The 72089-nt window shown below is 35.7% G+C and overlaps 5 protein-coding genes across 7 annotated transcripts; 1 reads left to right on the forward strand and 4 right to left on the reverse strand.

Moving 5' to 3' along the window:
• Window positions 1–5640: 5640 nt before the first annotated feature.
• Window positions 5641–17364, reverse strand: LOC103965739 (AP-2 complex subunit mu). Of its 2 annotated transcripts, XM_048591575.1 has the most exons (14): window positions 17010–17364; window positions 15708–15885; window positions 14628–14718; window positions 13658–13752; window positions 13366–13455; window positions 13240–13288; window positions 13024–13162; window positions 12039–12155; window positions 11339–11429; window positions 11113–11255; window positions 10692–10806; window positions 10205–10249; window positions 10013–10130; window positions 5641–5959 (listed from the first exon to the last, which is right to left on the reverse strand). In XM_048591575.1, the coding sequence occupies exons 1-13, from the start codon at window positions 17090–17092 to the stop codon at window positions 10050–10052; spliced, it is 1317 nt and encodes a 438-aa protein (XP_048447532.1). In that variant the 5' UTR covers window positions 17093–17364; the 3' UTR covers window positions 5641–5959; window positions 10013–10049. The 2 variants fall into 2 exon arrangements, with proteins under 2 accessions (XP_048447532.1, XP_048447531.1); XM_048591574.1 differs by lacking the exon at window positions 5641–5959 and having other exon boundaries at window positions 9692–10130; window positions 17010–17363.
• A 7929-nt stretch (window positions 17365–25293) lies between these two features.
• Window positions 25294–28922, forward strand: LOC125480580. The gene is made up of 9 exons (XM_048591544.1): window positions 25294–25738; window positions 26014–26165; window positions 27005–27100; window positions 27198–27260; window positions 27444–27512; window positions 27598–27700; window positions 27789–27860; window positions 28423–28511; window positions 28629–28922. Exons 1-9 carry the CDS (start codon window positions 25303–25305, stop codon window positions 28767–28769), a joined length of 1221 nt encoding a protein of 406 aa, XP_048447501.1. The 5' UTR covers window positions 25294–25302; the 3' UTR covers window positions 28770–28922.
• An 889-nt stretch (window positions 28923–29811) lies between these two features.
• Window positions 29812–33516, reverse strand: LOC125480578 (acetylornithine deacetylase-like). 2 transcript variants are annotated; one of them, XM_048591541.1, is made up of 10 exons: window positions 32778–33516; window positions 31858–32102; window positions 31664–31772; window positions 31421–31559; window positions 31286–31343; window positions 31130–31147; window positions 30894–31016; window positions 30498–30651; window positions 30381–30414; window positions 29812–30293 (listed from the first exon to the last, which is right to left on the reverse strand). In XM_048591541.1, exons 1-10 carry the CDS (start codon window positions 33111–33113, stop codon window positions 30190–30192), a joined length of 1320 nt encoding a protein of 439 aa, XP_048447498.1. In that variant the 5' UTR covers window positions 33114–33516; the 3' UTR covers window positions 29812–30189. The 2 variants fall into 2 exon arrangements, with proteins under 2 accessions (XP_048447498.1, XP_048447499.1); XM_048591542.1 differs by lacking the exon at window positions 31130–31147.
• A 137-nt stretch (window positions 33517–33653) lies between these two features.
• On the reverse strand, window positions 33654–38635 carry LOC103965729 (acetylornithine deacetylase-like). The gene is made up of 10 exons (XM_048591543.1): window positions 38251–38635; window positions 36367–36611; window positions 36173–36281; window positions 35930–36068; window positions 35797–35854; window positions 35617–35634; window positions 35381–35503; window positions 34345–34498; window positions 34196–34229; window positions 33654–34103 (listed from the first exon to the last, which is right to left on the reverse strand). Exons 1-10 carry the CDS (start codon window positions 38584–38586, stop codon window positions 34000–34002), a joined length of 1320 nt encoding a protein of 439 aa, XP_048447500.1. The 5' UTR covers window positions 38587–38635; the 3' UTR covers window positions 33654–33999.
• An 11812-nt stretch (window positions 38636–50447) lies between these two features.
• Window positions 50448–51620, reverse strand: LOC103965740 (transcriptional regulator SUPERMAN-like). The gene has a single exon (XM_048591462.1). It carries the CDS (start codon window positions 51463–51465, stop codon window positions 50713–50715), a length of 753 nt encoding a protein of 250 aa, XP_048447419.1. The 5' UTR covers window positions 51466–51620; the 3' UTR covers window positions 50448–50712.
• Window positions 51621–72089: the final 20469 nt, after the last annotated feature.

Raw genomic sequence — 72089 nt, forward strand, 5'->3', positions numbered from 1 at the left:
GAATATTTAAGCCGAAATCTAAGAAAACAAGTGAAAATATAGTAGTGAGCCTCAAAACATTGTCAAATAGGGTTATACCCTCAAGAATCTCAACATAAAGTTTTACTTTAATTTTCAAAACTTCACAGTGAGGCGAAGGTGAAAATAAATCGTGAGATCCAACATTTTTTGTCAAAAATGCAAATTTTTATTTTTACGAAATATTTTCCGTGAGCATTGAGGAAAACTTTATAAGGCATTTGGAAGTGGTTTTACGGTTTATTGAGCACTAAATGTACATTTAGTATAATATTTAAGCCGAAAACTAGGAAAATAAGTGAAAAATATAATAGTGAGCGTCAAAACATTTTTAAAATGGGGTTCCATACTCAAGAATATCTACGGAAAGTCCTTCTTTAATTTCAAAAATACATGGTGAGGCGAAGGTGAAAATAAGTAGGTTGAACGATGATATATGTACTGTGACAGCCCGTCCCAGATTTTTCGTACTGTAGGGGTGAAATGACGGTTTTGCCCCTAGTATGGTTGTTTCGTTGTGTGGTTGTTTTTGGATGTTGCTTGGCTGATTTTGGACCACACACACACCCCCACACTCCCTCATCCCTTCCCTATCCCATATAACTGTCCTTTTCCCTCTCTCTCTCCCTTTCCTATCTCCATATGTACGGACAACACCAAAACAAGTCGAAATCGTGGTAGATCGAGGAAACAAATTACATATTTGTGCTCGTGAGGTCCTTAGGAGTTCAACCATACCCATTTCAGGTAAGGATACCTTCGTTTTCACGTCGAACTCGGGATCCCTCGATTTGGTCATTGTTCATGCACACATTAATTCTTGTGTTTTTGGGAATTTCAAGCTTGTAGGAAGCTTGGTGAGGTCCTTAGGAGGCTCGGGGTGGTTCGTTTGAAGGTTTTGGACGTCGGGATCGTGAGTTACAAGTTTGGCCGGAGTTGGTAGTGTTTTCCCGGCGAGATTCTGTGGGTTTTAGTGCTTCAAAGTGGTATGGATTTGTTCCTCTTGTTGTAAGCTTCATTTTGGTACCAATTTTGTGAAATTTGGTTGAAAAACGAAGAAGATATAAAGTTTTGAAAATTTCCCGGTTTTCCGGCGCCGACGACGGCGCCGGAGTTTGGCCGGAAAAGATGACGAAATATTCCGTCAGTTTGGACTAAATATTCCTAACGACGTTAACGACATCAGTTAGATTTAACGGAATATTCCTGACGGCGTTAACTGACGCCATCAGTGTGCCAAGCACGTGCCTGCGTGTGGCGGCGAGTGCGGCCGTGCCTTGGTCGGCGCGTGGGGGTGCGTACGGCGTCGAAAAATTATTTTAAAATATGGGGATGTTCCTGAGGTTGAGTAGATTACGTTGGTGTATTCATACACCCCATTTGAGCATTGTATGAGAAGTTATTTCGTATGGTTGGTTATGTGCTTTAAAATTAACGTTTTTATAGTTGTTTCGCATATAGGTGACACCTATCCCGAGGACGAGCGTGGTCACTCGAGGCAAGGGGGTTACGACCCTTCTACATACCAGTGAGTGGGCTTTTGGTTTTCCGTATATACCTATATACTTATGTTTTTCCCAGAAAGTGAATTGAAACGTTTATACGTTTATATGCCATGCATTATGTTTGCCGTTTGTTTATGCATTATTAGTTGCATATATATATATAGCCTTGGTCGGCGCGTGGGGGTGCGTACGGCGTCGAAAAATTATTTTAAAATATGGGGATGTTCCTGAGGTTGAGTAGATCACGTTGGTGTATTCATACACCCTATTTGAGCATTGTATGAGAAGTTATTTCGTATGGTTGGTTATGTGCTTTAAAATTAACGTTTTTATAGTTGTTTCGCATATAGGTGACACCTATCCCGAGGACGAGCGCGGTCACTCGAGGCAAGGGGGTTACAACCCTTCTACATACCAGTGAGTGGGCTTTTGGTTTTCCGTATATACCTATATACTTATGTTTTTCCCAAAAAGTGAATTGAAACGTTTATACGTTTATATGCCATGCATTATGTTTGCCGTTTGTTTATGCATTATTAGTTGCATATATATATATGTGTGTGTGTGTGTGTGTGTGTGTGTGTTGGTGCTGTGGACGCACATGTAAGTGCCAGGTAAGTTATGGTTTATGTTTATGTTCAATAGTGATTTTAGACGCATAGAGAGCTCATAACCTGCACCCCCGGTGTTAGCGCTCCCGCCCAGAGTTGGGCTCAGTCCTTCACGTGATGTTCACCTCCCGCACCACACGCTCATCTTGGATCCAAATTAGGTGCACAGTCCTGTCGTACAGACCACTTTAGGTGGTTCTGACTCTTAGGTGACCCGCGATTATTCGCTCAGTCTTCACGTGATCGTAGCACTTAAGCGTACTTAGTATACACCCAGTCCTGTCGTACAGACCACTTTAGGTGGTTCCGACTCGTGTGCAGGTATAGTTAGTGAGTTGGAGATTTGAGCTCTAGATTCAGCCCTACAGGTCACATTAGGTGACTCCGGCTGACAGATGACATGGCATTGTTTGGCATTACCTGAGTACTTGCATTTTATATCAAGGCATTTGGCATGGCATATTTCCGAGCATGATTTATATATATGTATATATTCTATTTTTCTGGGAAGTATACAGGTTTTACGGCGAGGGGTTAGAACTTGTTTTTGAAATGGTTTTTGAAAAGCTTTGTTTTTGCCCACTCACGCTTTCTGTTTTGCGTCCCTCCATGTTCTAGTTTGGCTAGCGCTTTTGGTGACTCCCCAGAGGATTTTCCCGGCTTATCTGACAGATTATCACCAGTGTAGGACCACCTTTGGGTGTGTTTATTTAGTATTGTTTCTCCCGGACTGCACTAGGTTTTCCGTGCTCTGAACTTTGTTTCTCACACTTACGCTTGCACATGTATGTTATTACTTTGTGTATAGCTGGTTTTTATTTATTCGTACTTTTATTTTTATTTATTAGCTTCCGCACTGTGCACATGGTTACGTCACTTCCACGTGACGGCCAGCATGCCCTGATCTCGGTCGGGGTGTGTCATGTACGAACTTGCAAAACCGACTAAAAATGGTAAGTGTTAACCCACGTTTTTTTGTCAAAAAAAAAAAGCAAATTTTTTATTTTCGGGGAATGTTTTTCTTGAGCATTGAGGACAACTTTATAAGGCATTTGGAAGCGGATTTACGATTTATTGAGCAAAAAATGTAAATTTAGTGAATATTTAAGCTAAAAACTAAAAAAATTAATTGAAAAGTATAGTAGTAAGGCCCAAAACATTGTCAAATGGAGTTCTACCTTAAGAATCTCAATGAAAAGTTTTACTTAATTTTCAAAACTGCACGATGAGGCGAATATGAAAATAAATAAATTGAACGATAATTTAATTAAGTACCACTGAGTGAGGATTGGTAGCGTGGTACCGATCTTTCCCTATTCCAATTTATTTATTTATTCTACTTTCTTATTTTTTCCCTTGAATTTTTTCTTCATACTTTACCTTATTTGAGTAACCACTATTAAATTAAATATCTTAAAATTTAGGTTTTAAATTGATGATTACAAGTACTTAAATATGAACTATAATAGATTTTGCATGGAAAAATATATTTAGAAGAACATGAATATTATAGTTTCTTATTATGGTGAGAGAAATAAAAGAAAAATTAGCACCAAAACAAAACTATAAAAAAAATAAAATAAAATAAAAAATTGAAAAGGAATGATCGGGATGAAGCTAGCGATTTTTAACCAAAACGTTGCTGCCTTAATAGCAACCATTCAAGCATTAAGTCGGTAGAAACCACCGATCGTATCATTTTCTGTTTTATTTATTTATTTTCTGCTTTTTTCCTTTTCTCTGAATTTTTTCTCCTACATTACTTTTTTTAGATTCAAGATTATATCCTCGTTTTCCATGTGTGACCTCATTTTGTGTACCTTGTTTTTCACACGCCGGCTACCTTCGTTTTGCATGCCGCATTTTCCATTCGCTAAGGTTATCTCCAACCGAGGGCTGGCCAGATAGCTCGTTTTAGCCCTCTGGCCCTCCAAGAGATTAATATTTTAATGAACAATATAGGGCCATATTTGCCTCTGTCTCCAACCGAGGGCCAAAGGGCTTGTTTTAGCCCTATCACAAAAAACCGTCTCCAACCTAGGGCCATAGGGTCAAACATAATTTATTATTTAAATTTAAAAACTACAACAACTTAAATTTAAAAACTACAACTTATATTTAAAAACTACAACTAAAATTTAAAAACAACAAATTAAATTTGAAAACTACAAATTAAATTCGAAAACAACATTAACTTAAATTTCAAAACTACAACAACTTAAATTTAATATCCATAATCAACATCACCTTCATCATCTGCCATTGTAGGAGTATAAAAAATATGAAGTTATAGGAAAAAATGGAATTTAAAAAAAATATATGAAACAAATTTTGTAAAATAAAAGTTATAGGAAAAAAATGGAATTTAAAAAAAATATGAAAAATAGAAGTTATAGGAAAAATTTTGTAAATAAAAAATAATAATAAAACTGTAAAAAAAAAAAAATTTCAAATGCAACGGCTAGCGGACGTTAGCTAGCTGTTGCATTTGAATTTTTTTCTTAAGCATTCATGTCGGTTATAACCGACAGGAAAGATGATTTTTCTAGCCAGCCCTCCAGCCCTCTCATATTCCGTGGGGCCCTCTCAAATTCCACAACCCTATGGTCTAGCCCTCGGTTGGAGACGGTTTTCGGGTTATTTTCGGCCCTCTTTTCCTCTGGACCCTTCAGTTGGAGATGGCCTAAGCCAACCTCAATTTGCCTGACAGAACCCACCTCGTTTTGCATGCTAGAACCATGATGCCTTTTCTGTGAGCGGCGCCCTCCTCACTTTCCGTGCCTATGTTGGCCTCGTTTTGCATGTGCGGAGTATGCCTCGTTATGTTGGCATGGAATACGCCTCGTTTTGTGTTGAGATTCTGCTGATAAGGGAATTCAACATGCATATTTAATATGTAATTTCTCCCTCCAAAATATTGAGAAATCCATTCAAGGGTTGGAACATTCTCATGCTGGAATGGGGAATGTGGGAAAGCTGAAGGATCCATTGGTTAAGATCTGGCTCGGATGCTACTAGTAGCTAAGCATTCTAGTATTTTTCTCTCAAAAAACAAAAACGGAAACAAGAAAGTTCATGGCCGTTGTCCGAGCACTGTCCAGTTCCAACCTGAGAGTCATCTACGTCTACTTGTCCAAGAGTACTGAGTCGAGAAAGGGCTTGAACTGGTAGCTTTTCTTCAACGGTGATAAGCATTGTTAAAGGCTCATGTGCTGAAGGATTTATAAAAGTACATTTGTTCACAAGACAATATTCTAAATTGCTGAACTACTACAAGTGAAATTGAGTTATGGATTGCTCTGATCGTTGGGGTCTTCCTCATTACGTCATGAGTTCAAAAACTCTTCTGTCCAGAGTGTAAATTAGTATAGAATAACACTTATACTCAAGAACTGCGAGTGGATTTGAACTTGAGCACAACAGGGCAGATACGCTTCCTAGCCAATTAGCTAACCACATCAAGGAATTACAATGAAAACAGCATTCCAAAGTACAGCAAGCACAAATTACGGAATGTGATACCGAATTTACTAATCCATCTAAGCCATCACAAATTCACTTACAATCTCATTATTTCAACAAATGAAAGTGTGCCGAACCGCATTAAACGTTTTCTCAATAGAAACAGAGAACAAATTTAAAGGCTCAAAACCAGTCCTAGAGTAAGCTAGCATTTACAACAGGATACAAGACATTCATGGCAAACAAGCATATCGACATGAAAACACAAGCAATAGAAATCCCTATAATTTATCCTCGTCAATATAAACTCCTGAATAATTTCTTCCCACTCAACTCAATCGTATAAAATATTCCAGCATCCACCTGAAATTCCAAAGAAAACAAATCATTTTGCATCGTGCATGTGCATCAATGTCAAAAAAATAAAAAATTAGAAATGCCTGAAACAATGAGAAAATCTGACCAAAAAAAAAAATAATGAGATTTTATTTTAACAAACATTATTTATGTTAAAAATAATGAGCTAGCAATAATGTGGTTTAAATTCATTTTTTACGAGAATCGAACTTAACTCTCACTTAACTGAACACTTATTGTCAATTAAAACGTATAAAATTATTATTTTAACTATCTAATCAAAACTAAACACAGATAAAAAATATGGTCGGTACTTTAATCAAAAGAAATGATAACTGTAACTACCTGATTGGCTCAAGTCTCCTCCTCAGATGTTGATTGATATTTTCCCCAATGAAGTATGCAAACCCAAATAAAGCGATAATGGCCATTGTAGTCACCCAATTTTTGAAAATTTAACAATGCACTTACTATTTTTTTTATTTTTTTTAACAAGCGATATTATTTATACTAAAGGAAGAGTGTTGGGTTTAATCTCACAATAAGCTAGCAATAATGTGGTTCAAATTCGCTTTTAGCGAGAATCAAACTTAAGACATCTCACTTACAAGTAGAGAGAAATATCACTAACCGTAATACTAAGTGACCATTTAACAATGCACTTTGTTATCAATTAATTTTAAAAAAAAAAAAGTTATCAATAAATTACCTAAATGAATTAAGTTTTCATATTTTACCTTTCCAACGATGTCATCATGAATGATAAATTGAATGAAACCTTTTAAATTTGGCCCAAGCATGGCACAACACGAAATTCGTAGAGCTCATCATAAACGGATTGGGTCAGCCTGACTCGTTGTACACTTTTAAGAGTAACCTATTTATACTAGAGTACAGTAAGCCTAGAAACCCTTAATGGTCACTATTCTCAAATAAAGTGTATAAAGCTGAACTGTTTTTATTCATTGAGGTGGATGAGAGCACATATTTTGTAAACTAAGTGAAGGAGAGAAATGAGATTCTGCTGATTTTTGTTCATACATAATGCTTCTCCTGTACATACATATTTAGTATGTAATTTCAACCACAAATGTTTTTGTAAGCTGAATGTATATTTAGTAGAATATTTAAACCGAAATCTAAGAAAACAAGTGAAAATATAGTAGTGACCTCAGAACATTGTCAAATGGGGTTATACCCTCAAGAATCTCAACATAAAGTTTTACTTTAATTTTCAAAACTTCATAGTGAGGCGAAGGTGAAAATAAATAGTGAGATCCAACATTTTTTGGCAAAAATGCAAATTTTTATTTTTACGAAATATTTTCTGTGAGCATTGAGGAAAACTTTATAAGGCATTTGGAAGTGGTTTTACGGTTTATTGCACAATAAATGTACATTTAGTATAATATTTAAGCCGAAAACTAGGAAAATAAGTGAAAAATATAATAGTGAGCGTCAAAACATTTTTAAAATGGGGTTCCATACTCAAGAATATCTACGGAAAGTCCTTCTTTAATTTCAAAACTTCATGGTGAGGCGAAGGTGAAAATAAGTATGTTAAACGATGATATATGTACGAGCTTGCAAAACCGACTAAAAATTGTGAGTTAACACCCACGTTTTTTTGTCAAAAAAAAAAGCAAATTTTTTATTTTCGGGGAATATTTTTCTTGAGCATTGAGGACAACTTTATAAGACATTTGGAAGCGGATTTACGATTTATTGAGCAAAAAATGTAAATTTAGTGAATATTTAAGCTAAAAACTAAAAAAATTAATTGAAAAGTATAGTAGTAAGGCCCAAAACATTGTCAAATGGAGTTCTACCCTCAAGAATCTCAATAGAAAGTTTTACTTAATTTTCAAAACTGCACGATAAGGCGAATATGAAAATAAATAAATTGAACGATAATTTAATTAAGTACCACTGAGTGAGGATTGGTAGCGTGGTACCGATCTTTCCCTATTCCATTTTATTTATTTATTCTTCTTTCTTGTTTTTTCCCTTGAGTTTTTTCTTCATACTTTACCTTATTTGAGTAACCACTATTAAATTAAAATATCTTATAATTTAGGTTTTAAATTGATGATTACAAGTCTTTAAATATGAACTATAATAGATTTTGCATGGAAAAATATATATAGAAGAACATGAATATTATATTTTCTTATTATGGTAAGAGAAATAAAAGAAAAATTAGCAACAAAACAAAACTATAAAAAAAATAAAAAATTGAAAAGAAATGATCGGGACAAAGATAGCGATTTATGGCCTATTACGTCGCTACCTTAATAGCAACATTTTACCTTTAAGTCGGTACAAAACCACCGATCGTATCATTTTCTGTTTTATTTATTTATTTTCTGCTTTTTGCCTTTTCTCTGAATTTTTTCTCCTACATTACTTCTTTTAGATTCAAGATTATATCCTCATTTTCCATGTGTTGGCCCGCCTCATTTTGTGTACCTTGTTTTTCACACGTCGGCTACCTTCGTTTTGCATGCCGTATTTTCCATTCGCCAAGGCCATCTCTGACCGAGGGCTGGCCAGAAGGCTCGTTTTAGCCCTCTGGCCCTCCAAGATATTAATATTTTAATGAACAGTACATGCCCATATTTGCCTCTGTCTCCAACTCAAATGTAACGGCTAACTAACATCAGCTAGCCGTTGCATTTGAATTTTTTTCTTAAGCATTATAATCGGCAGAGAATACATTTAAATTAAATAATATAAACGTATTCATGTCGGTTATAACCAACAGGAAAGATGATTTTTCTAGCCAACCCTCCAACCCTCTCTGATTTCGTGGGGCCCTCTCAGATTCCACAGCCCTATGGCCTAGCCCTCAGTTGGAGACGGTTTTCGGGATATTTCGGCCCTCTGGCGCTCTGGACCCTTCGGTTGGAGATGGCCTAAGCCAACCTCAATTTGCATGATCGAACCCACCTCGTTTTGCATGCTAGAACCATGACGCCTTTTCTGTGAGTGGCGCCCTCCTCACTTTCCGTGCCTATGTTGGCCTCGTTCTGCATGCGCGGAGTATGCCTCGTTATGCGGGCATGGAATACGCCTTGTTTTGTGTTGAGATTCTGCTAATAAGGGAATTCAACATGCATATTTTATATGTAATTTCTCCCTCCAAAATATTGAGAAATCCATTCAAGGGTTGGGACATTCTAATGCTGGAATAGGGAATACGGGAAAGCTGAAGGATCCATTGGTTAAGATCTGGCTCGGATGCTACTAGTGGCTAAGCATTCTTGTAATTTTCTCTCAAAAAACAAAAACGGAAACAAGAAAGTTCATGGCCGTTGTCCAAGCACTATCCAGTTCCAACCTGAGAGTCATCTACGTCTACTTGTCCAAGAGTACTGAGTCGAGAAAGGGCTTGAACTGGTTGCTTCTCTTCGATGGAGATAAGCATTGTTAAAGGCTCGTGTGCTGAGGGATTTATAAAAGTACATTTGTTCACAAGACAATATTCTAAATTGCTGAACTACTACAAGTGAATTTGAGTTATGGATTGCTCTGATCGTTGGGGTCTTCCTCATTACGTCATGAGTTCAAAAACTCTCCTGTCCAGAGTGTAAATTAGTATAGAATAACGCTTATACTCAAGGACTGCGAGTGGATTTGAACTCGAGCGCAACAGGGCAGATACGCTTCCTAGCCAATTAGCTAACCACATCGAGGAATTACAATGAAAACAGCATTCCAAAGTACAGCAAGCACAAATTACGGAATGTGATGCCGAATTCACTAATCCATCTAAGCCATCACAAATTCACTTACAATCTCATTATTTCAACAAATGAAAGTGTGCCGAACCGCAGTAAACGTTTTCTCAATAGAAACAGAAAGAACAAATTTAAAGGCTCAAAACCAGTTCTAGAGTAACCTAGCATTTACAACAGGATACAAGACATTCATGGCAAACAAGCATATCGACATGAAAACACAAGCAATAGAAATCCCTATAATTTATCCGCGTCAATATAAACTCCTGAATAATTTCTTCCCACTCAACTCAATCGTATAAAATATTCCAGCATCCACCTGAAATTCCTCTCCTCACAGCAGCAATCCCGTGTTTCTAGCACCTAATCTCGTATGAACCAGCTTTCGTGATATAGCGAACCCACTCAACAGTGTTGTATCCACTCTTTTCCCATACCTGCAGAAAATCAATGAATAAACTATACATTTTCTAGCTAAGGCATACCAGTGTTGGCGGGGCAAAGACATTACCTTGAGAAAACGCACACGTAAACCAGACGCTGTAAACATTGGAACCTGTATATGTAATAACCCAAATGAGTCGCCTCTAAGTAGGTGGACGAAAAATCATATTGAATGCGATAAAACCTAAACATACAGGAAACGGACATTTTAAACTATAAGCCAGGAAATAGCTCGCTATTCTATCTGTAACCACCTACTGAGGTGCTTAATAATTGATTAAAATAACTTCAAAAGTAATTTATGATTAATCATTTGATATGTGCTTCAGATGGACATAGACGTGGAACAGAACTTCAAAGTTACATGAAAGGTATTAGTTCGGTAACACATCAACCTATTTAGGGCTTGGCAACATTTAATTCGTTTTTTTATTCTTCTATAATAAAGCACCGCCTACGGAGGTGGAGATGAGCTCCTGGGATTAAAAACAAATGAAATGTGTGCCCAATTGTCACAATACTCCTGGAATTAGTAATGACGATTAGTTACGCACCTGGAACTCCATCTGAATTGGTGGTCTTGTCCAAGATTTCTTTTCTGTCATCGTGGAAATCAGCTCAACTTCTGCACTCAAAGTTGGCTCTGTTTGTCCTGGAAATTTCCTTATCCTACAAAGTGCAAGAAAGTTAATACAATATAGTGGAAGAAAGAACAATAATGTGCAACACGCAGAGACACATTTCAGTTAGCCTCCTATAGGCTATAAGCTCCATATATGCCCGACAAAATTTGAACACTTTGAACCTAAAAAGGTAGAATCTTTCCCAACTCCAAATCTAACTCATCTTTTTACCACCTACGACCATGTCCAAGGGCTACTACATTGAATCATATTGCAGAATTATTTTTAATGAAAAATTTAATTCAAATCTTAAAGGATTATAATTCAACAAATAAACATATAAAGAACTCACTTCCAGACCAAGCAATCAATAGCAGCATTATATTTTGCTCGACCAGATGTCACTTGAAAACTTGTCTTTGCTGTTTGTTTTGGCACAGGAATTTTGATGACAACCCCAAGAGCAAACATTTTTGCACCAAAAACGCTCTTGACCTGCAAAGCAAGCACGTACATAAGCTATCTTCCCAGCAAAGAACTTCTAAATGATAGCAGTTTTAAAATGCAAAGTGGCAAACCTTAACATTTACTTCAATGCGAGTTCTGCCGAGTTCTTTAATTGTAGGCAATACTCGGAATGGAAGATTCACACCCTCAGTAATACGATACCTAAGGCACATAAAATCCAACCACACAAGAAGGCCTCATAATACAATGAAATTTGTAGAACACTGATAAGTAACTATGACAATTTAACTGTATCAAAGGAAATTCAACCTATGAAAAATAATTGTAAGAGTAATATTTGGATGTCGTAGTTTAATACTAGCAAATTTGCATGCATTACGCATGTTACTGCAGAAAAGGTAGTGGTAAAGAGTTCAAAAGGTTTAAGTAAAACAATATAACAGCTATTGAGGACTTATTGTTGCTTGATAACTTCATCAACCAACAAAGCTCGTGTCAAAAAAGAAAAAATTAATGAGTGGAGTTATGAGTCGTAAAACCAACTGGGCCATCAAAAACATAGAAGATATAATCAGAACATCAAATGATATGAGAATTGCATAATTGAAACTCTTCGAAATCACAGACAAGGTTAAATAGCAAGCCTCATTATAAAAACAGGTTTTACCATGTTGCGGCATCCTAATAAATCCTAATGAAACACAATGAGCAATGACAAAACACTACCATGAAGTGAGCAGAACTGAGATTAAGAAAAGCTAAATTAAATTCAAAGCATAAAGTAGGACATTAAAGGAAGTATGAGCTTACTTCATCAATTCAAATTCACCATCAGGAGGCACAAAACTAACTGTCTTCTCTGAGTTAAATCTCGTCAAGTTTACACATTGATGGAAAGTAACATCATCAAGCTCGATAGTTTTCCCACTGCAAAAATACTCGAGTCAAAATAGAAACTAAAACGGGATTACATTTTTGTGCGGTCAGAAACCATAACCATCTCAATAAAGGCCAACAAGCAAGGTCTTAAATACAGATATCAACTTTTCTGCATCCAACTATAAAGGCAAATAAAATGACCAAGAAAAGATAAATTCAAAGTTTACGAAACGCTGGAATAAAAATATAAAAATGATTGGTCAAATAAACATAAGAGTTGTAAATCTCAATCTACTAAAGATTTGACAGTAACAAGGCAAGAAGAAACTAAGGAAAGAAAAAGAAAAATGTATTACATCTTAACCACAGTGCACATGCACATTGCAGAAAACTCATTCCATATCAGTCAGAAAGAAAGAAACAAATATGTCTTCAATACCACTAAATGTCTGCTGCAGCTCAATTAAGGTAAGCAATTTGCTTGGAGAGAAATTCCTTAGTAAGGCCCTAAATTCTCTCTTGCAAATAGAAAAGTTTATTTAATCTTTGTAGGCTGGCCACAATTTAGAGAAGAGAGCATGCAAGCTTCACTGTATTGAGGGTTCTCTACTGAAAACTGAGGTGCGCTTTACTTTGTTCTCTTCTATTTATATACTTAATATTTTGTTTTCCAATGATAGGCTAGGGAGTTGAGTTAAGAAATTTCCCATCAGCAAAAGCATGTAACAACATTATTCCATGTGGAAATCTAATAAACTAGTTATATTTGTCTTCAAAAGGAAGAGTAACTACTTAAAAAGTTCACCCGTATCTAAGGAAACAGAAATTTGAAAACAAATATTACGCTAAGAAGTTGGTGGTTGAAGTTGAATACAATCTAAGTACCAGAACAGCATAGTGAGCCACTAAAACATACCTTTTGGTGGGACGGGATTTAAGTTGCGACTCTTTCTCAAGGCCAATTTTATCATTCAAGCCCAACTTCAAATCGGGCATTCCAGAGAGAAAGCACTTCATTAGAACCTTCCCGGTTACATCACAGCGCAGAACACTACCTATAGCCTCCAAAATCAGTTATAAGTGACAAAACAGACTTTCTTTGTGTCAAACACATTCAAAAACACCTGCCTACCTTTGGAAGACATAAGAAGATTTACACTTTCCACAATATCCAAGAAGACCTGCACGAATGAAATATTTGTAATCTAGTAGACTGTTTAATAAAGATGTAAAAGAAAAGTAAGAAAATTCTAAATACCTCATTCTTTTTATAAACAAGGCCCTCTCTACGCCAACCAACAGCACCTGTAACTTGTAGTGTTGCATTAGGGACAGGTTTATCTGTAGGCTGTTGTTTTAGGCACACAATTGAAAAGAAAAATCATCAGAAACTAATATCATGATGTCCACAATTTTTTTTTTTTTTTTTTTTTTTTTTTTGAGAAAGATCATGATACAGATACACACATGAAGAACTAAAAGGTTCCGTATATTATTATTGAGAAAAAGTCACCAAATTCATCACACGTAATAGCCCTACCATATCTTACCTTAGAAGAGAATGGAGAGCGCACTCCTTCCTGAGTGATGTAAAGCTTCAAAATTTCTGGAGAAAGATTCTGTGGGTAACCAAAATCCATAATTTCTGCAATTGAAAAGTGGATATTGACTATTCAGACATGATGAATTCTAAAGATACATACAATTACAAGCAAACACTTAGATAAAAGCTTAAATCATATAAACAACTGGCATAATGAAAACATGCAAGCATTTGAACATCATAATCAACAAGTAATGTGATGAATGCATGTATGGATTCTGACATGGTCAATGAAATTGGTACCAGATCACAATCACAAAAAAACTCAATGTTACTTAGTGCAACTTATTTCAACATCATCATATTCCTTAAAGATGAATTCAATAATCAAGATCACAAATAACTAAAGAGTGCTTTTATCAAGTGGTAGGAGAACAGTTACAAAGAACCACGCTAATCATTAAGGTCGAGAATTTCCCTTCACATTCTTAAGTGTGAAATTCATGATATTCTCCGATAACGATGCCAAGCCCAGAATTGATGGCGTCAAATGAAATAGACATCATCTAATAAAAACAATCCTTTGACAATGCCTTGTATGCACATGCACAGCAATGGTTATGACATGCCATATTAGAAAGTCCCACACATGGTCTTGTGCCCAACAATACTACAACTAACAAACCTAGTCATGTTATAAGAGGATGGTGTGTATAGTTGAATTGTTTTGTATTTACAAAATAGACTTCTAGAATATGCATCTTCGGCGACTAAAGTTCATCTATCAACATAAAAATCCTTCCTTATTTGAAAATTTGTGGCATTCCCCCAATATCTTCTGCTTTTAAACTCTTTGCCATATTTTATGAGGTGAATTCTAAAGAGTGAAACATGTGCAGGATAATGGTTTTTGTATACTATACAATAGCTTCTGTAAATGCATGCAAACAGTTGAGGTGAATTGTTCAATTACATACCATCCAATAGCTCATAAATCAGAACAAAATTATTACGAATTGCATCTTCGTCAAAAGCCCCACCAAAATAAGATTTGAACAGTGCAACAGCCTGCAAGCAGAATAGACCAGAATCATTCACCAAAATCTAAGACTATTATTTGCCGGTTCATATCCCAGAGGGTCAAAAACACATTACACAACCATGTTCCCCAACCTCAGCTCAAAAGACAGGTATTACTTTAAACCTGTCTATGGTGAGTTAAAAAAACTTTATGGGGAGATTATCACATTCCTTGCAAGACCTGTATACTTACCAGTTACAACTTACCACATTAATGAAATATTTTTAGCATAAAAAGAAATTAATAAAAAGGAGACCATTGACATAAGAGAACTCCGTGCCAATTATTAATAGTTCTCCCGAGAATGCACTATCCCACATCTAAAGTCATGTAGCTAACTACAGCACTAATCCAGCCGCCATAAAGAAGGAAAAAACAAAACAGTTGATTCATCCTTTTTCAAGAAACTTTTTTATCAAAGTAATTCCAAATTCAACCAAAAACCAATCAGTACTTTCACACGATTAGATTGAATATATGTTGTGAGGCACGTAGATTTTCTCATTCCCCCATAAGAGAGAAATGAGTTACCATTCTTTGTCATAAAAGAAAGTCTACTCATCTATATAATAAGTCATTGGAATTCTTAGCGTTTTGCAACAGTGTCTTGGTAAGAGTAAAGATTCCTTCAATAAAAAAAACCCTTGAATTACCTATGATGCAAAGAATGGTAAACTACAATACAGAAGAAGCATGAATGAGAGAAAAGGCAAGACTACATATATGCACTCCAGATAAACATCGGAAAAAATAAAAACTTAAGGAAAAAAAATTCCCTTTTAATTGCTTTTGTCCTGTCAAATTTTTTGGGAGTAAAACTTAGAAGTCAAGATATGATGCAAGCTCCTTCAACTTTTTTAGAGAACAGATCAACAAGGGCAAATAAGATCCTTACATCAGAGCATTATATATAAAAGTCTTGAATTCTAAAGGAAAATGAAATCTACATAGACTTTAGATGATAAGATCTCATTACCTCAACAACAAACTTGAATGCACAGGCTACATTGGCATTGCTGCTGACTACAATCACAATGTAAACGTTGCTGATTCTCATGTAAAAGAAAGAGCATCCACCAATCTGCCGCACAGGACATGTTCCGAGTTCTTTTGTTTGCATAATATGTGTGCGGAAAGCATCCACCATATTTCCACTGAAAAAAATGATTAGAGTATTTAGACAACCCCACAAGGTTGATTCTTTAATGAAATTTTACTCAAATAGAGCACCAGCATAGATGCTCCAAACACAAGCAAAGAACTGACAAAGAAAATTTTCCACTCATGACGAGAAGGCCTAACAAGGTAGCATTCCCAGACTAACAATATATTCTAGCACCACCCTATAGAACTTTTTAAGTGAGCTTGGAACCTAGCCCGAACCCTCTCTTTTGCCTTCTCAAAGGCGAATAATTTCAAAATAATACCTTTCTGCATACATAGCCCAGAAGAATACATATACAAGGAAAAACTAAGGAGCCTGCCTGTCTATAACTTAGTACAGGACGTAATGAGTGTATTATGGTATAAAGGAGGTATTAGGTTCATTTTGTAAGACCAAAAAAAAAAAGAAAAGATCTTAAATCCACTGTAGACGTTGACTAATAAGCCCTCACTTCTATCCAGCAGACTATTACATATACATGAAGAACTAGATAATTAAAATGTTAACTAAGCCCTGAGAAAAGGTAACATTATGTCTTTGGCCATTGTTGATGGCTTAATTTCATTGTAACAAATTTACCTAAAGCCATAACACCATCAATCTTCATGAGTTTCTATCAAGCCACACGGTTAACGACTGATGAGGGAATCACATCTGATTAGCTAGTTGGTTAGACAATAGCTTAACAAGACAACGATCAGTGAACTGAGATACAGGCAGCAGCGGGGAATTTTCAGCTAGTTTCATCTAAATCCTACGCTACTTAAACCGAGCAAAACCCACAGCCTATCAATTAACTGGACAGCAATTGTATGATGAATAACAAAACAGAACTATGTATCAATTACCACCTTTGATCTACATTTCAACTCGGTACACTCTCATGAATCACAAAAGTACCATGTCCCATTTAAATTTCAAAACTTTGACCAAAACCCAGAAATCATAAATCACAATACAGAAAACCCATTGACCAAAAACCTTTGTAGATACATAAAAGTAAATTTCAGGCCAAACCCATAACAAAAAATTAAACATACAACCTAAATCTCAACAATTTCACCATCAAATTAACAGTTCCTAAAAGCACAGAGAGAGAGAGAGAAAGATTACCCAACATCGTCACGATAGAGACGGTTGATGAGAACATCACCGCGGAGGTTCAAGAAGTAGATGGCGGAAGCAGCCACCGGCATCTCTGATCCAGTGAATCAAGAACAAATCAGCTGATGGGATTGGGTCCAGCTATCAGATCTGCGAGATTTGGAAATGAACGGCTGAGATTGCCAGACTAGAGCATCTGCAATGGTCTGCTGGTGGGTGGTAACTGTTATCTCACGAGACTGAGTCTCTCGTCGGCAGGCAATGCAAAAGATCAGACTGAAAACAAAGAGAGAGAAGTTGGTCTTTCTTTCCCTTTCTAGTTCTGCAAGGGAAATTTGGAAAAATAGCTTTTCCTGATAAATGAAAATTAGTTCTTATAGAAGCCTTAAGTAACCCACCAATACGTATGTTTATTTTATTGGCTAACCACATATTATTACTGTTAGGATTCTAACAGGATTACTAGTAAATAAGATGCTTATGATTGTGCCAGATGGCATCATCTGAGCGATTGAGCTTATAATACTTGTAATAAGGTTGTTAGTATAGATGTAATACGATAAAAGTAGTTGGGAAAAGTTGTTATATGGTTGGTTTTGTAAGTAATGGAAGGGAGTTATGAAATAGTATTAGAATTCCTTTTGTCATTCTTTCTCTTCGAGTTCTCTCATGGCGTCTCTAAGTTAAGGTTGATCGAGGATCTATCATTGGTATCAAGCCAATCTTGACTCCTCCATCCGTTCTCTGTTGTCGTATGACTCATACATCGACAAAGAAAGCTATGGAATCGCAAAATCAACTTGCTACGATCAACATCACTCTCACCACTCTACTCCAAAGGTTCGATGCCATGGAAGAGCATCAAGGTTCATCAGATGCTCGAATCGAAAAGCTTCATCGTGATTTTCTGGAAAAGGGTGCAATGGGTTGTCCGGGAGATTCATAGGAGGCAACTCAATTTGATCCCAATTTGCGTGATGATTCAAGAACCTAGCATATCAACCGCCATGAATTTGGGTTTCAACCAAGACCCCTTCTGGTTAAACTTAATTTTCCTTGCTTCCAGGAAGGGGATGATCCTTTGGGTGGATTTATAAGGCGGAGCATTATTTCGATTACTTTGATATTCTGGCCGACAAAAAAGTTTGTATGGCTTCCTTTCATATGGAGGGTGAAGCGCTTCAATGGTTTCAGTGGATTAATTACATTAGGAAATATCCTAAATGGGAAGATTTTACAAAGATTTTCTACAGGGAATTTGGTTCATCTGACCTTATGGATTGCACTGAAAATTTGGTGAAACTTCAACAATCTGGGTTGCTAAGGGATTACATTATGGAATTCCAGCGTTTAGCAAATCGAACCGTCAAAATGACCCTCGGCCTTTTGAAAAGTTGTTTTATTGGTGGATTGAAACCAGAAATTCACCATGATGTCAAGATTCTGAAAACATTCGATGTTCATGAAACCATTGCATATTCTCAACAGGTTGATGCCAAATTGGCAGAATTAAAGGTCTGATCTTTTCCAAGAAACTCTTCATCTGCATCCCAGTTGTCGTTATCTGATATCACAACAAGCCAAAGATTGAGCCTCCTTCAAGAAATGAATGTTTTAGGCACTTAACAGCAGCTGAAATTGAATTTCGAAGGAAGAACAGGTTGTGTTCTAACTGTGATGAAATTTTTTCCAAAGAGCATGTGTGTGCAGGTCCAAAACGTCAAGTACTGCTCATGGATGTGTACGAAAATGGAGACCTTATTGAGCATCATTCTGATGATAATAAAGAGCCTGAGGTAACTGCTTGTGCAATTTATGGAATGCCTACTCCAAAATCCATCAAAACAATGAAAGTCAGTGGGTTAGTACTTAATTGTCTTGCTATTTTTTTGATAGATTCAGGGAGCTCACATTATTTCATCGATATCTCACTGATCAAACAACTAAAAGGTCATTTAGATACCACACACCCATTCACTGTGAAGATTGCAAATGGGGGATCCCTCACTAGTCCTGGATATTTAGCTCAGGTTTTTATTCGCCTACAGAATTATGCAATTGTGCTTGATTTCTATACTCTTCCTTTGGGTGGTTGTGATATTGTTTTGGGCATACAATGGTTAAGAACATTGAGACCAGTATTATGGGACTTTGACAAGATGATTATGCAGTTTGTAGTTGGCAACACCACTTTTTCCATATCAAGTCCTCAATCCCACGAACCTCAATCCATTTCTTCCTTACAAATGGATAGGTTGCTCAACTATGAACATTGCTTATGGGCTGCTTTATTTGTTTTGCAAGTTAGTGCAGACAGCATAACCCCACCTGCTCATTCTCAGTTGGATTCTTCCCAAGATAATGATTTGCAAGTTCTGTTAGCAAAGTATCAACCTATTTTCCAAAGCCCATATGGATTACCTTCATCTAGGTCCCATGATCACAGAATACCATTGTTAGAAGGTTGCAAACCGCCTAGTGCTCGCCCTTATATATATGGTCCCCTTCAAAAAACAGAAATTGAGAAATATGTCAATGAGCTACTGGAATCAAGTTTCATCAGGCCAAGCCATAGTCATTTCTCCTTTCCAGTAAGATTAGTGAAGAAAAAGGAAGGTACTTGGAGGATGTGCATGGACTATAAGGCACTTAATCTCCTCACAATCAAAGATAAGCACCCTATCCCATTGATTGATGAATTGTTAGATGACCTTTTTGGTGCAAAATATTTCTCAAAATTGGATCTCAAGTCCAGGTATCATCAAATTCGGATGCACCCCAATGACATTGCAAAAACTGCCTTTAGAACTCATGAGGGACATTATGAGTTCCTAGTTATGACGTCTGGCTTAACAAATGCCCCTGCATCTTTCCAAAGCCTTATGAATGAGATATTTAGGCCTTATTTGAGGAAATTCATCTTAGTTTTCTTTGATGATATTTTGACATATAGTGCTTCCTGGGAGTTGCATCTGCAACATTTAAACATTGCTCTCAGTTTACTCCAAAGTCATCACTTGTTTGTGAAATTATCTAAGTGTGCTTTTGGCAAACAACAGATCGAATACTTAGGCCATATTGTTTCTCATACTGGAGTAGCTGCTGATCCTTCCAAACTGAAAGCCATTACAGATTGGCCTTTTCCTACTTCTGTGAAAGCTTTAAGAGGTTTTTTAGGCTTAACTGGTTATTATAGGAAGTTCATTCCTCAATTTGGAAGAATTAGTGAACCTTTGACTCAACTCACTAAGAAGTATGGGTTTAAATGGAGTTCTGCAGCCACTGATGCATTTCAGGAACTAAAAAATGCAATGTTGTCTCCTCAAATTTTGGCATTACCAGATTTTTCAAAACCATTTGTTATTGAAATTGATGCTTCTGGCACTAGGATAAGGCCGTTTTGCAACAAGAAGGTCGACCTATTGCCTTTACCAGTCAAGCTCTAAGACCAAAGAATTAAGCACTATCTGCATATGAAGGGGAAATGTTAGCTGTGATTCATGCAGTTAAAAAGTGGCAGTCCTGTTTACTAAGAAACCACTTCATTATAAAGACAGATCATCATAGCCTCAAATATTTTATCCAAAATCGAGCTAATTCTCATTTCCAGCAAAAAGGGATTTCCAAGTTACTTGGATTTGACTATGAAATCCAGTATAGAAAAGGCAGTGACAATAATGCAACTGATGCATTATATAGAGTGTTCAATTCTCAGGTTAATTCAGCTATTGGTCCCAATACTAAACTTGTCATGGCTTCAAGCATGGTTGTGGATCCGGATCACAGTAATAATTCTCCAATTACATTGGCATGCACAGACTTTGACAGTGAATTATTTGCCTTATCTTACCCTTATATGTCCTGGCTCGATGATCTGCGACGACATGTCGAAAAAGATGATTGGATTTTGAAGAAGTCTCAAGCAGTTTTACACACAACCTTAGATTCAATTCCATTAAATTTGCTCAAATATCAGTTTGATAATGGATTTTTGAAGTATAAAAATAGGATTGTTATTAGTCCTACAAGTCCGTGGAGAACAAAGGTATTTGAAGAACACCATTGTACACCATCAGTAGGCCATGAAGGTTTTCTCAAGACCTATAAAAGGATATCTAGATCTTTTTATTGGGAGGTTATGAAGAACAATATCAAAGAGATGATTGTTGGATGTGATATTTGCCAAAAGAATTAAGTATGTGACACTTGCACCTGCTAGACTTATTAATCCATTACTAATCCTTCAAAGAATTTGGTCTGATATAGCTATGGATTTTATCACTGGACTTCATCCATGCAAGGGTAAATCAGTTATATTTGTCGTTGTTGACAGATTCTCAAAAGCTGCACATTTTTTACCCTTGTCTCATCCATATACAGCACATTTAGTGCCCCAAGTCTTTATTGATCAGGTGTTTAAATTACATGGAATGCCTACTTCCAATGTATTTGATAGGGACCCAATCTTCATCAGCTCATTTTGAGAGGAGTTTTTTAAACTTCAAGGGTCCAAGCTCTGTCTCAACTCAGGATTCCATCCTCAAATTGATGGACAAATTGAAGTTCTAAATAGATGTCTGGAAACATATTTGAGGTGTTTTTGTAGCTTGCAACCTAAGCAATGGTTGACATGGCTTCCTTGAGCAGAATGGAGCTACAACACCTCTTATCAATCTGCAAACAAAATGACACCTTATGAAATGGTGTATGGACAATCTCCACCACAGGTTCCACTTTATGAACTTGGTACAAAAAAAATTGATATGGTGGATCAGTGTTTGAAGGACATGACTAGAATTTTATCATTGTTAAAGACCAACTTAGCAGCTGCTGTAGGAAAGGATGACAACTTAAGCAAACAAACATAGAATTGAGAGATCATTTGAAATTGGTGATTTTGCTTACCTCAGGTTAGTTCCTTATCAGCAAAAGTCGCTAGCTTTGCACCCTTTCCATAAACTTCATCCTCGATTCTATGGTCCTTTTGAGGTTATTACTCGAGTTGGGCATGTGGTGTATAAATTGAAGCTACCAAGTCATTCCAAGGTCCATCCAATTGTTCATGTTTCATGTCTCAAAAAGAAATTGGGAAATGTAGTCACTACTACTATTCCATTACCATCAGTTCAAGACGTTGGCTTAATGCAAGATGAGCCAGAACCCGAAGCTATTTTGGACCGCAGTGTGATTACAACATGAGTGACTTTAATCACAGAAGTGTTGGTGCATTGGAAAAATCAACATGTTGCAGATGCATCTTGGGAAAACTTTGGATATTCTTCAGTCGAAGATTCATGACTTTCAGCCTTGATGACAAGGCTAATTTCAAAGGGGATAGTAATGTCAGGATTCTAATGGGATTACTAGTAAATAAGATGATTGTGATTGTGCCAGATGGCACCTTTTGAGCGATTGAGCTGTAATACTTGTAATAAGGTTGTTAGTATAGATGTAATAGGATAAAAGTAGTTGGGAAAAGTTGCTATATAGTTGGTTTTGTAAGTAACAGAAAGGCACTTATAAAATAGTATCGGAATTCCTTTTGTCATTCTCTCTCTTCGAGTTCTCTCATGGCTTCTCTGAGTTAAGGTCGATCGAGGATCTATCAATTACCCAGTAATTTTCAAATGGGTCATAATATTTTAATTTTTTCACATTATGTCATAAGTGCATTTGGGGGGGCTAGTCTCTTTGGACGTCTAATCATCCATTTAATTGATCAGTTTTTGTCAATATCGTGGAAATGTGACTTCTTAACCCATATAAACCATCTCCAATGTTATAGTGTCAAATGATAAACTTTAGCACATTACAAGCTTAATTTTAGCAATGGGCTCATGGAACTAAGTTTGTCTTAGCCTCGTGAAGCATCTTGAAAAGCTTCTCATATTGCTCTTAGAGGATCTCATTCCTGATCATTATTTTATTGTTATGAGCTTCCAGCTCTTCAACTTTAGCTTGAAGATCAACTTTCTTTATTTCCCTTCTTCATTGCCTCACGTTAGGCATGAGGGTAGTGTCGTTCTATGTGTTGTGGCTTCATTCGCTCCCCATGTTGAAGAGGGATACCTTATCGAATAACTATACAAAATTTGGAAATCAGCTTGACGAAGCTAGTAAAAGTAGGAAAAAATGCCGCTCCCACAAACGGCTTCAAATGTTGATGTGACTTTAGAACAACGTAAGTGTCAAGGTATGATCTTCGTAAGGTTGCTTCGGTCACCAAGTGTAGGTAATATGTAAAAAGATAGAGATAGGAAAACAAATACAAGATAAACGTGGTTCACCCTAAGTTGAGTTACGTCCAAGAGGGTATAAGAGTTCTCATTAATAATGTAAAGTTTACATGACACAAAATTTTAAGCATAATCATCATTAGTGAGTTCTAATAATGAGTTAAGTAGAATAATAGTATTAGGGACTAATTGTAGGAGAATGGTCTCCTTTTATAGTTAAGGAAAATCGCTCACTTCGTATGCAATCGATGTTAGACTTTAAGAGCTTTATCCTGATATTGACACGTGTTACATTGTAATTGGCCTTTTAATTGAAGAGAAATTCTTGTGCTTTAGCAGGGATACCTCATCACGAATCCTTAAATGAATCTTTGAAGGTATAAAGTTGCCCGCTGTTTGGTAATTTCTGAATCGGTGAAATATAGTGCAAACATGCGCAATTAGATATCAATTGTTTGATGTGATAAATTTTCTTGATGTTTGGGGACGGTTAATACAGATATATGACAGGACTAATCACTACAATGACTTCCAACAGCTTCAGGTGTTTAGATGTTGGTGGCTGTGGAAGTGTCGACATGACGCAGTTATCAATAACAACCTAATTCCCCCAGCTAGGGCAATCATATTGATGCAGAGGCAATGTGTAGCAATGGGAGTGTGCATTGAGAATTTTTTTGACATTGATTTTGGAATCGTACTGGCTCTATCTTGTGGGGATGTTATGTGGAAAACTGGAGTTGGATGCAACAGTCGAAGATATCATATTTTGATGTACTACACCTAGCAAAACAGTTGCTACTTGTCAAGTTTACTTATACTCTTTGCAGATAAAAGGGAGCGACTCACTTGATAGCTTCTTTTGTAATAAGAAACAGAGAAACCCATAGGGGTCATATTTTCCCAAATTGCTAGGGGTGTATTGAATTGAGAATTTGAGAGACTTTAATGAATTTATAAATCCATGGATTTTTATAGAGTTTAATTGAATTGTAGAAATTTCATATAAAATTTTAATTCAATTCCCTCGAAATCTCATTAGGAGAGGTGAGATTTGTGGATGCTTAAAATACACTACAAAATCTCTCCAATTCCCTCTAATTCTTAACTTTCTCAAATTCTTTAAAATCAATTTCTAATTGAATACACCTGGAATGTTATAAACTTCTTTAAAATCCTAATTGAATACATCCGGATTTCTAAGGATTTTAATAAATTATCTTAAAATTCTAATTGACTACACCTTGAATTTCAGAGAATTATTTAAAATCCTGATTGAATACCCCTAGATTCATTCAAAGAATTAAAATCCCTCAAAATCCCACATTGTTGAATCCCCCTAGATTCACTCTAGATGCAAACACTTCCTTTCGAATCACTACTTAATATTACGCTCTATTGTATTTCTCTTTACTTGTAAGTGAAAGGTCTTAGGTTCGATTCTTGCCAAAAACGAATTTAAACCACATTATTGGTAACCTATTTTGAAACTAAGCTCATTCCCTTCCACTTAATGTAGATAATATTGCTTCGACACATTTCCTTTCGAATCAAACAAAACTATGGTTTGACCCAAAAAAGAAGGAATTTTATAGGGAGTTTTGATGAAAAGCCTGCGGTACTGTTTATTTTAACGAAAAACCACATTTTTACACTAAAAAGTCAAATTTTGTACTATTCACTTTACCATTTATTTTGTCCTTATCATTAAAACTCAAAGTTTTCAAGTCTTTTTCATTAATTTTCCTAATTTTATAGTTGGCGTAAAACGAAGATTTTCTTTCATGGTTTTGTCGGAAAAAAGCTTGGGCCAGCAGCCGGCCCGTTTAGCATGATGTCCACAACTTACCCGTTCTGACGTGTAGCCAGTGTTATCTCCACGCGTCAAATGCTGATAGACAGGTGGGATATCCCCGCATCCACTGCATCCTGATATTAACAAAATCAACAGTGGGCCCAACCTTCTCTCTGTTTTCACCGTCAGATGTCTGAGACTAGAATCCAACGGTCGAAATCCCTTCAGACAATTACCAACAGCTATATAGAGCTAGCTGAAACGAAAGCAAATGCTGAAGCTGAAGGAATGCTCAACCAAGACGACGAAGACTCGTTTCAGCCCAATATCTCGGTCCGAACGGCGTCGTTTTTGGCATTTCATTACTAGCTTACATACCATGGAGCTTCCGTGCATATCGTTCACCGTTCCTAATCCTCCGACGGTGCTGTTTTGCGGCAAACTCGGCCTCTGTTATTTCCCGGTGGCGAGAAAGCGGCGGACGGCTTTGTTGGACGGAGCTTCTAGGGTTTCGGTTCGGGCGGTGAGGGGGTCGACGGAGCAACGAGGCAGTGAAAGCATTGACGGCAGAGATGGAGAGAGCCGTGGGGGAGGCGGGTTCACGAGCCCTGCCATGGAGGTCAGCACGTTCAATTCGAGCTTCGGCGAAGCTGAGTTTCCCGTTTGGGAAAAGATTGGGGCTGTTGTTAGACTTAGCTATGGAATAGGTGAGTAAGCTGTGCTATAATTGGCATAATTAACCACTAATTACCGTTGACTTGAGGCTTGATAACCGTTTCGTTTTCGGTTTCTAGTTTTTCAGAACGAATTGATTATCAAACGACCCCTTTCGTAGTTAGCGTTAATACTACGAATCCTTAACTTGTCAATTAACACTTGAAAGATTTATTTTTTTTACTCTGTTTTGGGGTACTATGGTATGATTAATAGAGAAAATAGACTAGTTATATGTAGTTTTTTGTGATGATTGTTTTGTGATTAGGTATATATGGAGCAATGGCTGTATTAGGAAGATTTATATGTTCCGTGACGGGGATCGATAGCATGGGAGGTTTCCAAGTATCTTTAGATGCAATTGTACAAGGGCTTGGATATGCAGCTCCACCAATTATGGCCCTTCTTTTCATACTAGATGTAAGTTGTTTTTCCATTTATTTGTTTTGAAATTTTGAGCAATTCTATGACTAGAAGTTTTTGTTATTAATATTTTGATTTGAACAACATGGTAATGGGGTGTAGTGTAAGGAGATTTGACTGTGTGTATTATTCGCCTCATTATGAGATAAGTTGGGTATATGGAGTTTAAGTTACGGTGAAAGGAGGACCGGAAAAAGAAGGGGATCATAGATTACGTTGTGGGTAGTTCATAAGGTCTGCGACTAAGTTGCTACTAAGTGCAATCTAAATTAGTTTGCTAGTCTAGATATTGGGTGCACCATTAGAACTAGAGCTGGAAAATGCATGTCTGGATGTAAGAAGAGTGTGTATGGGTTGTGAAGTACCATCTGCAACTGAATGTACATAGGTAGACTAGTGATGATTCACCCAGGAGAAGGGTTTGACCACTAAAATGATCACACTTTCTATCAACACTGGGACGAGTAAGTAAGATTAGCACTGTGCCCACCAAACATATCATGCTGGCTTTGGCATCACAAGCACCACCATGAGCACCACTGTGACCCCTGCAACTAGAGATCAAGGGGGCACGACTCTGGGAGTGACAAAAGGACCTTGTCCCATGCATCATGTTGATGAGTTAACAGGAGGTAGAAAGTCCAAGAATTTGATTTAAATCCCCAAATATAGAGTTGTTAAAGAGAAAGCTCAGACGGATAGGAAAAGGATATGAGGAACAGTATTTTTCATTGACAACCGAGTGTAGTGCATGAATTTAGTAATTCACTTGAGCTCCATTTTGGTCTGCCTTCTTCTAACTTAATTGTGACTAACCTATGTGAAAATGGTTATAGGATGAAGTTGTGAAGGTATCTCCTCATGCTCGTGCTATTCGAGATGTAGAGGATGAAGAGCTTCGAAGCTTCTTTTACGGAATGTCACCTTTGCAGGTATAACATCGTAATTGATATTATTGTAAAGCACTTTATGGTTTCCAGCTTGGACAAAGCAATAAACAAGTTCTCTGTTTGTTATTTCAATGCACAGTTTATACTAATTGTTGCTGCAAGCTCTGTGGGTGAGGAGCTTTTCTACAGGGCTGCTGTTCAGGTGTGCTATTATGAATAATTTAGCCTTTAATGTATGCTAAAAGATATAAATCAATTTGTTTAATGTTTATTGTTGTTGCACAAATTGTAAGCTTCACGATTTGTCAACATTAGCTGAAGAATTGATGTTCTGTAGGAGCAATAAATCATTATGATATTTTCCCTTATCATTTGTGACTTTTAGGGATCATTGGCCGATATATTTCTAAGGGGCACAGATCTGTTGACAGATGCTCGAGGAATGGCGTCTCTGGTATTGCAGTTTTTTCTGACATTTCTTTCCTGTTACCAGTATAGAAAAGAACTTGTTCTGATGACTGTATTCGCTTTATATGTAGACTGGTGTTCTGCCCCCATTTGTCCCCTTTGCTCAGGCATTTGCAGCGGTGATTACAGCTGCGCTCACAGGTTCTCTGTACTATGTGGCAGCTTCTCCAAAAGGTTGATTCTCTCAAAGACCAGTTTATGTAACTCATGTGAATTTTGACTTGGTGCAAATTTAATGATCAGTTGTTAATCGTTCTTGCAGATCCTGCTTATGTAGTTGCACCAGTTTTACAATCTCGCTCTGGTCGTGAAGACATGAAAAAGCTTTTTGCAGGTTTGACCTCTAACCTCAGCATGGGTTTTTCAGTGCATCCGTGCTGTAGTTATAAGTATGGGCTAAACAAATGGTAACCGGTCATTACTTTTAGGCGACAAGGGTTAAGACTTGAGAGCTTCCAGTATTTTGCTAGGCTTGGTAAATTATTCGGTTTTGTCATGATAAGTATAACATCCTAGCAACCTAGTATTTGTTTCCACTGACGGGTTGTAAGTTATCATAGTCGTTAACCTTAGTCCAAGTCCTCTGATGGTCAAGTTTCACACGATAAGCTAGTTTATGTTTGTAGTACCAAATTAGATGGCTAGCACTTTCAATGGATGACTAGTAGTTGCAACTAACCATGAAATTTTATACAGCAAATTCATGCTTGAATTTCAACGTAATATACATCGAAATGGCTACAATTTCTTGAAAACCAAAGCCCCTAGAAAACTCTCTTTCAAGATGGTTATATTTGTTTTGGTTGCCAAGAAGAAAACAAAATGATACATTTCTAAATCTTGGAACAATATATGAACATCTGAATCACCGTTTGTTTCTGGTGAACGTTCTGCAGCTTGGTATCAGAGGAGACAAATGAAGAAGATTTACTCTCCCCTGCTTGAAGGACTTCTTGCCCTATATCTTGGTTTTGAGTGGATCCAGGTAATTGGGTTTCTTGGTTACGAATTTGTTGTTCACCATCTACCTACTAATACCATACACTCAAGTGGATAAAACTCAATAATCAAATTTCTTTACGTTTTTGTGAAAATTTGGCAGACGAACAATATGCTTACGCCTATGATCACGCACGGCATATACTCCGCTGTGATATTGGGTCATGGCCTTTGGAAGATACACGATCATCGGAAAAGACTACGCCAGAGGATCCAGCAGCTTAAAGTAGAAGGAAAGAAGTAGAAAAGTTGTGGAGCTTTACTAGTCTGGGGATAAAATTTGTAAATTACAGAGCAGATTCTTTGCAGATATTCCCAAATAATGTATACGTATATAAAGTCGAAAACGGAACTATGTACATATTGTTTCCGTGCAATTTTAGTTTCTTGAAGGCCATGTTTCACTGTTGAAGGTCTTGGCTTTAAACTTCTGGTGGACGGATTGATTCTAATCAATTAAGACGTGAACATAGGACCCCTGGAGAAGAAATATGTAGGAAGTGCTAACACGAAAACTAACTGTTATGTTAACGGGTTAACCGTGTCACCCGTTAACATAACATTATTTTTAATTGTTTTCAAACTCTTTTAGAGGGATTAGATTAACTCGTTTCAGCCATTATGTCCACTTCAGCTCCAACTGTTAGAGCGTGATCGACGGAGATGATGAAAGGGGTGAAATGATTAGAAGAGTAATAATCACTACGAATTTATAACAATAAAATTATTCCGATACAAAAATTCTTCACGCTTGTAAAGGTGTTTGCATTTATCTAATCCTGTAGTTGATTAATTTACAGCTTAATAGATTCATGATTAATATTGTTTCATGAAGATATCGGCACTTCAAAATAGTCAATCTGCACTCCACCCTTGAAGAAATCTAGGAGTGAAGAGGAGCGAAGAATGACATTTTAGGAGTGACAAGAACAACTCCCATATTCTATTATTGAACCACCAGACCCAAGGAGATTCACACTCGTACGATGGGTGCCCTACTACGAAGTCACTAGTTTTCTCTTCATTCATTTCCTTTCAACTACCTATGGTGTGCGAACCTTAAGTTGTGGTGCTGCTGGCAATCTCTAGGGTTTGGCCCGAAGGCTCTTCTAGATCTGATGATGATACATTTTAAGGTGTACACCTTCCGATGATGACCCAACTCTTACCCTTAGCTACTAAGAAAGAACCGAATGTTGAAGACAGAAGATGGATTAGTCGGAAAGAAAACTTATCCCTTCTAAATCTACGTAATCATACGCGTGAAAGATTGTTTTACGCAGTAATGAGAACCAAAGTGTATAGCGGTATTCTATTCTCCAATCTCCAATCCTCGTGCAGGAAAGAAAAAAAACGTCATCACATAGCACAGTAGCGCACAAATTAGCATCGACAAATGGTAACGAAATGCACTCAACTCAGTGCAGAACATATGCCCTTACCAGAAGCAAAGATTATACCAACACCTTGCCTTCTTTATTGGAATATATACTTGTCTCCATGATTAGCTAGGTACCATTTGCAACTTCTCATTATTTATCAACTTTCTACGTTTCTTTCTTACCCACTTTTGCTCCCGATTCTCTCGTCTAGTTGAGACACCAGAGATTGCAACTTCTTCTTGTTCTTATTCTTCAAATTTGCTTTTGTTTCTTCGCAGATTGTCAGTCTTCTAGTTGAGCGATCACGCTGATAAACACCTGGTAGCCTTGGCTCATGTCCGTAAAAAGGCAGTACTCGTTCTTGGCATGGTATGTTGCCATCAAGCCTGCGCATGCATAATAGCAATGAATCAGATCATCGTCTCGGATATAATAACCTACCAACTCCCAGGAAGAACCAAATAGTATCGTACCATAGCCAGCAGTTTGAACATCGAATCCTTCATCCTAGCACACAACAAATTGATATAATTAAGAGAATGAGTACTCAAGCAAAAATAGAAGAGAAAACGCAAAAAAGATTATTGTACCTGTAATTCTCGAATGAGAGGTAAACTTCCAGTAATTGAGTACGGTTTTACATGACCAACAACCTCTTCAGTAGCTTTACACAATACATGGAATCCAAGGGAGTTCAGATCACAAGCAACTCCAGACGTGGCCTCGTCGAAACTTAATGTAAGACTGCAGAGAAAGAAAAATGTAAACTTTCTTTCTTCTTTTAATAATTAACATGCCCAAAAATATTTGTTTTTCCTTTTGTTTTCTTTTGCTTCGCCTTTGTTGTTCATTTGTTTATCCAAGAAGTAGACATATCTGATGCTACCTACCTGTAATGCAAAGCAAACAAACAATCATCTAAGAGATGTTGCCGGTGTGTGTCTGTGAGAGAGAGAGAGAGAGAGAGAGAGAGAGAGAGAGAGCACCTTCCCCTTAAGTTTTCATCTGGTAGGACATACTTTGAAACTGGACCTCGTGACTCTACCTTTCCTATGTTTTCGTTAATATCATCCACGTATTCTTGAAGCTTTCCCATAACATCCTGAACGCTGTAACAGGTTAATAGTGTTTGTCAGTTAAAAATGGAGAATGAAGCAGAGATAAAATCTTTACATCAAACCTGTAGGACCGGGAAATTCACGAAAGAAATTCAGTTGCTCACTTGTAGAAGGGAGTTAACCTGCAAACAACAAAAATGAATAAGAAGATTTCTAGAAAAGAAAAAGATTAAAGAAAAAGCCTTGTCAAGAGACCCTTCTCCTTGGTTAAACCAAGAAAAGAAAAGTGCTATCACCACGTCATTGAGAAGATTATAAACCTGACATCTCCTGAAATTGTGCATTCAGCCGGAATTTGATTTATTCCACCACCTGGATCTGCAACAAAAAGAAAAGACAAAAGAAATGAGATCAATGTATGTAGAATTCTTCAACACAAGCTTGAAGAAACGTACAAGTCCATTGAGTTGGCTTCATGGTTGACGGTGTTGCAAATCCGTAGGCCTCTTCCTTGGGATGTGGAGGAAAATCTCTATAGAACCGCAACTGGATCTCTTTCAGTGCTTCCATAGCTAGCTCCAAAGGATTTATAGCCTGCGGACATTCAGCATCAGCCACAGAAGATAAATAAGTAGGAACACAAAAAACCTTCCTAGTCACTTGAAGCTTAAAATGGCCCATAAGGCACAGTGGCATACCTTGTGTGGTAAACCACTATGAAAAAGCTTCCCAGTCACATGAAGCTCCCAAGGTATCATACCACCAGTACCGATGCAAGGTTGTTTATCTGCCGTGTCAATCCAAAACCTGCGTTGAACCACAAAAGTCGCAAACATGAATCAGCGAGACTCTTCTTTGTTGTCATGTTTTACAAGAAACGAAAGTTACTTACAAAGGACCATCCTTTAGCTTACTGAGTAGCCCATCCTTCACAAGCGCATCCACACCAACTCCTGAAATGGTAGAATTCTCTTCATTTGCTATAAACACTGCAACCACAGTTGACTGTAATTTTGGCTCTGTCTCAGCCAGCCTTCTCATGAGCTCAGTTACAAGTGCAACATGACCCAAGCAATCAGTGGTTCCACGGCCACAAAGTTTATCTCCTTCGATGCTCAATGAGAATGGATCAAATTCCTGCAAATACAAGAATCAAATTTGATGCACAATGAATCATCACTAACCTACCAAAATTGAGAAAAGGAAAGAACGACAATTATCGCATTTTAACTACAGCCCAATGGTGATCCACTATTCTTTACACAACACAAATGAAAAACTCAAACTCAAACTCCTGTAATGAAAGACTAAACTTGCATCTGAAACTCTATTTTCCAAACGTAAGATGTGAAGCGTAATAAATTAATTGGCCACAGTTTATGCTTGTCTTGAACTAAAGCTTATTGCAAAATGATGTAAACTGAAGGATAAAGCAAAGCATATGTATTTGGGAAAATCCAAATGAGGAAACGTACGTAAATTAAAATGAATAAATGCAGAGCAGTTCCTGTCCAACAAAAAAAGAATCGAAACTCGGCAAATATTGATTGGAATTAAGCTAACACTAAACAGATAATCCTCCACACAACTAACACAATTGCTAATCACTCGAAAGCCGATACAAGTAACAGTTAAACTGAAGCTCCATTCAATTCAAACAAACGCCATAACAGGAAATGCTACAAGAATCAACATACAAAGATAATCGACCAAAAAAAAAACAAAATGCGAAGTTGATATAGATATAAGTAGGGGTGCTGGTGAATGGCAGCCATGGCTGCTCTGCATAGCATATAAAAGAAAGGAACATACCCAGTCTTTGGGATTAGCAGTGACGACGTCCATGTGACAGCCAACAAAGGACAAGATCTTCCCAGGAACAGTTCCTGGGTACTCCACAATAACGTTGCCTCTGCCGGGGAAGTAGGTCACGTGGTTGATCACCAAGGGACCACCGCCTGTGGTGGTGCTAAGGGGCAGCAGGGAATCGAGCACGTGCTTGACGACTCGGTCCTCTTGAGGGATGAGGTCAGGTGGGTTGTTCTGGAGGTACTTGGACTCCCCAATGAGCTTGGACAGAAGGGATATGAAGGACTCCTTGTCCAGATCGCCTACTATTTCCTTCAAGTCGGTGAAGGAGGAAGCCATGGCTGTGGGTTTTGGCTTTTGTGATCGTGGTGGCCAAGTATAAAAGAGAGAAAGAGAGTAGAGTGTGGCTCACGGCTTTAGAGCATCCAAGGAGTGCTTTGCTAACGTATGAGAGAGAGAGAGAGAGAGTAGAGTGTGGCTGCCTGCTCTAGAGCATCTCCTAAGAAGTGCTTTGCTAACTCTGGCATTTTTAAAATTTGTCACTCAAACCCACTCTTCAAATTTTATCTAACTTTAAAATAGTAGCATTCAACTCCGATACAATTTTTATAAATCAAAAACAAGTTTTAAGTTCCAAACTTCAATTCCTGTTTGGTAGGCCCTAAAAATAACTTAAAAACAAAGCCTCTTGCATAAAAAAAAAAAAAACAAAAAAAACAAAAAAAAAAAAAAGGAAGAAGATTCAAATTTGGGTGCAACGGGACGGACACACTGCTGTTTATGACTAATCTAACCCACATCTTCCCATAAATTATTTGATTGGATTCTAATAGAATCTCCCAAATGGGAATACAGTTTACCCACAAAGGCAAAAAGGGGGAAAAAAAATACTGCCACTATAACTGACATGGGATGAATAAAGTGAAATGAAGATCCTAAGTTCCAATCTTCATGCAGGAAAGAACAAAAACGCACTCAACTCAGTGCAGAACATATACCCTTAACAGATCAAAGATTATACCAACATTTTGCTTTCTCTATTGGAATAAATACTTGTCTCCATGATTAGCGACGTACCATTTGCAATTTCTCATTATTTTCAACCTTCTAAGTTTCTTTCTTACCCACTTTTGCCCCCCGATTCTCTTGTCTAGTTGAGACACCAGAGATTGCAACTTCTTGTTATTCTCATTCGTCAAATTTGCTTTTGTTTCTTTGCAGATTCTCAGTCTTCTAGTTGAGAGATCACGCTGATAAACACCTGGTATCCTTGGCTCATATCCGTAAAAAGGCAGTACTCATTCTTGGCATGGTATGTTGCCATCAAGCCTGTACATGCATAAATAACAGCAGTGAATCAGATCATCGACTCGGATATAATAACCTATCAACTCCTCAGGAAGAACCAAATAGTATCGTACCGTAGCCAGCGGTTTGAACATCAAATCCTTCATCCTAGAACACAACAAATTGATATAATTAAGAGAGAGTACTAGAGAGAAAGTAGAAGAGAAAAAGTAAAAATGGGCGAGGAACAAAGAAAACAATAAGTAAAGAACAATTATTGTACCTGTAGTTCTCGAATGAGAGGTAAACTTCCAGTAATTGAGTATGGTTTTACATGACCAACAACCTCTTCAGTAGCTTTACACAATACATGAAATCCACGGGAGTTGAGATCACAAGCAACTCCAGACTTTGCCTCATCAAAACTTAATGTAAGGCTGCAGACAAAAAAAGTTGTAAACTTTCTTTCTTCTTTTAATAATTAACTAGCCGATGAGCACACAGTCTGTGTGTGTGAGCAATTTCATTTTGTTTTTTGTTTTTTTTATTAAGGAGTGTGATTAGTTTTTAAAATTTTAAAAAGAGCATGAAAAAATGATGGTGGGACAATTTCTCTTAATAAGTGCATATTTTATCTTAATATTACATAATTACTGTTTTTTGTCCTCCTTATGTAAATATTGTGTATCAAAAGTGACGGTTAAATAGGAAAAATAGGGATATGATTGTCATTCTGTCAAAATGTACAAAATTACTATTTTGCCCTCATCATGTTAATATTGTGTATTCAAAAGTGAGGGCAAAATTGGAAGAAGCGGGGAAAAAAGTTGACAAGGGCTCTTCTCTTAATAGAATAGAAGATGGGAATTGTTATTGGCACTCCAAAAATTTCACTCTACACTACAAATTTTCTATATTAGGAAAGAAAAATACACTTGTGAGGAGTGTAGAATGAGATTTTTGGAGTGCCAATAACACTTCCCTAGAAGATAATGCCGAAAAATATTTGTTTTTTTGTTGTTTATTTATTTTATCCAAGAAATAGAAATATCTGTGGTAGCAACTTGTAATGCGGAGCAAACAAACGATCATCTAAGGGCAACAATTATTTGAAGAAAAGCTGGAAAACATAGGGATCGGTTTATGGCATGCGTTTAACTAACAAAACTAAGAATGCTAGCATGAAGTAATTACATGTTATTAAATGAATATCTTATCACAATACATTTTTTTGGTCTGAATATGTTATGACAATTGTTTATGACGTGTGTGTGTGTGTGTGTGTGTGTGTGAAAGAGAGAGAGAGAGAGAGAGAGCACCTTCCCCTTAAGTTTTCATCTGGTAGGACATACTTTGAAACTGGACCACGTGACTCTACCTTTCCTATGTTTTCGTTAATATCATCCACATATTCTTGAAGCTTTTCCATAACATCCTTAACGCTGTAACAGGTTAAAAGTGTTTGCAGGTTAAAAATGGAGAATGGAGTAGAGATAAAATCGTTGCATCAAACTTATAGGACATGGAAAATCATGAAAGAAAGCCAGTTGCTTACTTGTAGAAGGGAGTTAACCTGCAAACAACAAAAATGAATAAGAAAAATCCTAGAAAAGAAAAGGATTAAAGAAAAAGCCTTGTTGACATACCCTTCTCCTTGGTTAAACCAAGAAAAGAAAAGTGCTCTCACTACCCCCCACAAAAGTCTCAAATAACCGTGATTGAGAAGATTATAAACCTGACATCTCCTGAAATTGTGCATTCAGCTGGAATTTGGTTTATTCCACCACCCGGATCTGCAACAAAAATAAAGGAAAAAAAATGAGGTAAATGTATGTAGAATTCTTCAACACAAGCTTGAAGAAACGTACAAGTCCATTGAGTTGGCTTCATGGTTGATGGTGTTGCAAATCCATAGGCCTCTTCCTTGGGGTGTGGAGGAAAATCTCTATAGAACCGCAACTGGATTTCTTTCAGTGCTTCCATAGCTAGCTCCAAGGGGTTTATAGCCTGCAGATATTCAGCATCAGCCACAGAAGATAAATAATTACAAACAGGAAAAAGCTTCCCAGTCACATGAAGCTTAAAATGGCCTTTAAGACACAGTGACATACCTTGTGTGGTAAACCACTATGAAAAAGCTTCCCAGTCACATGAAGCTTCCAAGGTATCATTCCACCAGTACCGATGCAAGGTTGTTTATCTGCCGTGTCAATCCAAAACCTGCGTTGAACCACAAAAGTCGCAAACATTAATCAGTGTGACACTTCTTGGTTGTCCTGTTTTACAAGAAATGAAAATTACTTACAGAGGACCATCCTTTAGCTTACTGAGTAGCCCATCCTTCACGAGCGCATCCACAGCAACTCCTGAAATGGAAGAATTCTCTTCATTTGCTATAAAGACTGCGACCACAGTTGACTTTAATTTTGGCTTTGTCTCAGCCAGCCTTCTCATGAGCTCAGTTACAAGTGCAACATGACCCAAGCAATCAGTGGTTCCACGGCCACGAAGTTTATCTCCTTCGATGCTCAATGAGAATGGATCAAATTCCTGCATACACAAGAATCAAATTTGATGCACAATGAATCATCACTAACCTACCAAAATTGAGAAAAGGAAAGAACAATCGTTATTGCATTTTAACTACTGCCCAATGTGATCCGTTATTCTGTACACAGCACCAATGAAAAACTCAAACGCCTGTAATGAAGGACTAAACACCAATGAAAAACTTCAACTCCTGTAATGAAACTCTATTTTCAAAACGTAAGATGTGAAGCATAATAAAATTTAATTGGCCGCAGTTGAGATTTTATGCTTATCGTGAACAAAAGCTTATTGCCAAAATGATGTAAACTGTAGGATCTTAAAGAAACACAACAGCAACAAAGCCTTATCCCACCAAGTGGGGTCGGCTGTATGAATCCTGGAACGCCACTGCGCTCGGTTTTGCGCCAAGTCTTCCGTTAGTGGTTAAAATCAATTTCAGATGCATCACGCTGAAATGGTAATATATTAACAGCTGATTCCAGTTAAGCTCATAACTAGACAAGGAGTTGGCAAGATAAGAAGCAAGGACAAGCTAGCAGAAAACATACCATACTTACTAATATATAGACAAAGGAAACCATACACAGGCAAAAAATAAAAACTTCTGAATTTAATGTAGGCCAAAAAAGAACAATGAGATTCATAAGAAATGAAAGTATTTCTTAGTTCAAAAGCAACAGGTTTTGTCAAAAATAAACCCAAAAAACTGTCAATGGGTTTGTAGAAATTTCAAATCAGTAGAGTTCAACTGGAATTGGATTATTGATGAATCAATTTTGAACAACATAAATCTAAAGGCAGCAAATTACAAAATTATAGTATCCAACTTCTCATCACATAAGGATGAAAACCCCAGAACAAAAGATTTATGCAGGGTAAATTTGTCAACTGAACAAACTTGCTCGGGTTTCAAATTTATTGGATTTAATTTAATTCACCAGAATCATGATTGGGATTTTGACTGCATTATTAATAGGAAAGAAGATTTCAGTAGTAAAAACATTTGGATTAGGCTAAACATGAGTAATCTGAAAACCAGGAAAACTGCATTTCTTCAATCACAAAAATGGGGAAATCGAAAGATATAAGCTTTGGGGTAAATCCAAGACATGATCTATATAAATATCTAAAAGGCATATTGGATTAAGCTTTAACATGAGTAATCATAGAACCAGGAAAACTGCACTTCTTCAGTCACAAAGGATAAAGCAAAACATATGTATTTGGGAGAATCCAATGAGGAAACATACGTAAATTGAAATGAATAAACGCAGAGCAGTTCCTATTCAACAAAAAAAAAAAAAAAAAAAAAAAAACAGAATCGAAACTCAGCAAATATTGATTGGAATTAAGCTAACACAACAACAATCCTCCAAACAACTCACACAATAGCTAATCACTCGAAAACCGATACAAGTAACAGTTAAACTGAAAATGCTAAACGAATCGACATACGAAGATAATCGACTGAAAAAGACAACATTGAGTTAAATAACTTGTAATGTATTGAACATAAAACTGCCACACTCTAACATTCTACACTATAGATAGGATACAGTCCAATCCAATCCAGTCCAATCCCAGATAGCAAATACAGACCAAACTAAAGCCAAAAATAGAATTAAAGAAAGGAACAAACCCAGTCTTTGGGATTAGCAGTGACGACGTCCATGTGACAGCCAACAAAGGACAAGATCTTCCCAGGAACAGTTCCTGGGTACTCCACAATGACGTTGCCTCTGCCGGGGAAGTAGGTCACGTGGTTGATCACCAAGGGACCACCAACTGTGGTGGTGCTGAGGGGCAGCAGGGAATCGAGCACCTGCTTGACGGCTCGGTCCTCTTGAGGGATCAGGCCAGGTGGGTTGTTCTGGAGGTACTTGGACTCCCCAATAAGCTTGGACAGAAGGGACATGAAGGACTCCTTGTCCAGGTCGCCTACTATTTTCTTTACGTCGGTGGAGGAGGAAGCCATGGCTGCCTGCGAAATCAGAATATTTCTTTCCCTGTTGGTTTTGGCTTTCGCGCCGTTCGTGGTGGCCAAGTATATTAATGAATTTACATATTAATTACAAAATTTTAAAATAAAAATATTAATTAATTTAGGATTTCAATACTCATACCATCATAATCCCCTTTTATTAACTTTCAATTTAAGACATTTCCCAAAAAAAATTAAATAAGTTTATACTCATTTATTTTATATTAAAAGATTTTTAATTTTTTAATCTTAAATGTACCAGTTCATCTAATTTTTTTTAATATTCCAATTTTTTGTATGTAAAATGTCTTAAATTTTTAAATGTAAAATGTACCAATTGTTTTAAAATCCATCGACTTTTGTTTTTTAATCCATTTTTTAAACTTACATGGTTTCATTATTTTTCGTTGATTTGAGAATGTTTTTATGTCAAGTTTATTTGAAAAAATTTACTAATGTTATTAAGTGTAACAACCCGTCCCAAAATTTGCAGGATAAAAAGGTTATTTTCGTAATTTCACGTTGGGTTGTAAGATATATTTTGAAAAGGTTACTATTTGAGCCTTAAATGGTGTGCCATGTGGGGCCCCTCTGATTTGTTTGTCCCTCGGGCCACTTGCTTTCTTCTTTCCCTTTTCTTTCCCCTGCACTGTATCTCTCTCCCCTTCTCTAAACTCTCGAACCTCTCTCTTTCGTCTCTACTCTCTTCTCCTCTCTTCGATAAACCCACACACACACCTAGACTTACATACACACAGACAGCCACCACCCCTGGATCCTCACTTCACTCCCTCACATCTTCGACCTCACTCTCTCTCATTCTCGACATTGTGCACGTGGTTTTACGACGAGGTAAGTTGAACTCACCCCTAAATATTCCTAAATCGGGTTTAGTTGGGTGATTAGGTAATGTTTGAGGCTTTTTGGTAGTGTTTTAATGCAGGAACACCTCGAAAACATTTTCACCATATTATCCAGCAAAACCCAACGATTTTCGAGCCATTTTCAGGCCACCTCGGGCCATGACCGAGGAAACCAAATGTACATCTCAATTCCTTGTCTCTCAGGCTTCATTTTGATGTATAGTGTTGCAATGTTTGGTTGAGAATCGAGTTGATCGGAGCTGGGGAAGCTCTGGTGTCCTTTTTTCGTTGAAACCAGGCCTTTGGGCCGTGCTAACCTAAGACCCAAAACTCATTAACCCAAATTTCAAACCCATTGTCCTTGGGCCGGGCTACTAAGCCCAAACCTAAAATCCTTTGGTCCAACTATAGGCCCAACTCTAAAACCCAGGCCCAAATACCAACCCAAATGGAACCAGGCTCTTGGGCCACCGAACCCAGCCCAAAGTTTAGGCCCAGAGCCGGCTAAGCTGGTCCAACCCAGATCAGGGGAATATTTTGTAATATTGTCTAGAATATTCTTTGTGTTGCCCGGGACCCCTTTTATTCGACGTCCTGAATGCATTTTCAATGTCCGTTTTTCCAAATTCAATCGTTATAGTATAGTTTTATTAATTGATACCTTTATGTGCTTAGGTGTAATTGTTTGTGGCGTTTCCATCCACCCTTATTTGCATGGCTCTTTGCCTACGGAGTAAGGTGAGCGAACCCCTTCTAAAATGCATATTTTTCTATTAGAAATGCATACATGAAAAACATGATTTAATGGTTACGTTTTATGAAACGTTTATGAGTAAATTGAATTTACGCTTTTATGATATTCATGCTTTATCGATTTTACGTTCTTTGTAGGATATATGATTGATGACTATATACTACGAATAGGTTTTACGATATGATGTTTTAGTTACTGAACTCCAATTAAGATATATATATATATATATATATATATATATATATTAGAAATATTATGTTAATGTCCTTACATACTTACTTAGTAGTTATTCGAACGATCATGCCTACGAGTGATGATACTTATATTGGCTTCGGCGGGGCATAGGTTGATGGCTTCGGCGGGCGTTTGGTTGGTGCCTACAGGCGTGTGATGTAGAACCTTCGGATGAATGATGAAGTGTTCTATATGCCTTCGGGTGAATGAAATATTATATATATGTATATGCCTTATATATATACCACTACTAAGTACATTATATACAATATATGTTTTTATGAAAGGTTTTATGGCATGCTAGGGTTTTCAGAAAACCTGTTACTTATTATGATATACGAGTTTTCTAAACCTAGGGGTTAATACGTTATAGATTAACTGTTTTATTATTACCTATATACCAACTCGGTCTACTCATGTTTTGTTTTGTGCCCCCTAAGGACTTAAAATTGAGGCGTGCAATCCTGACATCAAGACACTCCTGCATCGGCATCTTTGAGTCCTCTCGGTGTAGGACCCACTCCTTTGTTCATTCAATTTTATATTATTTCTTTTCTTGTGTCTCAAATTAGTTGTATACTCTGAACATGTTTCACAATTGCATAATCATTGTATTTAAATTTATAAACATTGTTTACATTTATTATTTCTCATGTATCCTAATATGGCTTTGTCACCTTCGGGTGTCGGCCAGCACGTGCCTACCTTGGTGTTTGAAGAATATTAGGGTCGGGTGTGTCATTAAGCCTAATAACTTTTTTTCTTTTTGTGGTTTTGAACAATGTACCTTATTTTGGGTATGAAGAATCTATCAAACTTCTTATGGTACAATAACTTTTAATTAATTTTTGATGAATGTACCAGTGTGTGTGTGTCTATATATGGCAAAATATAATTTTCTGTTGATTTTGAATTTTTTTGGGGTGTAAAATAGATATCATCTTTTAATATTTTCAATCCTACTAATCATGGGTTTTATTTAAAATCTAATTAATTAATATAAGAGCATCTCCAAAGGAGATGTCAAATTGTCCAAATAAGCAATAACGGTAACAAAAGATAGCATTAATGTTTTCCAACCGAGAAGCCAAATCTGATGTGGCATGACATGGATTGACATATCTCCCCCTTACTGCCAAATTTGACAGCACCTTCAGATTTTTTTTTAGTTAATTATTAAATGCTTTTTATTAATTTTTTATTGGTTTAAAGCATTATCCTTTTGTTTCTTTTCATTCCCAATGCAAAGAAAATACATATGAGTTATTATTTTATGTTTAAAATTTGACATATCGGTTGGAGAGAAAAAGTTTAAAAAATGTCAAAGTGCCACGTAAGCCTTCAAATTTAAATTTTAGGTTTAAAATTTGACATCTCCTTTAGAGATGGTCTAAGCAACTACAAATTTCAATTTTTAAGTTAAAAATATATTGGAATACATTAACACATTAATGTCAAAGCCTTTATTCAAAAACTGAAAACCAATAAGAGCATTTCCAAAGGAGACGTCAAATTCAAAACATCAAATTTAAATTTGATGGCTGATTTGGCAATTTGACATATTGTCCAAATTTTCCTTCCACCTGGTATGCCAAAATTTATTGTTTCATTTATATTTTGTTTGAAACAAAAATAATAAAACTTGGGTTGTTGTTGGTTTAAAAATAATAAAATAAAACTTAAATATGCTAGCATTTAAGGTAAGGGCAAGTGAAATGCCATTGGAAACAAAAATCAAACTTGAAGGCAACTTCAAATTTGACATCTCTTTGTACATGTCAGCTTAGCATTTTTTTCCATATCATCTTTGACATCTTGGTTGGAGTAAATGGTACGTCATTTATTACCGTTATATGTCTTTGTGGCATTTTTTAGGAGATGGTCTAAGGTTTCATACACATATCCTAGGACCTAGATTGCCTCCCCTCCCCATCTCATACCCTTCCCATCCCCTCTTATTTTTGTAGTCACGGTTAAGTCACGTCAACATTTTATATTCCAATTGCTTTTTGTCTCATTATTTCTATAAAAAAATCAATATAAAATGTTGACGTGGCTTAACCGTGACCACAGAAATAGAAGGGGATGGGAAGGGTATGGGATGGGGAGGGCATACAGTCCAAGTCCATGAAAAGGAGGCAGATTGTCTACCCTCCTATTTGGGTGCCCTTCCCATCCCCTCCTATTTTGTGGGATCACGGTTAAGCTCGTCAACATTTTATATTGATTTTTTTTTATATAGAGACAATAAGACAAAAAGCAATAGGAATATAAAATGTTGACGTGGCTTAACCGTGACCGCACAAATGGGAGGGATGGGAACGGCACCCAAACAGGAGGGCAGACAATTTGCATCCCTATAAAAATGGGTGGAGAGTGGTTTGAGTACCTTTTCATTGAAAGAAATGATGGGTAGAAATGCTTTAAGAGGTCCATTTCATCATTTAGTTTAGTTTTGACTGTGTGCATGAGGTTGTTCTATGGACTCACTCTCTATTGAACACCTATATACTTGTATTGGTGTCATTCACACCAATGATTCGAGACCAGTCATTCTCTAGGGAGAGAAGACATGGTATGTATTGGTCCATCCAAACTATTGGTTTATCTGAACTGTCAATGACCAATCAACAATCCTATGATCAAGAACGTTTAGGATATGGGACCTGGATTGTCTGCCCTCCCTATCCCATGCCCTTCTCATCCCCTCCTATATTTTGTGGTCACGGTTAAGCCACGTCAACATTTTATAATGATTTTTTTATAGAAATAATAAGACAAAAAGCAATGAGAATATAAAATGTTGACATGGCTTAACCGTGACCATAGAATATAGGAGGAGATGAGAATGGTATGGGATGGGGAGGGCAGACAATCCAAATCCCTTTTTATAGAGCCTTGGCATATTGGAGCCAGGTTGGGGCCCAGGCAGTCCCAGCCTTAAGCCAGTCTGAGTTTTACTGATGTCAGGCATATTGGTATCATTTCTCCCACTCAATATCCAACCACTGTGAGTTCATATTTCTTTCTATCATCTTTACCTTCTTTTATTTCATGATGGAAGGAATGGAGGCTGGCAAGACAGTCATGAAAACATTGCCAGTTAAATTGTTTTTTTTCGTATGTATCACCTCTTTCATCTTGATTGTCCTATATGTTCTAGCAAAAAACAAGAAAGATGGATTCCTTAAGAAATAAAGAAATTTTCTTCATATCCCTCTTGTGTCTTTCATTCAAAGATAAGATTGAAACCAGGTTGTAGTCCTCCAACTGGATGTTGTTGGCTTTGAATAACAAGACGTCTGTTGATCCCAATTTTTTTATGCAGCGGATATAATCAAGGAAGCTTAAACGTTATTTCTTGATAGAAAACTACTATTAAACCCCAGAATTCTCTAGGAAGAAAGAAAGGGTAAAACTCAAGTTCAGTTGATAATATGATTAAGATAACAAACTCTACACCAAGAAGGTGTAGTTATGTGTTTAAAATCCAAACCCAAACTCTAAAAGGACTTAACGTTCAAATAAGAAAGAAAACAGATATCACTAAAACTTAAAGCACAGCTTTTGGATAGTAATTGAAGGTTTTTAGCTAAAATTACTCTTATATCATGAGCAAAGCTGGTGATTCTTATTCCTTGCAGCTTGCTCTTCGAAATAACATATTATAAGCCCTATTCTAACATCGACAACTAAACCTGCACAACTGCACTCCGCTAGTGTTGCTGCCAGTTTTGCGTCTTTTGAGTTGCTCTTCAATCAGCTAAGTCATCTATTCCACATCAATTTTACTCACCTCTTGTCCATAACTTCTTTTGCTCTCCTCTTTTTTTTTTCGTTTATTCATTCTTGTGTGTTCAAAGACTGTTACTTCTTTCTATGTGCTTTGAGAATTCAATCTTATATACATTGTTATGTTATTTAATAAAATTTACGGCAAGAAAATTTTGATCAACAGAAAAGAGTAGGGTTCTTCTGATCTTGAAATGACCACCGAAACATCAAAACACTATTTAGCATACATGAAAAATAATGATCATTGTGCATATTGTCATTGCAGTTACTATTTACAATGAATGGAGAGTGATAAAAGAGAAGCTAGAGCATTTTCACCATACAAGTGAATAGTAATTGTCCCAACCCCATATCAAATTGACCAAAGCCGATGAAAATGCTCTTAAAGTGATTTGGCTTCTAGTCCCAACCCCACTAGATCAAAATGACCAAAATTACTAACTGTGTAAAAAATACTCTTAAAATGATTTGGCTTCATGTTCAACCTAAACGTAGCTAGGTTCAACATGAAAAGCTGAATCGATGAGTGAAGAGTAGCATGTTGTTGCATGCACATGGGATTTGCACAAAATCTCTGTGAGGATTTTTGTCATTGCAATGTTAAGAAGAAGTGTCACTATTAGTAACAGTCAATTGTCTAGAAGAAAGAGCAAAAGAGACAGCTTTCTCCATGCAGATTAGGATAAGAGAGATGCAATGATTATACTGATTGGTGACTGGGAATCCGTGCCCATGCACTGACCACGACTAAACCTCAAACCTACTTCCCACACGCATTGCTTTTGACAACCCCATAGACCTGCCCTCTCTCTCTTTTAATCTAACTTTTAACTGTCCGAATCTTGGTCGATATATCTGCCCCAATTCCCTCAGGTTGAAAAGTTAAAAGTAAATAAACAAAACAATTAATTGGAATTTTCTTTTATTTTGGAAATGTTGCTTTCTCTGCGGCGGGGTGAGCCACTGATTAACCAGTAAACAGTGGACACTGAATTCATGATTATTAGAGATATCTCAACATCTATGCTTGTATTTGTATAGCATGCATCCAGAGGAGAGGGAGCAGTTGAAAGAGGGGACCAAGCAGTGTGTATAGATGAAGCCAAGAAATTAGAAATGATGAAGTATGTGCTCTCTTAGCTGGCTCTTTTGTCTAGCTGGGGATATTGGCAGGGGACGGAAGTGGGTTAAGGCGGGATTTTGTATATGGTTGTAACTTCACCTTCGTTGTTTTCAAAATTTACCTAGATTTCCCATGATTAAAATTTTAATAATCTTTGGACACTCAACATTATTTTCCTTATTTCCATAACTAACCTTAAAAATTCATATTTTCTAAATTCAAACCTAAAAACATGAAGAACAACGAAAAGATAATGGAAGAGGCTAACATACAGCCGACCGTATCCTCCACTGCAAATACCACCATTTGATCTTCAATTTCCTTTCTTTAGCCATCAAGAATCAAGTATGCGTCGGCTATGGGAAAGAACGGAGGAATAGGGGGGAACAGGCAGTTGTGCGACGGCGGCATGGATATGGAGGGTTGTGCACGGCGGCATGGAGATGGAGGTTGTGCGACGGCGGCATGGAGAAGACAACGTTGTAGTTGAGGGAGGAGGTAGAAGGGGTTCTTGAGACCCCTTTACTCTTTTTCTTTTTTAATTTTTTTTTTTGCTAAATTATAATTTTTTGAAATACATTTTAGGTTTATGTTTTGAAAATTTAATATAATGTTTCATAAAAATATACATTTAATATTTTTTTGTCAAACGATAGATTTATTATATTAAGAGGCTGATGAAGTTTGAATCCACGTCGTGGTGCAATAGCAACACTCCTCTTCACCGTTGTGGTAGAAAGTCACTTGCCAATTTCATTTATTTATTGAATAGATAGTCCTTCTCGATAATTTTCCATGAGGGTAAAATTGTGTCTAAAATGTTTTAAAAATGGTGTAAGGTTCATTCTCCCATCAATTTGAGATTCATTCTCAACACGCATCCTCATGTTTGAGGAATTTTCAAGCCTAACACATGGACAACACAAATGGAGTGAGGTGGAGCATGTCAGGTAGTTAGGCTTCACACGGGAGACAACCTACTCTGATACAATGAAGAAGTTTGAGGTTTCATTGTAAAACTAGTTGGCAATATGAGAAATAACCCAACTTACTTATAAGCCCAAGCAAAATCACTCCTCATGTGGGATTCATTCTCAACATATATATATATATATATATGTTGAGAATATATATATATATATATCCTCGAATACCAATGCAATGCATCGCTGTGGAAGGGGTATCAAGAGTGGTCCATCATTTAGCATTGGCATTTTGAGAACTTGGGAATAATACTAATATACTGGTTTCTGATTTGTTTTCTGCATAAGCTTTGTTACAACTATTTTCTAGTACTACAAGTGGGTTTTCAATGCTCCACCTTAAAAGCTAGACGTTAGGCGTAAACGTACAAGTACAAGTAAGCTAAGCTCTCTCTGGAAAAGAGAAATTTTTATGACTTTTTCAATATTATTTGTTTAACATTATTTGTTTAATTTTCTGTCATTGGGCATCGACGTTTTCTTAGGGTCAACAACGGGCATGATTTGTTGCAGTTGTAACATTATATAGCTGCAAGCTGTAACTGCAGTATTACTTCTGTAATTCTTGCCAATAAGATTAGTCAACATTTGTGGATTAAGATTAGCCGTAGCCTCCTCACCAATAATTAATCGATTTTCAATTGGTTAGTTTCTTCTGTTTGGACCGCGCGTGATGAGGATGAAGGAATTGGGTTCGTAATGGAATGAGTGTACATGTGTATACGGTATAACCCTTGTAAAGAGGGTTTCGTTTATGTTAGTCACCCAAAGGGATCTCACTGTGAGCTCAACCATCAACGTGAAGTGTTTATAGTTCTTAGATTATCATTCGAGGATTCTTCAAAAAAGTAATTAATAAAAAATCCCTACTTCAAAAAGCCTGCCAGAATAATTCTTAAACATGGGGACCTTAATCAAAAACCCTAATTGTATGAATTATTCTTAAATAGGGACCTAAAATGTAATGTCCACAGAAAGTGCAACGTTGATTTATCGATGAGGCCCGGGGAGCAAGGGGGTTTGAATTTGGAAAATCTTCCAAAGTTGATAAGAAAAATACCAATGACTAATAGTAATTTTGAAGTATTTCTTTTTGTACTGGTTGGTGACTGATGACAAATAATCTTTATCCTTTAAACATTTTTACATGGTCAATGTAAAGTTTCATTTATCAAAAACACTAAATATATATACGAATCTTTCAACTTATATTTTCCAGTCTATCATCTTGTAGTGATAGGTCGAGTATTAGATGGACCACAGCATCAATATAATTACTCTAGGTAGGCAGCGAATAAAGAGTAACACTTATGAAGAGAGAGAAGTCTAAGATGGCTAAAGCTGGATATGGATACGGTAAAGAATTGGCACTGGTAAAGAATATGTATATACAGAGCTGAAGAGAAAGACCTGGAAATCATGGGCTTACATTTAGCAATTTACCGCACCTGGGGGAATGTTTGCTTTCTTTTGGTAAAAGAAGAATCTGAGTTTCTGAAAAGGTGCGTTTAGTTATTGCAGGAAGCAAAGCTACAAGTACGTACTTCAGACCAGGCCTACATTGGGACCTAGCCCGACAATCATCGTAGCCAGTCTTGCAGGACAGAAAAAATTTAAGAATTTGTAAAAATTAGATCTCTATTCAAATATAACTGTCGTATGATCTTATTCAAGATTCCGGATTGTTAGCTAGGGGAACAGACTTTATACACAAATGCTTCTGCTCAAAGCTGCGTTTATCGTGTATATATGTAGGTTACTTTTTTACTTTTCAAGAAAATTTATTTACCATATCTATATACCTTGCTATATTCCGGCTAAAAATATCTGACTAGGTAATCTAAAAACATTTTGTGCCATCTTTTACAGAAGAATGAACAAAACAGTATCCTACATAAATAGTAAGCCAATTGTCCAATTCAACTGAAAACTAATTGAGAATGAGTTGAGAAATCAAAGAACTTTGAAGCATTAATGAAAATTTTCAATTCTCCAATCCGAGATGCTCCTCACTTGTGCTGTTTAATTAGTAAGCCTAACAGATGTTTATCGCTTTGCACGTCGATAGTATACATCTGCTCTTATAGTAGGGTTTAGGCTCCAAAACTAGAATAAGAGCAGGGTTTAGGCTCCTCCCAGAATATTTAGTCATTTGATTTCCAATGTCGTGTCGTTCTTATTAGAAAAATTATGTTTGTATAGTTTAGACCAATTTTCAGTCTAAGCTGATTTGTTAGAGGCGCTAAAACACATATGGTTGTGAATAACTGCAGTTGTGGTAGATATAGATGGATTATTTTCTGATTAAGGTCATCCTGACTTGAAACCATAACGTAATTAAAAGGAGGAGGGGAGCTATTCATTCTCTATTGTAAGACCATCTCCAACCTTAGGGCTAAAATCTAAAATTTTTAGCCCATAAATAGGCTCCAACCCTTCTGGCCTAAATTTTTTAGCCTGAGATTATTAAAGAATAAATTTAGGCTAATTTTTTCTTTTAAAGTATTTTAAAAGAAAAAAAATTTATGTACACTATCATAATTTAATTTTATGAACATTTTAACCTAAAAATATTTAAATTCCGATAAATATTGAAAAATCACTAAATTTGGGTGAATTTTGAGTTAAATAATTTTTTAAATTATTTTAGTTGTTGGATTTAAATTTGGGCCGTTAGATCTTTGTTTTATCGTTAGATTTGATTATATTTGATTTCAACCGTTGGATTCAATAAATCCTGAGCGACATGCCCATGTGGGTGGGGTCCCACTGGTGGTGCCCACACCATTTTCTGGGCTAAATCCTGAGAGGAATTTGGCTTTTGTTTAGCTTTTAACCCACACAATTAGCATGGGTTGGGTTGGGTTTGGGAGGGGAATAAAACCTAAAAAATAGCATTTAGCTCAAGGTTGGGTTTGGTCTAAGATAGCTATATTCATCCTGTAAGGATTTTCTAAAGGAAACTTTAACGAAAAGCTCCCGGTACTGTTTACTTTAAAGAAAAACCATATTTTTATACTAAAAATCAATCCTGGTACTATTCACTACGTGTGAAGACAAACAGCCACATTCACTCCACGTCACCCCGTTGTGTTGTCCATGTTAGGCTTGAAAATTTGCCACACGTGAGAGACGTGTTGGTAATGAATCCCACATTGATGAGAAGAATGGCCTTGCATGCACTTATAAGTAATTAGGCTGCTCCCCATATTATCAATTGGTTTTATGGTGGAACCTCAACTTTCTTCACTATTGGGGTGGTGCCTGGTGGATAGACTTGGAGCTGTTATACGTGTTTCTTGGTGGAGGAAAATTGAGAAGGGTTACAAAATAAGGCCGAACTCAACCACATAATCGCCAAAAATGTTCTGTGGAGAGACTGGTCTTGACGAATACTGGTCTAATTTTTTGAATATGGAACACATATATTTCCTTTTATATCAAACGAATACTGTTCTAGTTTCATTTTTTTATTTTGTATTATTGATAATGGAAAATCTTAAATGTTGAAATGTTATACAGATGAGAATGATTACGAATTTACGAATAAGATAAAGCTAAGCTGAAGTCTTAAAATATTTCACATTTAGTGGTGCAAGTTAACTATATATTGGAACCCTAAACTATTCATAATAAAAGATTTTGGAATCAAGGTTTCACTGCCAGAAACATTTTGATCAGCACATATGTAAATGCATTTTACCATGATATGAACTCCTCTATGAATTTATCAGAAATGACTAGGAAGGAAGAACCCTTTAATGCAAGTGATTATAAACGGCTGGCTAACCAATCAAAGGCTCAAATCAGGACTTGGGTTTTCGGGAGAAGTGGCATTGCTGTGGTTTGTGGAAGTTAAGCCCTAATTGCGTAATAGAAACAATCCCCACGGAAATGTATGCCCAGAGACAGCAGCACAATAGAGACCCTTTAGTCTTTACTCAGAAATCTGTAACAGAAAATGACACTGCACTGCTAGCTTTTATCTCACCCATCACTACAACTAAAAACATTTTCTTTCATTAAATATAAAAATAAAAATAATTCCATAATTAATTATAACACCTTGATTTTCTTTGAATTTATTCGTTACGATTAAGATATCATATGCCTTTTACGTCTTCTTCTTCTCTTACATTTGTCGCGAGTTAAAATTCTCACACATAAGAACTAATTAATTATATCTACCAAGAAAATAATCTCAAACAGGTTCCTGTAAAAGCGAGCTAGGTAGAGTATACTGCATCTTACTCTTGCCGACTTACACATGAATATATGAATCGTCTCCATCTGCTAGCTGCAAGCACACACACATGCCTTAATAAGCTTATACATCAGTGGTCCCTTAATTTATTGTTTGGTGAAGAATCAAGATGGTACTGCCGGTCGGCCATGCCCAAGCCGAAGCTCTAAATCAAGCTCTTCAAAATTGCCCTTTTCGGTTCCAGACTTTGAGGTTTCCGGATCATCATGAGCCGATGATTTGTTTGAGTGACAATATTGGGAATTAGAATTGCTTCTTCCAGCTGGTGGCACAACTGACACTAAGTAGTCAGGAGGTGGAATATTGGGTGAAATTGAAAGAAGAGTGGATGGTGATGATGACTCAACACCATGGCCATGTGTTCTACTCGAGCTCATCAAACTTGTCGCAGTATTGAAGGATGCACCATTTATACTATCAGGGCTTGGCAATTGGTAAACAAGGCATAATCCACCATTTGCATTCACAAATTCTTGAGTTGGGATTATGAATGAGGAAGTGGAAGCTGATGAGACTGCTGCCGGGCTCATCTGAGGATGGGATTGGTGGAGGCGGGCCCGGTCACGGCGGTGCACATTCATGTGGCCGCCTAGGGCTTGGGCGGATCGGAATTCCCTTCTACAAAATGTGCAAGTGTAAGACCTTGGAGGCCATGTGGTGCCCATTACATTACCGGTGTCCTCCGCAAAGGCTCTCACCTCCCATGAGTCATCTTCAGGTTCTTGAGCTGCCTTAGGGTTCCACATCCAGGCTTCGGGGACCAAGTTAGGGTTTGATAACCGGGTTTGATTTTGATTTTGTTGTGATAGAGCTAAGTTCTGGAGATCGGTCCGGGAGAGAAGGCCAAGTTCAGCCATGGTAGTATGGTACTTGTACTAACATTTAAGATATATAAGAGATATCGATGGATGAGTTGATGGGGAAGCAAATGGTGAAACGGGTTAAATAGGGGGAATGGGCTAAGGAGAGGAAAGGGTAGAGACAAAATGAAACCCTAACACCGAGTGTATCACCAAAGTTGGGCAACAAGCAGTTGGATTTTAGTACAATACACATTTAAATAACTTAGGCCACCTCCACTAGCTGTGTTCTGTATACCAGACAGTTACTTTGGCTTCAACGTCAATCTATATGTGTTTACTGGTTCAAAATTCAAATTTCCTAAACACAATATACATTAATGAGATAAATCCTTAATTATTTTGAGTTAATTTATAGATGCGAACTGAAGGAAAAACACAGAACACAGATAATTATATGGTCTTATTAGTCATTAAGCTAAAAATGATCAAAATACCATCTATTTGTAGCTTCATTTGTCTATCTCTCTAAGAGAGGTACATATGGCCCATCAACACATGTGTGTCTTATCTCTATTAAAAATATGGAACAAATGATGGTACAAACAGATATTGGCTGATATTAAGTGTAGCATTACTCAAAAATTATTTCTAACTAGAGGTGTAATCTACCATATCCTCCATATAAAATAAAGACCTAAAAAAAAAACAGACATGAGAAATAAAGAGGAAATTAAGTACTTGTTGGAACTTATGGCCAGTTTGGGATTGCTGCGCTTTTTAGAATAATCAACTATAGCCACTTAGTACTACGGTCTAGTGGTATTTCTCTTCACTTATAAGCAAGAGGTTTTAGGTTCGATTATAGCCAAAGGCGAATTTGAACCATATTATTGCTAGCCCATTGTGAGGCTAAGCTTACCTCTCCCCTTTAGTGTAGATAACATCGTTTGTTCAAAACAAAAACAAGAAGAATAATCAGCTGTAAAATAAAGTAGTTGAGCGTTTGATAAATTTTAATGTAAAAGTGAAATAATTGTATCTAATGATAAAAATGGACATGGTAGTGGAGATGGCAGCGATGATAGTAGTGGCAAGGGCAGTATATATATAGGTTCATGGTTCAAAATTAAGTTTTTTTTTTGTGTACTCAGATGTCATAAAAATGAAGATGAAGATTGGCAATCATTTTTAGAAGGGTGATGCTGGAGAGATCATTTACTTGAATTATATTTTGTAGCGGTTGATAGTTGGATTCTTTTTTAAATCATTAAAACAAGAAATCAACCATCAACCGGTACTCATATGGTCTATAAAATATGATATAAAAAGATGATTTTCCTAATATTTTTCTTTTTACAAAAATAAAGAGAATATGAGACTTAGAGGACTATCACGTACAATGATATTAATACCACATTTTTATACCACGTTTTGTAACAAATGGATCATAACAATCAATTTGTGATTTTATTTCATTTAATATTGGGTTTTTCTCATCGAATGCCACGTATTGTGGTATAAAATATAGTATAAAAATATATCAAGTGTAGTATTACTCGATATAAAGAAATTTTTAAATTTAACCTTATATTAAAGTTTATGTGTAACTAATAATATCACTAGAAAGTTATTTGAGTAGATTACCAGATTGCCAACACCAGTTTATTTATTATTCTTGATAGGAAGCCGAAAAGATACAGTAAATCTCGTAAGAACAAAATTGATACATTATGATTTAGAACAAGAAGAAGAGTTCTGATTAGCAATTCTAGCGTTAATAGTGACGAATAGTTTTTTTTTTTTTTTTTTTTTTTCCTGATGATTATTTTTTGTGGAGTTTGTTTCCAGTCCAAAATACATTTTTGGAAAGGAAATGACGAGATGAATCTCTCGTTTCATTTCTTTTTACCGTTTTGGTTTTGTAAAACTATTTAAACAAACTTTCGGGTTTATCTTTTCATTCCATTATCAATGAAATTGGAAACTTCTCTCAATTATCTAGTGTTCCAACTTTGTATTCTAAGGCGACCATTTGTGATCCCCTAAATCTATAACTTCTATGTTGTGTCACATTAAAACACTTAAAAATGTCATCGCTAAGCATAGACCTGGCATTCGTGTCGTGTTTCTCATGTTCGTGTCGTTTTCGTGTCATACCCGATAGCTTAACGGGTCGTGTCGTGTAATACCTGTTAAAGTAAACGGGTAATATGACCCGACCCGAAATCAACCCGTTAATATTATCAGGTAATATGACCCGACCCGTTACCCGTTAAGAAAATTATATTTTAAATCAATAAAAATGAAAAGAAAAACATAATTTGACCCAAAAAAATGTAAACCATAATATTAAATTAGTATATACATACTAAATTTCGGAGTTGACCCCTTAATGAAAGTTGTAAAGCTTTTCATTACGAGTGATTACATTTTTCACACTTATTATTATTAATTTTTCACTCAAATAAATAACATTGTTCATGAGATTTGGAGGGTTTTAAAAATCTACACTTATTTATACTTTCATCAAGTATAACATAAGATTTTATGGTATCCACTAGTGTAAATATTTTAAATTGAAGATCAAATTAATTCATTGTATTCATATAGGGTCAATGAGTGTAGCTGTAAAAAATCATCAAAATCGGAGTTAAAATAACCGTTGAATCGTAATTTTTCGTTTATAACCGTCGAAAAGTTTTGTCTCATTATTTGATCTTTGAATGTTTGTTTTTTTGCAATTTTTGGCGTATGCGATCTCGAAGCATATATAAACAAGTTTGACGGTTTGATCGTTGAAATTAGTTTCGTAGGATGCGTATCCCATCAAAACGATAGATTCACTAACACTAAAGAGTTTATTTATACTTTCATCAAGTATAACATAAGATTTTGTGGTATCCACTAATGTAAATATTTTAAATTGAAGATCGAATTCATTCATTGTATTCATTTAGGGTCTAGGAGTGTAGCTGTAAAAAATCATCAAAATCGGAGTTACAATAACCGTTAAATCGTGATTTTTCGATTATAACCATCGAAAAGTTTTGTCTCATTACTTGATCTCTGAATGTTTGTTTTTTGCAATTTTTGGCGTATGCGATCTCGAAGTATATATAAACAAATTTGACGGTTGGATTGTTGAAATTAGTTTCATAGGATTCGTATCACATCAAAACGATAAATTCACTAACACTTAAGAGTTTATTTATACTTTCATCAAGTATAACATAAGATTTTGTGGTATCCACTAGTGTAAATATTTTAAATTGAAGATCGAATTCATTCATTGTATTTGTTTAGGGTCAAGGAGTGTATCTGTAAAAAAACATCAAAATCGGAGTTAAAATAACCGTTAAATCGTGATTTTTCATGTATAGCCGTCGAAAAGTTTTGTCTCATTACTTGATCTTTGAATGTTTGTTTTTTTGCAATTTTTGGCGTATGCGATCTCGAAGCATATATAAACAAGTTTGACGGTTGGATCGTTGAAATTAGTTTCGTAGGATGCGTATCCCATCAAAACGATAGAATCACTAACACTTAAGAGTTTATTTATACTTTCATCAAGTATAACATAAGATTTTGTGGTATCCACTAGTGTAAATATTTTAAATTGAAGATCGAATTCATTCATTGTATTCATTTAGGGTCAAGGAGTGTAGCTGTAAAAAATCATCAAAATCGGAGTTATAATAACCATTAAATCGTGATTTTTCGTTTATAACCGTCGAAAAGTTTTGTCTCATTACTTGATCTTTGAATGTTTGTTTTTTTTCAATTTTTGGCGTATGCGATCTCGAAGCATATATAAACAAGTTTGACGGTTGGATCGTTGAAATTAGTTTCGTAGGATGCGTATCACATCAAAACGATAGATTCACTAACACTTAAGAGTTTATTTATACTTTCATCAAGTATAACATAAGATTTTGTGGTATCCACTAGTGTAAATATTTTAAATAGAAGATCGAATTCATTCTTTGTATTTGTTTAGGGTCAAGGAGTGTAGCTGTAAAAAATCATCAAAATCGGAGTTAAAATAACCGTTAAATCGTGATTTTTCGTTTATAACCGTCGAAAAGTTTTGTCTTATTACTTGATCTCTGAATGTTTGTTTTTTGCAATTTTTGGCGTATGCGATCTTGAAGCATATATAAACAAGTTTGACGGTTGGATCGTTGAAATTAGTTTCTAAGATGCGTATCCCATCAAAACGATAGATTCATTAACACTTGAGAGTTTATTTATACTTTCATCAAGTATAACATAAGATTTTGTGGTATCCACTAGTGTAAATATTTTAAATTGAAGATCGAATTTATTCATTGTATTTATATAAGATCAAGGAGTGTAGCTGTAAAAAATCATCAAAATCAAAGTTAAAATAACTGTTAAATTGTGATTTTTCATTTATAACCGTCGAAAAGTTTTGTCTCATTACTTGATCTCTAAATGTTTGTTTTTTGCAATTTTTGGTGTATGCGATCTTGAAACATGTATAAACAAGTTTGACGGTTGGATCATTGAAATTAGTTTCATAGGATGCGTATCCTATCAAAACGATGCATTAACTAATACTTAAGAGCTTATTTATACTTTCATTAAGTATAACATAAGATTTGTGGTATCCACTAGTGTAAATATTTTAAATTGAAGATCGAATTCATTCATTGTATTCATATAAGGTCAAGGAGTGTAGCTGTACAAAATCATCAAAATCAGAGTTAAAATAACCGTTAAATCGTGATTTTTCATTTATAACCGTTGAAAAGTTTTGTCTCATTACTTCATCTCTGAATGTTTGTTTTTCGCAATTTTTGGAGTATGCGATCTCGAAGCATGTATAAACAAGTTTGAAGGTTGGATTGTTGAAATTAGTTTTGTAGGATACGTATCCCGTCAAAACGATAAATTCACTAACACTTAAGAGTTTATCCATACTTTCATCATTTTGATGGGATATGCATTGATGTTATACTTAATGAAAGTATAAATAAATTTTAATTGTTAGTGAATCTTATCGTTTTGATGACTTGGAATAAATATATTAATTATTTATATATTTTAAGTGTTAATTAGACTATGTTTCAATTAGTATGTGATGATATTTAATAATAAAATTACATTTATGTTTTTTATTACGTATTTTATTTTTATTCAAGTTAAAAGGTTATAAGAGATAAAAAAAAGAAAAAAAAAAGCTGGTTATTTTTTTTCTTTGGGTTAAACATTAGGCGGGAAATGGATGGATATAGGTTGCAAAATTTCCCAAACATTAGGTGGGAAATGGATGAAACTCTTGAAATATTAGGCGGGAAATTAATTATTATAATTTTTTTTATGTTTTTGGTATTTTTAAATTACTTGATATTTTTATTTTTAATGTGTTTTATGATTTTTAATCTCAATCCTTGCCTATAATATACTATAAAAATAAATAAATAAATAAAACTTAAATTTTAAAATTTATATAGAATAATAATAGAATAATAATTAATAAACAATATATACATATTCATTATATCTATTGCATTTTATAGTAAGTTTTTTTTTAGTAGTTTAAAAAATTAAAATCATCAAAATAGCATTTTTCTTATCGTGTCGAAACAGGTTACCCGCGTGTCACTTTCGTGTAAACCTGTTAAGGACCCGTTATTAACGGGTTATTATCGTGTGACCCGATAATGACCCGATTAGTTATCGTGTTGACCCGAAACCTGTTATTTTCGTGTCGTTTACGTGTCGTGTTAACGGGTCGTGTAATAAATTGCCAGGTCTAGCTAAGCACACTGCATCTAAAGTCTAATATTCGAGAATCCCTTTGTTTGTTATTGCGTGCATAGAAAATAAATGAATACAAAATTGGAGCATTGAATCCTAAACTTTGACAGATAGTGGATCAATTAATGGTTCTATTGTTTAACAACGTTAAATTCCGTTCGAAACAAAAATGTTTAAAAACGGACAAAACTTCTAATGGGATTACTCAAAAGACCATTTCTACATATTATAAGAAGTATAAGGATTAATACTTAAAATTTTAGTTCATGACCTAAAGCTCCAATGACTAAAGTTCAGAAACCATTTCATTCAATCAACTTTAGAAAGAAGCTTATACCATAACCTCTATTCCATTATGGTTCAATAGGTTGGAGTTACAAGTCCTGTAAGAATTTTTCTTTTGCCTCTATTTTTTCTCTCGTTTTCCGAAATGCCTACTTAGTAGTTACCAAAGTATGTTCCATCAATCAAACGTATAGCCAACGTATACTCCACTTGGATGTGGACTGTCATAAACAACATGTAACTAAGTGTCTTCACTTGTATTCTTCATCTTAAATTCTCATTTTTGTCATTTTCTTGTTGTCCCATATAAGTAAGTCTCTTTGGAACATATTTCTTTTTCCTTTAAATATGAATAATACAGAAAGCTGTAGTATATACGACTCTAAATCACATAAAATATCTTGATATTAAAATATAAAATACTCATACAATCAAGTGATAAATTATCATATATCTCTTTAACAAGTTGAAGTTGATGAAGTGTTTTACATAGTTTTTTCCACCCACGGGCAACGACTAAACCAATTAACTTAATATCTTAGTTTATCAAAACATTGTTTGCATCGTCTGCAATCTACCAAAGTACACTGACAGGGCTGCGCTAGCTCTTTTTACTTGCAACACATTCCTAGTTGGTCATCATGTTTAGCTAGTTGCTTATTTTATTTGATAATCATCATATCCTACTAATAAGTGGAACAAAGTACTTTACAAGGAAGTGATTGGACTTGAAGTACTTAATTTGTGTGATAGTTCTAAATCATTTATTTTTCTTTATACTTATGTAGTGATTAACGAGGTCTAACTTGTAAATTAAGTTCATTAATGAATATATCTATCCATTTCACTCACCGGATTAATATTGATGTTATCATCCAATAGAATATTCATGATGCTTGTTAAGTCAGAGGCCAATAATATGATCAATGAAGACAAAGATAAGGGCCAACAAGAAAAATACAGATAAAATAGAAATGTAAATTATACATACATTTCATATAATTACATTTTTATTAGGGTACGTACTGTTTATTGACACTGCAAAAATATCATTATCCATATTTTTATACAAATTTTATTTTGTTTATATATAAATTTGGAGTACAAATAACCTTTTTGTAGTGCGAATAACAATTTTGTTAAACTAACGACATTACATATTGCCTATAAATCATGCATATTGATATATAACATATTAATTATGTGCCATATTTAGCACTTGGTAATACGATCTAACAGTATTCTTTTTCACTTGTAAGTGAGAGATTTTATATAGATTTCATTCTCAGCAAAGGCGAATTAGAACAAAATTATTGTGGTTTGCCCATTGTGAGGTTTAGTCCACTCACTCACCTCTCAAATATATATAATATCGTATTTATTAAAAAAAAAAAAAAACTATAAGTCATATTTGAAGAACATCGTTGTGAATAGTATCCGATTGAAAAGAGAAAGTGAGAAGGGCCCCAAAACGGGAACATTATTAAAAAAAAACTATAAGCCATATAAACAATTATGGGTCCCCAACGGGAATGTAATAGTATCAGATTGAAGGTCTGCAAAATTGAGTGTTTCTCGAACAAGTTTCTCTTCTCAAAACACATGTAAAGAAGTTGAGGATTTAAGATCTGTAAAAATGGGGTCTAGATCGAAAAGGGACTTCACAAGTCTTCAAGCTCACGCCCTTCACCACCTTACGTTAAATTTAAACGAAGTTTAATAATTTGTGGCTCGATCGGCATAACAATACAACTTGAAACCAGCATAAAGTTTAGTGGATTGGGTTGAAGAGACTCAATTGCATTTGCCAGTACTAAATATTAACCGAATAAATTTGGATAGTTTGAGTTTGTTGAAAAACAGTTAGAGTTAGTTGAATGGGTAAAATTGTAAATCTGCTCATCATTGTCTCTATATAACCAGTGTTTAGAGACTTAGAGAATCATCACGTAAACATTCTATTACTCATTGAATAACAGAAAGTCTCTCTCCCCTTCTCTCTCTCTCTCTCTCTCTCTCTCTCTCTCTCTCTCTCTCTCTTACTTCTTGTTCTTCGATTTCTCCAGTTTCTTTATCCCTAAGGTTTTAATTGATTCTTTAGTGTTAATACTAAAAATACCTTTGTGAATTTCCTCCATTCTTACTTCTTAGAAATGCTTGTGTTAGAAATCCAAATTTTCATTAGAAAATTAGTGTTTGGTTGGCAATTAATGTTTTTCATTTTTTTTAATAGATGAAAAACGAGTGTAAAATGCGTTTGGCATGTTGTACTTAAAAAATAAATTTAGAAAAAATGTAAAATTGATGTTTCTGTGTTTTTCAAATAGAATCCAAAATAATAGATAATATAAGATACATTATGAACAAAATTAAAGTTTTAAGAAGAAAAAAAAAACGTGTATGTCACCACCACCTTAACATAGTCATAAAAAACACCTCAATGACTATGCCAAAACCAATGTCACCGTCTTTGCCACCACCACTCACACCATGGCCATCACGACTGGCACAATTGCCACCATCACTAATAACGAACACAACTGCTACCATCATCACCACCACCCACCACCATCACCATATTCTCTAATGCCATCACCCATGCCACCATATGACCACTACCACCTTCACCATCTCTGCCACCATCGTCTCCACCATTCCCACAATCTCTATCTCAACAACTTGTACAACCACCCTAGCCACCATCACTATCATGTACACCACCATCAATGTCATCTACGCCCACCACAACTCCCAACACCATTGCCCCTAGCCCCGCTATTGCAACCACTCACATCCTAATACCCACAGCACCTGTCACCACTATTACCACACCACACTCAACCACCGTTGCTAATAGCACTACTTTTGTTATAATATCCGTCTTTACCATCACCACCACCATTTTAAAATTTCTTACAAAAATTTTACTAGCAAACATGATTTTTTTTATATTAGTACTAGACACATTTTCAATTTCTTTTTGCCAAAACATCATTCTCGGATTAAACTATCAGACACGTTCTAAAATCATAAACATAGAAATCTTATTGTCCTTTTCATTTTACAAAACAGTTCTTACAAATCAGTTATGTTAAACATTACCAATTGGGCCCGTAGAAATCTTAGTAGGCTATAGGGTCTCACTCTTTGAAATGTACTGGATGCGTAGACTCAATTGCCTTCTTTAGTCCAATCCAATACATAGATAGTTTCATTCGTTACCTTAGCCGATTATCTGTGCTAGTACCAGGCCCAAATTCTTTTAACCCATTCTTCAAAATCTACCTTGGTTCTTAAAATATCATTGCTAATTTAGTTATTGAATTATCACCTCAGTAAAAATTAGGTATCTAAATTATTTTTTTGTTTTTCAAAAAAATCGATCCTTGAATTATAAAAAACTGCCAATTAGATCTCGAATATTATATTCGAAGCTACTATATTCAATTTTCTTTCAATTTAAGTCACGTTACTTGCATGTGATACATGAAGGTTAGATTGGTAGTTTTTCATAAAGAAATAATGTATGTAGTTAACTTTGAAGGGTAAATTAGACATTAGATTCATAACCTATATGAAATGTTAAGGGCTTATAAGAGAGAAAATGACGGTATTACACTATAAAACGTGTCAAGTGACTTAAGTAGACGAAAAATTGGATAAAATAACTTTGAATATAATAGGAGGATGAAACTAGAATTTTTTAATGAATTTAGGGACTTATTTTACCCAAAAAATAATTTAGGTACCTAATTTTTATTAAGGTGATGATTCAAAGACTAAATCGGCACTTCACCCAAAATCTAAATTCCAACCATGGTGAATAACATGATCAGCTCACATTTGCAGCTAGAGCTAGGTCTCAGTTTCTTAAACTTCATGGCTAGGATCTTCTCCGTTAGCTATTGTTGTCATCATTTCATGATTGCACCTTCATGCATGCAGATGGACCTCAACTCCTCTACGGTTCTACCTCTACTGTATATAGACTTAAGCACCTTGTCCATATCTCACTCAAATACTAGACCCCTTTTCTCATTCAGTTTGTAGCTACTAGGCAACATATTTATATCACATGCACGTGATATACATGCATACACATACATATACATTTACTTATACATATATACATATATATATATATATATGTAAATGTATATGTATATGTATGTATGTATATACATATATATATATATGTATATGCTTAATTCTGAGCTAGAACGTCATACATGGCCCTATATAAGTATTTCGAGTAACACTTGCTAATATTTACTTGTTGCTTATTATATCTTAGGCCTTCCACCGTAGGCAGCAACATTGAGTTTCATTGGAATCAAACTCTTACAACAGGCAGAAAATTTTGAATTTTGAGTGATTTCGATTAGTGAGTTCAATATATATATTGAACCCACGAGTTTGATTCTTACACAATAAATGATTAATTAACATTTTAAGAGAGAAAAAAAAACCCAATAAATGAGTCATGTAATTAATCAATACAATTCATCTCTATCAAACTCACACCTTTGTAACAGTCATGTGTTATAGAAATCAATCTCAAAGTGTCTAATTTCTATATATAGGAAACAAACTCACTTAAACTCGTGGAGAAGACCTTAGGATTAATGTATGATGCTTAGCTTATGAAGGTGAAGATATTATGCAATGAAAAGTGCTGCATCAACCCCATTAATTAATTCATTTGTGGCATTGCAATATGGTTAAAGCCACCAACCTTTGTCCCCATGCATATGTTACCGTGTTCTGAAAAAAGAATCAACAAACAATACATGTTTCTCTCCAGTTGCCCATAGCCTTGTGCCATTTGCATCCTTGATATTAGCAAGTTAAATTTGCAATTAAAATTGCATCGAAAGTTTCTGACGTATAAATAGATAACTAATTGATGTTTAAACACTGATATGCAACTTGAGAGAATAAAGTCCAAACCTTATGGGTGATGAAACGACAGCCACAACGAGGTCATTATCAGCCACATGAGCCTCTTATGATCGTGGTTTAATTATTAGCCATTTTTTTTTATCCTTAACCTTTTTTTTTTTTTTTAATAATTAACATAATTTAAGCAGGGAATCAATTCGGTAATGGTTGTGTTTAATAAAAAGTTTTGGAGAGTGTAGGGAAGGACCACTTTGAAGGCAATAAAGATTAGGGAACTTTAACGAAAAACTATTGGTGCTGTTCATTTTAACGAAAAACCATATTTTTATACTAAAAAGTCAATCATGGTACTATCCACCTTACACTTTTCATTAGTAAAAACAGTTTTTGACTGGTTTGGCTGGTTTTTGACTGGTTTGGGAGGCCGGTGCAAGGCCGTTTCTAACATTTTTGCAGTCTTTAAGCGACTTTTTTCTATTATCTTCCAAAAATAATACTTTTTTAACAATGTATTCATGCAAATTTAACATTTAAAATTCTAACTTAATCGAGTCAACATCTCGCTCCAACTAATTGATTAGTTTCACTGGTTTGGGATTTTTTTTTTTCAATATTCCTGAAATTATGATTTTCCATTCATCCATGGAAGGAAAAAGTGATGAAATGAAAGAGTAATTTGGTTATGCCACACAATGGTTAACCACTAAGTATTGAACTCAAACAAATATAATACGTCATCGCCTATGTGAGTCAAATTTGAGACGTCTTTCGTATATGTAAGGAGAATTACCACTAAACCGTAGTATTAATTCGTCCATAATCATTTATAAAACGAAAACTGTTTATAATTTTTTTTTTAATTAAAAATTGGTGGGAAGACTTGTTGATCTAGATGTCGTAGATTTGGTTGAAATTATGGTCGAAATGCCTGGGCTTTGTGTCTAGAAGGATTCCCCAAAGAAAAAAAAAATCGACTAGAACCGGAAACTAGCTAGCTAGTCAAATTGAACCAGTATCATCGAGACCGAACCGTATCAATTTTATTATTATTATTTTCAGAGGCATTTTGATCTAAATGCTTGTTTTTTGAAATGTTTAGACTAAACATATAAGGTTTTTAGAGATTTGATGTGACATCCCACATCGTTCAGGGGAGTGATCCTTATATGTATATTCTCATCCCTACCTAGCGCGAGGCCTTTTGGGAGCTCACTGGCTTCGGATTCCGTAGGAACTCCGAAGTTAAGCTAGAAGGGGGCTAGAGCATTCCCATGATGGGTGACCCACTGGGAAGTTGCTCGTGAGTTCCCAAAAACAAAACCGTGAGGGAATGGTAAGCCCAAAGCGGACAATATCGTGCTACGGTGGTGGAGCGGGGCCGGGAAGTGATCCCGCCTAGGCCGGGAAGTGACAATTTGGTATCAAAGCAATCCCATGATTGGTGACCCACTGAGAAGTTGCTCGTGAGTTCCCAAAAACAAAACCGTGAGGGTGTGCTAGGGGCCCAAAGTGGACAATATCGTGCTACGGTGGTGGAGCGGGCCCGGGAAGTGATCCGCCCTGGGCCGGGATGTGACAAATTGGTATTAGAGCCTAACCCTGGCCGCGTGTGTGCCGATGAGGACGTCGGGCCCCTAAGGGGGGTGGATTGTGACATCCCACATCGCCTAGGGGAGTGATCCTTATATGTATATTCCCATCCCTACCTAGCGCGAGGCCTTTTGGGAGCTCACTGGCTTCGGATTCCGTAGGAACTCCGAAGTTAAGCGAGAAGGGGGCTAGAGCACTCCCATGATGGGTGACCCACTAGGAAGTTGCTCATGAGTTCCCAAAAACAAAACCGTGAGGGAATGGTAAGCCCAAAGTGGACAATATCGTGCTACGGTGGTGGAGCGGGTCCGGGAAGTGATCCCGCCTGGGCCGGGATGTGACATTTGATTAAACTATTTTTCTATAATTTTAATTAATTTTAAATTACATAAATTGTTATTATAATTAATTTACTAATTACATCCTAGGATTAGTACCTAAAACTCCTCAACCTTTTAGTGTCATTCTAAATTGGTCTCAATATTTTTAAACATTCCAAATAAGTGGCCAACCTATTGAAAATGTCATATCCGTTAATCTCCAGTTCATTTTTCAAACATATATTATATTCAAAACCCACTAATTAGGGTCAACATTAATATTAGTCGCCTCAAAATTTGAATTTGAAAAATAGATATATAATATGGAACCCAATGATCAAACGGCTATTAAATTGAATCGAAAATGGACCCAAATTGAAATTACAATAGGAGGGCTTATCACCTAACAAAGAAGAGGGTTAAGAATTCAAATAGGGTTTCAAAGAACTTGTTTTTGTTTATGTGATTTCCTCATTCGCCTATTCTCAAGCGGTTTGTAAAGCTTCTGGTTCTTCTTTGTGGGTGGTAAAGATGGTGACGGCCGCATCATGACAGTCCATATCATTTTAGCAACCTCCATGACCTTCTTCTCAATGTTGGCGCCTTGAGTTGTATGATGGAGTTGGTGGTTATGTGTTGGGTTTGGAGATGATCCCATGATAGGGGTGGTAGTGACCATTAGTTGGTGGAGGCTATGCTTCCATGACCTTCTCTTGATATTGGAGACAAATTAAGTAAGCCCTAGTTAATTTAACAAACTTTAAACTAGGGCTTAATGGATGTTACATTTTCAATATGTTGGGTACTTGTTTGGAAGGTTTAAAAAGATTGAGACCAATTTAAAATGACACTAAAAGATTTTAGGTACTTAATCCTAAATCCTACATATAACAAATTCCTAAAATCCTGCAAAAAAAGATATTGTCAGTTTATCTCCCATTAATTCAATATTTTCCAAAAGGAAAAAAAAAACAATAATTTCTATAATAACAAAAAAACGTTGATATGTGGGCGCAAAAAGGACGATGATTTTTTAACAAAAAAAAAAAACCAAACGGTGATATTTAAACGTACCAATGTACTTTAAATGATATTATATATATATATATATATATATATATATATTCTCAAAAATAACGTACCAATAATTTGGTATGTTATTGGCACATTATGTAATTGAAATTTGTGTATAAATAAGTATTTTGATATATTATTTATTTTTTGTTTAGATACGTACCAAGTTACTGGTATGTTTATATTATCATAATTTTAATATGCAAAAAGGCTAACGGTAAGTTATGTGTAATCCTAAAACCTATCTGTACGTTTCAAGACAATATGGGTACATTTCGTCGTGAGTACATTTCAATCTAGTAAGCATACATTTTAATTTGGTATGAATACGTTTTAATTTAGCATAGGTACGTTTCAATTTAAGAATAACTTGTGTTCGTACATGTCAATGTATATTTTTAAAGAACAATGGTACATTTCAATTCAATCATACTTGAATTTCCAGAGACGAAAATTAAAAAAAAAAAGAAAAAAGAAAATAACCATTAACAACATTAGTTATAGTAATGAAGGAAAAAAGTTACAAACAATTTTTGTATAAAACAAAGTTAAATAGTTTAGATATACTGAATTTCTTAAATAATTTAAATATATATTAATTATTATATACCATCAAATTAATCTCACCCTCACTAGATATAATTGAATCCTTAAATTGATGAAGAGATGAGATTCTATAAAATAGCAATAAATTAATTAATATAATTGAGTTAATTTTTTACATAGAAATGAATCTAAAATGAATTTAAAAAGGGGTGTGCTATCCACACACCCCATTTTACTCCTCACACATCCCTTGATAATTTATGTCCGTTGATCTTCTTTAATCCATCCGTTCCGACACCCAAAAATTAAAAAAGTGTGTGAGAAGTAAAATGGGGTGTGTGGATATCACACCCCCTTTAAAAAACACTTAAGTTAAGATTATACATGGAGTACATGGTTTAATCAAAAGTGAAAGCACTTTAATCTAAAGTTAAAAAGTAACAAATGTTTAATATAAAAAAGTCTAAAATAAGGCATCTGATTCTAGTTTTCTTTTATTTTTAAACAAAATCAAACCAACAAACATATTAGAATTTTAGATTCCAATTCTAGTTTGAAGGGTAAACCAGACCGTGCTCATTCCTAACAAGAGACTTAACTCCGCTTTTTTTAAGTATAAATTTTCAGTTAAGCTTGATATAAATCAAGTGGTTAAGTGTTAAGAATAAACAATAAAGATACTAAAATTAAATGTTTTTATTTCAAAACTAGAACACTGATTATACAAGTTGTTTTGAAACCCAAAGCTTGGGGTAGGGGGCCCATATTTGAGCATAAATTAGAGGAAGTAAATTACCTCTTTGGCATCCGAAGGTTTGTCTTGCTAGTTGATCGTTATGATGACGACAAATAAGACAGTTTAAGTGAATGGCTCTCAGTCCCTCAATTATTTGAGCTAGTCAATTGCGATGATGAAGACACACTCAGATGTACATAGCTTAACGCTTGCATTTACATGTCAAACAGAATTTGGCATTGCCACCCAACGACCACGATCGACAAACACCCTAATTCCTCTTTTAACACCCTTTGTAAAATTCATAACGGCAAATTCCGATCAAAAGTATGTGCTCATGATTCATGAAACGGTGTAGAAGTATGGATCAAGAATCATATAAGTGGAGACATAAATTAGTCACATTTAATAGGAAAAAATAGGTGAACTATGCACTTGCTATGGCGGTTTTACTCTTGATGTCGTAAGCATACCTCCCAAGGAACATGTCACATATGTCTGCCCTTCATGAGGGATTGTAGCACATGTTTGCCCTATGAGTATTGGGCCTTTCGTCCAACAACGTATCAAAAAGTTCTTCAGTCCATGATATGTCCTACCACCGGGCCATATTCGGTCCAATGGTGGTAGAAACCTGACTATTCAGAGTCTCTCCATTGGATGTCTGGCGCGCTTGCGCTCTTACCAATAAGGACCTTCAAGACTATTAGCCGGTATGACTGTGGAGACTAGTCTACACCATCACTAGCAAAATGTTTAAGGTCTGTCTACTATGGCCTACAAATTAGCCAAGTCAATAAACAAGGAAAACGGTGCCACTTACTTCTCATAAATCTCTCAAGCTCATAGTTTCTCTCAAACTATCTTTCTTAGGCATTGGAGCCTCTTTGGCGGATTCCCTCCCCACTTTTTTGAGTGTTCGTTAATTAGGTTAACAGTATTTTGAATCTTGTAAGTGGAATTTCGTCAATTCAACCGTGTACAAAATTTATGGAATTGATTTATAGAAACCCCCTAATTCCTCTTGATTTGAAAGTTGATGTGTTTAATTAATTATGAAAGTGTATATCTATGTTGGGACTTGATGTAGAGATATATGATACAAACATACACCATTTTGAGCTTCTCACACTCCTATTTAATTTTGTCTGTTGATTTCGTTTGATTTATTGAATATGACAGTTAGAAGTAAAGAATAGTGTGTGAGAAGTTAAAAAGGATATGTGAAAATTCACTTCGTATATGATATATCCCAGTTGGATTTTCCAAGGTTGATGATCCAACGTAATAGAGAAGTTCTTGTGTACGCATCTCCTTATGACTCTCTGTCACAAGAATGATAAAAACTCAAGTCACAAGTGTATACTCATTTCTCTTTTATCTCAATCATTTAATGAAAGACATGTAGTGAGATAGGGCATGCAACATAAATTAAACAAGATTTTCTCTTAAGATAAGCATGTTACACCTATAATGTCAATAAATACGAAGAGACTTACATGTCACGAGTACACTAACACTGTAGCGTATGTTGAGAGAAAATGGTATAATATCTCCCAACACGATATTTCCCATATTCAATAAATAATATATGCTTTATCAGTTATGTTCGGAACTACTCAAGATTAAAAAGTTTCTTAATCATACTTTTTTTTTAATGATATCACAAGAAAAACACTTTTTAACTAAAATGACAAAGAAACTTAAATTCGGGGAATTGTAGTGACTGATTTTGTAGTTATGCTTGGAACGAATTCTAAGTTGCTTACGTTTCCCTTTTAAGGGAATCAAGCCGTTTTTATTCAGTAGTTTATTTGAGACTTTGGTGATGGATATTTGGATACCATGTTTGTAGTGTTTGTAGTGTTTTAGCTAGGTAGATTCAATTGAAAACAAACATGCATTACAAGTTGTCTAGGGTAGATCAATCGGTGGATTGCAACACACAAAGTTCAATTCACAAGGAGCCCAAAGGATCAACCGGGCTCTAGCCCATGGACAAAGGAGTACTTGCTTTCCAAATCCTAAGAATGTCTTTACCAAGCAAGCAAGAGTCGTCTCATTTGAGAGAGAGAGAGAGAGAGCTCGAGAGCGAGAGCGAGAGCTCTTAGGATGGTATGGTGGTGGTGTTGACGTGTGAAAATGACCCGAGGGATATGAGAAATGGATACATTAGAGTTGGTGAATCTCCCAATTACTGCATATGTTTATATATATCCAGTCATGTTCTTTTAGACTATAGGATGTAAATAAATTGTGGTTACTCATTATTTAATTTTTGTTGTACTTTCTCGTCCACTAATAAATCAAAATTAAACGATGTGTAATTACGATTTAACCGAGTATTTTTTAATTATATATTGTGATTGAAAGGGGGACGTCTGATTAGAGAGGGTTGGTTAGTTGGGTCCTTATTCTTATCACAAAGTCAAGGGGGGTTGGACGCCCTGGCTTTCTTCTGCTCTTAAAATTAAGGGGTTTTTGAATTTTAATCCTTCAAGAAGATTAAAATTTAAAAAAAATCTGGTGTTAGATTAATTATTGATTTTAGACCCTTAATGTGTACTTAATTCAAATTCAAATTCATATTTTTGTTTTTATATTTAATAGAATTTTTTTTGTCAAAGTTTTTATATTTAATAGATAACTTATTTAATGTTATTACATTAAATTTTAAATTTATTATTATACAATTTTATTTAACTTTCTCCAATTAGTGTACCTAAACATCCATATCATAATATATTTTACTAAATTAGTGTACCGAAATGCCTGTACCTAAATATATTATAGTGAATTAGTGACAGATAAGAAAATATGTAAAAACATAAGCGTACCAAAATTCCGTATCTAACTATATGATACTAAACTAGTGTACCGAAATGTCGGTACCTAAATATATTATACTAAACTAGTGTACCGAAATGTCCGTACCTAAACATATTATACTTACCCATTGTACCGAAATGGTCGTACCTAAGTATATTTTTATGAATTAGTGGCAGATAAGAAAATATGCAAAAACATAAGTGTACCGAAAAATCTCTACGAAAATATTTTCTTATATAAGATGTCTACCATAATGAGAATTAAAATTTATAATATTTTCATAAATTTTAAATTCATAAAATTATAAATAAAAAAAGAAACATTGAATACATATGGTGGCATTAAATAGAGTCTAGGGACTAAAATTAATTTTTAATCTTGCATAAGACATTTTTCTAAATTTCATCTTATTTAGGGATTAAAATCTAGTTTTCTATTAAATTAATCACTATCGGCCATTTAGTATTACGATCTAGTGGTATTCATTTTCACTTGTAGTTAGAGATCTTATGTTCGATTCTCGCCAAAGACGAGTTTGAATCATATTATTGGTAAAACTTATTATGAGGCTAAACATACCCTCCCTCTTTAATATAGATAATCTTGTTTATTAAAATAATAATAGTAATAATAATAGCTACCTCTTTTGCCTCTTTGTTTGTGTTGAAGGTCACTACCCCCTCCCCTCGTGGGTTTGTCTTTTTATGACATCAAAGTTCAAGCCATGTGCTCTTCTTTATCCACGCCACGCTCTCCGTCGGTAGTCAGCACTCGGTCGTATATAGTAGTGGTTGTAGACCGTACACTTACAAGTAGTAAAAGTTATAGCCTCAAATCTTTTGTATTGACAGAGTGCGAGGCGAGCCTGACCTGAGTATTTCAGAGTCAGACAGACCACCTTTTAATATACGATTCAGAACCTCAACACCTCTTTCTCTCTCTCTCTGCGTGACCTAAAATTCGGGGGGCTTTTCCTAGGATGACTGACGACACGGTTGTTGGCATGAACCCTTCATTTCTTTCTGAAACCAATCTGTTTCCACTTCCACCTGTTGATTGACAGGGATATTAAACTTAACTTTGCATTCATTCACATCAGCAAGCAGATCGACAATCGTAAACTAACGGGCAGCGCAGGTAGCAGGTACATTACATTAGGGGTACATTAGGGTTTGAGACAAAACCCACCAATAAGTAAAAGAAAATAAAAAAACCCAATTGGTTAAAAAATTATAGCAAAAAGCAAAATGGACATCTTTTGCTTCCATTCTGGGATTGAGTTGAGCTATTCCCTAAACACTTCAGTCGGGTTTTTTGCTGTATATCATCTTAAACTTAATCTATTAAGTTAAGAGACTCAATGAATATATGTAGTTTATTCATTCTTTGATGGAGTATTGCTTTACTGCTTAACTGAATAGGAAGATGCATGTCTCGTTATTTCTTCTTGGTGTAGCGTATATGTTTATTTCTAGCTCTTGATATATAGTCCAAAAGGAAAGAGATTGGAGGTTTTTTTAGCAAGCGATATTTTACACTAAGAAAAGGAAAAGAGATTGAAGGTTTTTTTAGCAAGAGAATGAAGTTAAAAAGGAAAGTTAAAAGAAAGTGAGGGAAGAAAAGGAGTCTTGGGGTTAGGTAAAATGTGGCAGGAGTACCGAGTACTGCCATGGTACATGCAGGAGGGCTTTCTTTCTTAAAGAGGTCCCCCGGGATTTAAGGGATGAAAATCTGACCAAGGAGCTGGAGATTGGAAGAGAGACCAATTCCCAATGGAAAGGCCAATTAAGAGAGGGAGAAAGAGAGAGAACTATGGCCTCGTGGCCGACAGCTATTCGGTGCTCCTTAACTTGCCCTGCGTTTTTGACTTGGACAATGCACGTGATCTACCCTTCCCCCCTCTCTCTCTCCGTCTCTGTGTGCCAACTCTTAGTTGCACCATGCTCCATGCGATCGTATTGGGTAAAGAGCCCATGAAGAAAGGGAGAGGGGGAGAATATGACCACAGATAGGATGTTGATGTGTGGAATGAAAGTTTAAGCAAAGTGCGATACTCTAGTGGTACTACTAGCCATGGTTATCATCTTACTTGTATGTTTGACTATGTCCCAAGTCAAACCAGCCAACTCATTTCACTCTTTGTATAATACACACACACACAAATCCCTATATATGGACTGCATTATTGTAAGTTTAGGCGATATGCTACGGTTACGGTCAATTAAACATATACCTTTCTAATGCCAGTACGAACCTTAGTTGCTAAGAGCATGTTTCTAGCTAGTACAAACTCAAGTACATGGTTGAACAAATTATTAGGTACACATATTCACCAAATAGCCTCACAGTCCAGCTACAGTTCTCTCGTCCATGCAAGTTAGCCAATTACTAAGAGCATCTCTAATAGGACAACATAATTAGGGTCCTCCACCACAAGGGCTCCAAGGAAATTTTAAAATGTAATAATTCGAGTTGTCTAATTCTTCTTTCATTTAGCATCTTTAAAGACTTCGAAAGATTCAAACATACTAATAATACATTTCATTGTAGAGGAGAAAATATACAAACATAGTACCTCAAGAAAAGGCTCAGATGATAATTATTTAATTAAG

The sequence above is a fragment of a genome, unplaced genomic scaffold (assembly GCF_019419815.1).
Source record: "Pyrus x bretschneideri cultivar Hongxiangsu unplaced genomic scaffold, Pyrus_bretschneideri_v1 Contig34, whole genome shotgun sequence".
In the NCBI taxonomy this organism is placed as follows: Eukaryota; Viridiplantae; Streptophyta; class Magnoliopsida; order Rosales; family Rosaceae; genus Pyrus; species Pyrus x bretschneideri.

Excerpts from the sequence above, each read along its gene's own strand:
- LOC103965739 (XM_048591575.1), bottom strand. The coding sequence starts at position 17,092 with ATGCCGGTGGCTGCTTCCGCCATCTACTTCTTGAACCTCCGCGGTGAT. Across the intron at positions 15,886-17,009 it reads CTCTATCGTGACGATGTTGG|TGGAAATATGGTGGATGCTT; the intron begins GTAATCTTTCTC and ends CATTTTTTTCAG. Across the intron at positions 14,719-15,707 it reads CATTCAAGTTTGTTGTTGAG|GCTGTTGCACTGTTCAAATC; the intron begins GTAATGAGATCT and ends TTCTGCTTGCAG.
- LOC125480580 (XM_048591544.1), top strand. The coding sequence starts at position 25,303 with ATGCTGAAGCTGAAGGAATGCTCAACCAAGACGACGAAGACTCGTTTC. Across the intron at positions 26,166-27,004 it reads CCCTTCTTTTCATACTAGAT|GATGAAGTTGTGAAGGTATC; the intron begins GTAAGTTGTTTT and ends AAATGGTTATAG. Across the intron at positions 27,861-28,422 it reads CATGAAAAAGCTTTTTGCAG|CTTGGTATCAGAGGAGACAA; the intron begins GTTTGACCTCTA and ends AACGTTCTGCAG.
- LOC125480578 (XM_048591541.1), bottom strand. The coding sequence starts at position 33,113 with ATGGCTTCCTCCTTCACCGACTTGAAGGAAATAGTAGGCGATCTGGAC. Across the intron at positions 32,103-32,777 it reads CTGCTAATCCCAAAGACTGG|GAATTTGATCCATTCTCATT; the intron begins GTATGTTCCTTT and ends TTGTATTTGCAG. Across the intron at positions 30,652-30,893 it reads GATGAAAACTTAAGGGGAAG|TCTTACATTAAGTTTCGACG; the intron begins GTGCTCTCTCTC and ends CTTTCTCTGCAG.
- LOC103965729 (XM_048591543.1), bottom strand. The coding sequence starts at position 38,586 with ATGGCTTCCTCCTCCACCGACGTAAAGAAAATAGTAGGCGACCTGGAC. Across the intron at positions 36,612-38,250 it reads CTGCTAATCCCAAAGACTGG|GAATTTGATCCATTCTCATT; the intron begins GTTTGTTCCTTT and ends TTGTGTATGCAG. Across the intron at positions 36,282-36,366 it reads AAGCTAAAGGATGGTCCTCT|GTTTTGGATTGACACGGCAG; the intron begins GTAAGTAATTTT and ends GGTTCAACGCAG.
- LOC103965740 (XM_048591462.1), bottom strand. The coding sequence starts at position 51,465 with ATGGCTGAACTTGGCCTTCTCTCCCGGACCGATCTCCAGAACTTAGCT.